The sequence below is a fragment of the Equus caballus genome, chromosome 6, assembly GCF_041296265.1.
Source record: "Equus caballus isolate H_3958 breed thoroughbred chromosome 6, TB-T2T, whole genome shotgun sequence".
In the NCBI taxonomy this organism is placed as follows: Eukaryota; Metazoa; Chordata; class Mammalia; order Perissodactyla; family Equidae; genus Equus; species Equus caballus.
Genome location: NC_091689.1, coordinates 16,415,825 through 16,487,913, shown reverse-complemented (window position 1 = coordinate 16,487,913; position 72,089 = coordinate 16,415,825). Strand labels below are relative to the sequence as shown.

At 38.2% G+C, this 72,089-nt stretch overlaps 1 long non-coding RNA gene across 1 annotated transcript; it reads right to left on the bottom strand.

The window, feature by feature from the left end:
- Positions 1-40,443: 40,443 nt before the first annotated feature.
- On the bottom strand, positions 40,444-47,489 carry LOC138924575 (uncharacterized). The gene is made up of 4 exons (XR_011439529.1): positions 47,308-47,489; positions 46,480-46,603; positions 45,819-45,995; positions 40,444-42,408 (listed from the first exon to the last, which is right to left on the bottom strand). It is a non-coding gene; the product is annotated as an uncharacterized lncRNA (long non-coding RNA).
- Between the last annotated feature and the right edge of the window lie 24,600 nt (positions 47,490-72,089).

Below are 72,089 nucleotides of genomic sequence, written 5' to 3'. Positions count from 1 at the left end.
CTTGCTTTCTCTCCTAAGTGGTCACACACCATCCATTTAGTAACGCTCTCTGGAATTGAGTAAGACGGTGCATGTAAACAGGAAACATTGTGCTTCCTCCCCGTAGTGGTTTTCATTTGATTCTCCATGGAGTTCTAAGTTCTCTAAGGAGGTATGAAGAGGCTCACTGTAATAGGAAAAGTCACAGCAGGTATTTTTGCGGAAATTTAGATTATGTAGTTTAGACAAATTCCTTTCCATCCAAATTAACACAAGGATCAAACTAGAAGGGATATCAGTCATGCTTGTCTGGTGACATCTTCCCTACTGTCTTCAACTGTTATTTAATTCTTTTAAGGCTATTGATGTTTTTTAAACTTAGCCAATATCATCTCTTCCTATTAGACTGTCAATTTCTTGAGGAAAGAGGACACATTTTATTCTTCTTTTAAAACTCTAGTACAGTGCTTTGCACACTGTTGCAAAACAGTGAAAATTATTTGAGGAGTAATGACTTTGGGCAGACATCTGAAAGATTAGAAGGTCATATAACCGACAAAAAGCAAGGAAATTACAAAAGAAAATTGTGTGAGATCAAGCAAATTATATAGCTCATAGTTTTGCCTAGGGTGGACCTTGGGCCCACTCTACCCCTATAGAAATTGAGGCACATTAAGCTGTCAAAATTGCCTGGTTTCCAGCCTTTTCAAAGGAAATGTAGGAGCAATCGAATGTAATTTGCAAATTGGAATTTGACCCTAAGGTGGAATTAATTGCTTGCTCAATTATATACCAGGTGCTTTGCATATATTACCTCCTATTTAATGCTCAAAGATCCATGAGGTGATTATTACTGCTGCTCCTCTTCTACAGGGGAGAAAAAGAGAGAATGGAGTGATAATTTGCCCAAAGTGAGTGATGGAGCAAGGAAATTCCAAGGCAGCCTGATGGAAAGACTGTACTCTCAACTTCTCAGTCTGTGCTAAAGAGTATTAACTATTAATAATCTTTAACACAATATCACAGTGAATCTATATTTTGGTCAGTGTAATTGCTTATCCTTTGACCCAGCCTACTTTGGGCTCCTGTGTGCTATCTGCACAGAGAATGGAAAATTATACTCTCCTGTGGTGTTGGAGTCATTTCACTGTGCAGAAGACCAAATCTGTTACAGTAAAAAAATCACATCTACAAAGATAAAAGTTATGTTTCAACTAAAAATATAATTATCCTGGTTAATGGAACACAACTTGAAATATGTATATATACATATATAGGTATATTCAAAATTGATTAGAATTTACAATCAATTAGACCTGAAAATTCATTATCTTAGTGATAGGATTAGTATAAGTGTATGTGAAAAGAGAAATACCTCAAGATAGCCTTGATGAAAATTACAACAAAATTTATACCCAAATGGGCAATTTTATATATCTCTCTCCCAACACTGCAGTACTTTTAGCGAAATGTATCAAAAATTCTACAAAAACTTTTCTTAAATTGATCCAAATAGAGAAACAGAAAAATAGTTAAAACTGTGGCTGAGTGGCTAAGCTCACGTGCTCTGCTTCAGCGACCTACAGTTTTGCTGGTTTGGATACTGGGTGCCAACATGGCACAGCTCGTCAGGCCACGCTGAGGCGGTGTCCCACATGCCACAACTAGAAGGACCCACAACTAAAATATACTGGGGGGATTTGGGGAGAAAAAAGCAGAAAGAAAAAAATAGTTAAAACTAATCCAATTCAACATTTATTATTTGATGGTTCAATATTGAAAATTATAAAATATGAGCTTTAATGATAAAAAACAATTAACTGGCTAGGAGTCCATCATAGAAAAACACTGTGGTGATTATTCTCTATTTCAAAACTCTTAAAGCTTCCTCAGCTTAAAGCAGATGATTATTCCAAAGATATTGCATTACTCTTTGCTCCTGGTGAAGCAAGCATCGACAGCATAATTACATACCCAAGTGAATATGCATTTTGTGTTCACTCAACACAGCATCTAAAAATTAATTCAACTCAATATGTTGTAGCAAAAATATCCTTTCTGAATATATATCTTAAATGTTAACAAACATTTTAGTAAAACCAAGTTTGAGAAGTCTAATCCTGAATCTTTATACCTGAACACAAAATATAGCTTTTTACTTTACCAAATCAGTCTTTTTACAAAGGTGGGAAGGGCTCGGGTGTAGTCTAATGAGTTTATCACAGAGTTAGAAAGCCATTTAGAGGGTACAGATCCTTTTAGTTGGAGATGTCTATGCTAAAGAAGTTAACTGGCTCATTACGCAAACATCATTTTACCTTGGGGAAGCCTTATAGTTTTTGTGTGCTCTTGGATCCATGATATTAGCAGAGTATATATTCTTGGAGCCTATTTACCAAGTGTAAAGTTCTCACCATTGTCATAAGAATCTGAAGAACAATATATTTGATTGTATTTTTTAATTTGAGTTCCAGATTATATCTAATTAAATAAGGCACTCGTTGTTTAGATCTCTTAGTTATTAATTTTTTTGTTTTACTTTTAACAAAGTAAATTTTTTTAAGGTTGACACTTAGTTTTTGTACTTTATAGAATACTTTAAATACAAACTATGCCCATATTGATAGGTACTTTATAAAGAATATCCAGAATTCCCTTATGATTATGTACTGATATTATCAGCATGGAGCTAAACAGAGTTAGAGATTGCCTCTCAATATAAAGAACACCAAATATGTGAGTTGATGTAGCATCATGCACTACCTGGTTTTCCTACGTGATGCATGGAAAAGTCTGTACTGAGGGGCCGGCCCTGTGGCCGAGTGGTTAAGTTCTTGTGCTCTGCTTCAGCAGCCCAGGGTTTCTTGGGTTCGGATCCTGGGCACGGACATGGCACAGATCATCAAGCCACGCTGAGGCAACATCCCACGTGCTGCAACTAGAAGGACCCACAACTGAAAATACACAACTATGTACTGATGTACTGGGGGGCTTTGGGGAGAAAAAGGAAACATAAAATCTTTTTTTTAAAAAAAGAAAGAAAAGTCTGTACTGAACGTGTCTTATATGTACAGAATTGGGCTAAAAGTGAAACATGAGATAAAGAAGATATTAATCTCAACTGTGGCAAAACAAGACAACTTTTTAAATAGCATTTTGAGTTTATAAAGAGCTTTCCAAGTATTACCTCATTTCATTTTTAGTACAATCTTAAAAGTAAATAGAAAAGATACTGTTATTTGCATTTTCAGACAAGGTGCTTGTGTGGAAAGAGGCTAGGTGGCTTGTCCAAGGTTATAGAGCTAATTGGTGGCAGTGCTGAGGCTTGAACTGCGTGCTCTTCATTCCAGGTGGAGAGATATTTCTTTCGTTTTCATTATCATAGCCTACATTGTATTAGATAGGGATTGGTAAAATTGAAATACACCACATACTGTTGCCATAAGAATGTTTAATGATCTGGACCAAGAAGTGGTTCATATTTCTACTTAATGTGACATTACGTTTTCATTTTGAACCCGAAGCATGAAGGATCTCTTTCTAACAAAAGGGAAGTAAAAAGTTCCCCCAAACACAAAAGAATACAAAGAAATTTCTAATCTTATAAATAGAATGTAGCCGCTCTTCCTCCCTTCCTTCCTTCTTTCCTTCCTTCTTTCCTTCCTTCCTTCCTTCTTTCCTTCCTTCCTTCCTTCCTTCTTTCCTTCCTTCCTTCCTTCCTTCCTTCTTTCCTTCCTTCTTTCTTTTCTTCCTTTTTAGAAATATCATACACTTCTCATGGGGGTATAAAATAACATAGTCACTTTGGAAAACAGCCTGGTAGTTACTGAAACTGTTAAATATATAGTTACCATATGATCCAACAATTCTACCTCTAGATATACACCAAAAAAAATAAAAATGTAAGCCCACGTAAAAACTTGTGGACAAAGATTAATAGCCATGTTATTCATAATAGCCCAAAAGTGGAAACATCCCAAATGTCAATCACCTTATAGATTAATAAATAAAATGTGGTATATCCAGACAAGGGTATATTTTTCAGCCATGAAAATGAATGAAGTACTGATATGTGCTACAACATGGACGAACCGTGAAACACTATGCTATGTAAAAGAAGCCAGACACAAAGGACCACATATTGTACAATTCCATTTATAGGAAATGTCCAGAAGAGGCAAATTTATGGGGACAGAAAATAAATTGATGATTTCCTAGGGCTGGGGAAGGGAGGAGGGAATGGCGAGATTAGGAGATGACAGCTGAAGTTTCTTTCTTGGGGTAAAGAAATGTTCTAAAAACTATTGAATGGTACACTTTAAATGGGTGAAATGTGTGGCATGTGAATTATATCTCAATCAAACTGTTAAAAAACAAAGGAAAATTTGGTAGTAAAGACAACATGTGAACTCCTTATAAAAATAAATCTATAGGAAAAAAAAGAAAGGAAGGAAACAAGAAAAGAAGGAAAGAGGGAAGGAAGGAGGCATGGAGGAAACCACACAGGATTCAGTATATTTAGCTTGGGTGGAACAAGCAGTGGAATGGGAAGAAAGAAGACCACATGCGGAGATTATGTCAATTCTTCTTTGGTGGTGGATGCAAGGGTGTTTACTACATAATTAAAACAAACAAACCAAAAATATTTTTTTTTTTTAAAGATTTTATTTTTTCCTTTTTCTCCCCAAAGCCCCCTGGGACATAGTTGTATCTTCTTCGTTGTGGGTCTTTCTAGTTGTGGCATGTGGGACGCTGCCTCAGCGTGGCTTGACGAGCAGTGCCATGTCCGTGCCCAGGATTCGAACCAACGAAACACTGGGCCGCCTGCAGCGGAGCACGCGAACTTAACCACTCAGCCACGGGGCCAGCCCCCAAAAATATTTTTTAAAGATGGCTCTTCTTAATGAACAATGATGATTTTGGGTCACCAAACAAGAATTATTATTAATCCAATTCTGTTGATCTGAGGTCCAAAAAATAAAATTGGTGATTTTAGAGAAAGAAAGGATAGTGAAGCCCTTGAAAAGACAAGAGGATGTAGGTGACAAAACTTGTAAAGATAGACTTTTTTTTCCCACTTAAAGTTTCCATTAATGTTGGATCAATCACTCATAATCAAAGCACCAACAATATACTGGGAACAGTAACCAAATAGCAAAGTAATTCTAAAGAGTAGTTCAAATAGTAGAAGTCTAAATTGAATGGCACAAACTAATTAAAACTCTCAATATTCTCGGCAGTCAAAGATCATTGGACTGGATGATTTATGAAATCCATGCTAACTCTAGGGTTTGATAAATCTGAGGCATCTAATTGCCATCTCTTCTAGATTGTTTTTCCTTATTAATAAGGTGTCTTGACCACTATGAGTGGGGAGCAGAAGTGTCACTCCAGTTGGTCCCCATGGGTCCACATACCCACCATATTAAAAGACCAATAAATAGGACAGACAACTTCAGGTCCCCAGATAGTTGATAAACATCACATTTTCAAATAGAAATAACTTAGCAGTGATATGAGAATTTAGGGGAAAAATGTTCTTTTCTTCTCTCTGGAATATTGATCTATCTATAATAGTTACCTGACTAAATGACGATGATGAAAGAACACTGAAAACTTCTCAAAGATTTTACACAAAATGAAGGTGCAATGTGGACTAGAAAGATTCAGAGCTCAGATCACTTTTTTCTATAATTACAGTTTTATATTAGCTTTTCCATAAACATTGATTAATTACAAGTAAGAAAATGGAAATTATTGGAATATTGGGCTGCAGTACAGCTAAGATTAAAATTAACAGCTGGAGTGTTGGTGAGGTAGCCTCGTTTCCTGGCATAAATTTTGTTATTCATTTAGGAATGGTATTTAAAAGATTGCTAATTGGCTACTAGTATTGGATGGGCTTGTTGCAGTGAACACATTACTTAACATGATGATGAATCTATGTTCTCAACTAAAGATACCATGTGGTCTAATGACTATATCTGGATATAAGAGTCTGCTTCTTAATTGGGATCAAACCAAATCTTTAAGACAAAAATATATCAAATAATCATAGAAAACTAGAGTTGGAAGTAAACGCACCAAAACTCTTCATTTTATAAGTGATAAAACTGAGGCCTAAGGTGGTTAAATAACTTCCCCTTGATTATTTAATTTGGGATGATCTATGATTCCAAATGTCCTCCCTGTTTGTCCTATATTTATTAAGCAGAAAATAACAGACCACCATAATTATTTGCCCCAAATCTGAATTCTTACAAAGTTACATTTTCAATCATTTGGCAATCAACTCCCCACCCTTAAATACAGAACAAAATAACCACCAAAAATGCTGAAGCTAAACTTGGTTTTCCCATAATATTGCCTGTGAGAACAAAAATTGCAGGACAGAATTAAACAGGTAAGAAAGAATTTATTCAAGCCTGTTACAGTAGGAGAGAGAGGCGAGAACTCAATCTGAGCTCAATTCCACTGAAACAAAGGATGTGAGAGTTTTTAAGAGCTAGGGTGAGAGGATTGTAGGCCATCTGTGTTTGCTAATTGACTTTGCCCAAAGAAAAAGTGAACTTTGGGAATAAACCTTAGCATAATAAGACCAGCAGAAATTTCAGATACCAAAATTACCCAACACAGGATATAAGATAAATGGGTTTAATATATTTAAAAAAATTAAAACATGGGACAGAAAAATATGAGTATGACATACAACACTGTAAAATGACAAGCAAATCTAAAGAACAAAACACAACTTTAGAAAAATAAAATACATATTTAATATTTTAGATTGTTAAATCCATGTATGAGATTATCAGTAGGCAGACACAGGTCAAGAGAGAATCGGTTTTCCACTGCCTAGAAAGCTCCTCGCCCAGAGATCCTCCTTGCTACTCCTCCCATTGCTTCCTGGCTGAGCCTCTCTCTCCTCCGCACTCTGACTGACATTCCAAACTTCCCCCATTCTGGAGACTTCATATTCCTTTTTTCTGCTTTTGTTTTTCTTAGGACATGTCACTTGATGTGCAGTATTCTTTCCGTGGTCTTTGTTCTGTCCGTCCCTCTAGAATGCAAACTCAGCTGGGGCAGAGGTTATTCATTTTCCTCATTGAAGTAGCTGAGGGCCTGGAAGAGTGTTTAGACGTAGAAGGGGCTCGATCAATATTGAATACTGAATGAATGGAATGATGAATCTGAAACAAATTAAGGCGAACAAATCTAAAGCGTCCAAGAGACACCACATATGAAGGAGAGCTAGCGGACAAAAAAAGGGGGAAAAATCATCAGAAAGTGAAACAAAAACCAAAGCAATTTAAAATAACACGACGGGGGCCAGCTCCTGGCTGAGTGGTTAAGTTCTCATGCTCTGCTTCAGCAGCCTGCAATTTGCCAGTTCGGATCCGAGACCTACACATGGCTCATCAAGCTGTGTGGTGGCGGCATCCCACATAGAAGACCCAGAATGACCTACAACTAGGATGTACAACTATGTACTGGGGCTTTGGGGAGAAAAAAAACACATAAAATAGCAGGATAATGTTGACACAATTTGAGGATTCAATATGTACAGCAACAGGCTAAAAGAAATTTCAGGAAGAGGGAACAGAAAAATTAGGGAGAGGGAAATCATCAGAGGAACAACGTGCGCAAGGATTTACATAAGTCACAGTAGTGTTCTAATAGTGTACACAGTGACTATTGATTTAAACAAACTCTTACATCACGACATTGAAAAGATCAGAGGAGGGACACCAGACTCCTCAGGTGTGTGTTTGATGATGAGACAAGGACCACAAAGGAAAATCGAGAACTAGAAACTTAGAACTATGTTACCTAGATATTGTGTAAATGTATGTTAGGTAGAATGTAGATGAATGCTTCTAACTGAATTAAAAATGATTGTCCTTGGATAGTGGGAATCAAAGTTTGGAAGTGGTAGGATAGGTATTGCTGTTTTTAGTCATAAATCTCCTAGTGCTATTTGTTTGAATGTATGTATACGAATTAATTTGATAAGGAATTAAAGTAACAATTATAGATTTGATATATATATTTGATAGCAACAAGAACTAACTAAACTTTCCTTTTACCAAGAAAAGTGGAATACAGAATCCATGGCCACACCCATAATCATTTCTAGGTGGTGATCTGAAATAATCAATGTGAACCTACACTTCATTCTGCAAAATTGCTTACAAAATATTTTGTGCCTTTGTGGCATACTAGAAAAATCTGTTTCAAAATACCGATATGTTTAGGGTAAGTCAACTCTTATTTCAAGTAAACTGATTAAAGACACACACACACACAATCTACATGAAAGAAAAGTGTATCTTTGCAAAAAATAAAAATAATTACACTATTTTGGGTAAAATATTACACTATTTTAAGACTCAAATATCTTTTTTCAAAGGAAAAAAAATGTTTATTTTGGAAGGAAAGACTTTCGAAATTAAGATTTTGAAATTAAAAGTTCACAGAAACAAAAATTTCGGCCTCCAACTTTTTGATGGAAGAAAAGTCTTCGTTCTCAGCTACTCTCAGTGGTGAGTCCTGCCATACGGGTCAGCTGGTCTCAAGCCCTGTAGTCATTTAGGAAGAAAGAGAAAGATAACTGCTTCCATTATGAGATGACAATCTAATATATATGACAGAATAAAACAAGTAAAACAATGAGGTAACAAAATATTTGATAACATATACATACCTGCATTACTGGGAGATGCTACAGGGCTTGGCTTAACGATGGGGATATGTTCTGAGAAATGAGTCATTAGGTGATTTCGTCGTTGTGTGAACACTGTGCAGTGTCCTTATACAAACCTAGATGGTATAGCCTACTACACACGTAGGCTCTATGGTACTAGTCTTATGGGACCACTGTCCCATATGTGGTCCGTCGTCGACCGAAACGTCGTTATGCAGCTCATGACTGTAGTAGGCTATGCAAATTGCAAACCAGCTGCGTGGTAACAAGCATGGAAATCAAGCTGCTGCTTCTGCACAGCTTCATGCCGGTGATGACTTTTATTAAATCAGATCTTTTAGAGACATCATATGGTTGATCTTGGTTTGCATTATGACTTTGCACGAATTTTCAGCAATTTCAAAAAAAGGTAAAACTTTTCTGTATATTAATAATCTTCCCCTAATGAATACTTTATGAGATGCACCGTTTTTTGGAAAGAAAGGCATAATGTAAACATTTAATAGATAATAATAGCTGATGTTTTTCAATGGCCTACCAGGTGCTATACATAATGGGAGGTATTTTATACTCAGGTTCTCATTAAATCATCACAAGAAGTTTGTGAGGCAGGCACTGCCCATGTTATACATCAACTGCAGGGGAAAAAAGATTCTATTTCTGGGAATGATGGGGCTTAAAAAAAACTATCCAGAGAAATTGGGTGCTTCCCTGTAGATATTTCCATTTTAGACTCTGGTAAATTGGAAGGTTGAACAGTTAAAGCTTTCTTCTGGCAAATGGAAATTTGGTTCCTCTATATTCTAAGGCTGTCAGTATGAATGAGCCTCCCACTATGCAAATGGCACATTTCCTAATAATTATGGACAGTGTGTATTTCACTAACATCAACAAATAAAAAATAATTATAAAGTGACTCACTCTGGTTAGTCTGTTTATTAATATCACAACATAAAATGCAGAGTCTCTAGTTTACAGTGTGAAGAAAGACATAGATAAAAATGAAATTTTAAAAGTGTTCCTTTGACATCAGTTTAAGAATTTGACTGGCTCATTAGATTTTCGAGGTAAAGAAAAAGAAAGAGACTAAGATCAAATTCACTACTGGTTGGAGTCAGATGTACTTGAAACAGAGGGTCTAAAGTGAAATATTTAACACAAATTAAATCTGTATTAAATTAAATGTTGAACTTTCCAAAAGCTGACTTTCACAATTAACTGTGAATCTGGCCTTAATTTTTTATCCAGTCTCTTAGTGCGTAAATCTAGTCATTTTCTTCTGTACTTGTCATATCAGAGTTAAAATAGAAGGAGCTGCTTGTTATTCTTCAATTGGGTTGCAACTCACCCACTCTTTCACAATTTCCACCATTTTGAAGAAAACAGTCTCCAACACTGCTGTACATCAAGAAATGGCAGCTGTCTCCAGCCCGGACCACGTGATGACCATGATTTTGCTTCTTAACAGCCTTCCCAGTCACTTTACACCATGGATCACAATGGTCTCTCGATGACAAAAAGCCAGATGATCAGAGACCAAGAAGGAAAGAAGAATTCTCCAAAACTGTCATTGTAGCAGAGTAGAAATCACACAGTGGCACCTCATTAAGTCAGTGGAACCTCAACATTCTCATTCAATTCTAGAGTAATTGGTGATGGGGAGCAGGGGACTGAGGAGAGGAAAATGTCACCCACTGTTTCTAAAACAGCTCGTTAGACTTAGCTCACATGTCTGGATGGCTTTCGAGGTGCTGACAGCCTGGGTCCTGCCCAGCCCCCGGGAGTGAGAGGTGCTGAGGCCTGAATGTTCTTGACTATGCAGTTACCAGTATGAGCATCTGCACTCCTTGGCTGACGGCTGAGCAAGCCCGATTTTGATAGCCTTTTTTACACCAAGTTTATAAAAGCAAAAGGAACCAAGCTGTTTATTTTCACATTTTCGCTTTTGTCTTTTATGTTATGTTTATTTCTCCAACTGATGCCATTTACTCATTCTCTAATAATCTTGTTGCCATCTCTTGGGGATGATAGCGGAAATTAAGTGAAGATTTTTTTTATAAACAAAAAGAAATCTGCCCAAAGTATTTTAAACTTTAACGTATATGTTACTGAATGAAATTTAACAAATTAGAGAATTTATTTGAACAAAACATAGTTTGCTTGAAGAGAGAGAAAGGTAAAATGTACAACTTACAAGACAGACAGTTTGAAAGCCACTACATCCTCAAAAGTATGGATGGAATTTTTCTTTTTCTCTGAGCAAGTGGACTGAAAGTGTATATTTCACTAATATCAACAAATAAAAAATAGGCACTACAAGCACAAAGTTTGGAACTTTATCATGTCAGGATAATTACAAATAATTCAACCATATACTTAATAAATATGATTAATTTTGATCGACCTTATAGCTGAATGTTTCTGGATATTCACTTTAAATTCATCTTCTACCTCTGACACTTGGAGATAAATATATAGATATACAATTTTATGGTGTTGATAGACAAATTATTCTGAGTTATTTTCAAAGACTTTACATACCTGTGACAACCAATTGTATCCGGAAAGAAAAATATGTGGACACTTGCCTCACAATAAGTTCTTATGGTGCTTTTCGTGTTCTATATGTTACTTCCCAGGGATACAAATCGTTTTACAGCATAAATTTTTATTATTCCTGTGATGTTTCTACTGCTACATATATTGATAACTAAGATTCAGAATACACTATCAGTACTGGGGAAGTACTTAACGGTTTAAAATGAGAGCAGTAATTCAAAAATTTGACCATTTTGATAAATGTTTGTTGAGAAGGAAATATGTTCTTTGTACTCTTTACTCTTTTGAAAAGAGCCATACTGATGAGAAAAATTACGTTTTTGAAAGAATTAGATAATGACAATATACCCCACCCAACCACTTTCCCATTTAGAAAAGCCAACATCATTCTTAGCTCCCATATCGTCCAGCCCGAGTGCGCCATCTTCCGCTGCCTTGATTGCCCAGTGGGTGCTATTGTTTTCAGATTGCCCTTGTGCTCAATCATTTCATAATAATAACTGGATCTGAAAGGGTCCTGTATTTATCACACATTTCAAGGTCAACAGAATGCGGTACATTTGGCAGAATGTGGCTTTCAACATCTGAGCTAAAAAATAGATCTTTTATGAGGAATTTATTCTATTGATCTAGGAGTCATTCAGAAAATACATTTCACTTTCATATAAAAGAGTTTTGCTAAATTTTCCAATTTAAACATTTCTATCACATACCTGCTTCAACTGGGCTTTTGGATGAGAAGGTCTGAAGGTCAATATAGAAGTGCTTTTCTGTACCATTGTTTGAACCCCATCCATGGGTATTTTCGGTGACAAGATGGAAGTGAATAAGAAAGGAGATTAACTGGATCAATGTGGAAGTAGCTATGTGGCGAATTCTCAGTTTCAAGTCCCACTTTGAATTCTTTATACTTGGACTTGAGAATGCCCTAAACTTTCCAGAGTGGGGTCCTAGGGACACACATTTTGGTCAGGCTCCATGTGTAAATGATGGTGTTTCTATTAACGGGTGTTTTTTCAAACAAGTTCTCCAGAGAGGCTCTATAGAGAAAATGCTAATTTACCATCAATATTTGCTCTGCAGTGTGGTCCAACCTCACTCAACTAAGGCGATCTCACGTTAAGACTTAGAGTAGGGAACAGGATTAATAAAGACTTTATAGTCACAGCTAGAGATATATGTGGCTTAGCTGCTACTAATTGACACTGAGTGATGTGTAAAAGTCATAGACTGACACCTTTCATTTACTCTATCTCTTGCAGAAGTTTATCCCTCAAATTTTATAAATGTCCCCATATCCCTGCCATAAAGACCCCCTTTCTAGCTCACTCATCATCTTCAAGGAACCAAGGCAGTTTTGTGCAGCAGACAGTTGGTGGGAGATATGGTATGCAGGAAAAGGGGCTGGTTTTCAAACTCCCACTTGGTTGTTATCAAAGACCCCTTGGCAGCTGGCTTAATTTAAGTTAGTAATCACATTCTTACCTCCAATATATAATAAATTATATTTCAGCTGGAAAGGTAGATAAATGTGATTTGGGTCGAAAAGATGACATTCACGTTTCCTGTTGCATGATTAAGTCTAGTCTAGCACATTATAAAACCCACCAGGACTTGTGTACACTCCTACACATGCACACAGCTTCAGTTTGTACACTCAATTGTTTATGCACTGAAACTTGACAAAAGGGGTGTGTGTATGTGCATGTGTGCACGCGCGTGTGTGTGTGTAGGCTTCATCTTGGCCCAGAGTAAACCAATAAGATTTTATCTGTGTGATATGTCTGTGACTTTCGCTGGGGTCTTGTACAATAGCCACAGCAAAGCATCCTACACAAGTGGAGACACTGCTCTTAGGACTTTAAAAAGGGTTCCCATCCAATCACATTGTGGAAGTCTTCCATTTTGAACAGAAATATTTAGATCAAAATGAACATCAGAGGCAGAGTTGGAGGAAAATAAGTCTGAAGACTAAAATAGTGCAGACTCTGAAAAGGTCTGCATGAAACAGGAAAAGAAAGTCTAAGAGAAATCTTTCCCCACTGGATTCTCTGAGGATATTTTAAACGTGACTAGAGTCAGTCAGTCCAATACTGTCAATCCTCTCAACCTGTCTCTGTCTTCTTTGTCTTGCTTCTTTCTAGAAAGATATAATGTCTCTGTATGAGGGGCAGTATGGCATAGTGGTGATCATTGTGGGCTTTGGGGTTTCACTGCCTGGGCTCTGATCTGAGCTCTGCTGAGCACCATTTGTGTGACCCTGGGCACAATGGGGTTAGTAATAATAATGCTGATCTCATGCGGCAATTGTGATGATTAAGTGATTTAATGTATGCAAAGTGCTGAGAATGATGCTTGGAATGCTTGAAGCATCCAAAATGACTAGGCATTATAAGATTTACACAGCTTAACTCACTGTTTTTCTATGTCAGATAATGGTTCTTCAACTGGCAATATCTAGCCCAGAAAAATAAAACCTTGCCTAAGAAAAACAATACATCTTTAATATAGAAATGGCATGAATAATGCCAGTTGTCAATTTTTGGAAATATCAGCAGACAGTCTGTTAATAAAGCAAAGCTATTTATTAGAGTGGACTGTAGTCTTAGTGGTGTCACAGAAGAGTGGAAATCAGGCAGGATATTTATAGGGCTTTGACATCTGGGCTCAAGAGGATTAGGACATGTCTTTCAAGAAGGGAAGCTGGCTGGGCTGGCCCCGTGGCGCAGTGGTTAAGTTGGCACATTCCCCTCCTCGGTGGCCCGGGGTTCGCTGGTTTGGATCCCAGGTGCGGACATGCCACTGCTTGGCAAAAGCCATGCTGTGGTAGGCGTCCCACATATAAAGTAGTGGAAGATGAGCATGGATGTTAGCTCAGGGCCAGTCTTCCTCAGCAAAAAGCGGAGGATTGGCAGTAGTTAGCTCAGGGTTAATCTTCCTCCAAAAAAAAAAAAAAAAGGGAAACTGGATTGGTCAAAGTTTGAGACATAACAGTTTAGGATTTGTGGATATAGTGAGGTGAGGGTCTTGGCGTGAATCTCAATAAGCAAATGTGGTTTGGTAATTGAGCTCTTTGCCCAGGTGAGCAGACTGTTGCCTCAGATAAACAGTTCTACAGGGGTTTTCTGAAGCAAACACTGAAGTCATCTGTTGGTTCACAGTGTTTCCTTGGTAATAGGATCCTGGAATAAACAACAAAGTCCTGTTGACATAGGTGGTCCCAGTTCTCAGTCCTCATGGCTATGTCATGTTATGTACATCATCGCAGTTTTCAAAAGAAAGTTTAAATCATCCATGATATTAAAACTCAGCTGCTACCATGCTCAATATTTCGATGTATTTTCAGTCAATCAGGATTTAATTATGATATTAAAAACAAAATAAATACATTTAATTTCTGATTTTTTATATAATATATCATAAATTTTTTTCCATTTGAATAAAATGATGACAGTAAGAATTTTAATGACTATTAGTTCATCTTGTAATTTCATTTATTCCTTATTATGTGTCATTTATTTAACTAATCCCCATACAGATATTTAAGTTGCATCACTATTTTTGGATTTTATAAACTATGCCATGTTGAGCATCCTTGTAGGTAAACTTGATGTCCGTTATTTCTATTTTGTTACAATAAGTTCCAATTGAGAACAAAAATTCCAATTCAAAGGGCATAGACATATTTATATATATATTTCCAATTGCACTCAAAGAATAATGATATTTGAGAGAATTCATTAAAACAAAATTTTAGAAACTAAATAACTAAAGGGCCATATGGCCGCGGCTCAGAACATTTTAATAAATTTCTTGAAAAATTGACTTAGAATGTATTAATAAATCAAGCAGGAAAGACCATTTCATTACTATATAAACTTTCTTCGTTTTTAACCCTAAATGTCATTATCTATCTTTGTCAAAAATCTTATTCGTGAGACTTGGCTGTAAGAAAATTTTGCTCGTTTAGAAGATTTAAACCTTCCATCAAAGAGTAAAGATAACAAATGTAGTAGGGTCACTAAAAAGTATCTCACAGATTACCAAGACACATTTCTTAAGTTGTGAGAATAATTGCTGTGCTGCTAAAAATAATTTGCAACCCAAACAATGACTTTTTGAAGCAGTTGTTCTCATTTTAATGTATGTTTTGACTCATTTTTGAAATTCTTTTTTGTGTGTGTGTTAAAGTTTGGCACCCGAGCTAACAACTGTTGCCAATCTTCTTTTTCTTTTTTTCTGCTGTTTGTCCCCAAATCCCCCAAGTACATAGTTGTATATTTTAGTTGTGGGTCCTTCTAGTTGTGGTATGTGGGATGCTGCTTCAATGTGGCCTAAGGAGCAGTGCCATGTCTGTGCCCAGGATCCGAACCGGTGAAACCCTGGGCCGCCGAAGCGGAGAGCTGGAACTTAAACCACTCGGCCACAGGGCCAGCCCCATGAAATTCTAATATCTTACTAAATTAATCAAGAGTTTATGAACACCTAGGTATGGCAAATTCAGGAATGTGAATAAATTGTCATTGCAAACATTAAGGTGCTTACCAGCAGTATGAACTTCTGTATACTAATTAAGTGGGATTCCCCAGGAACAAAATGCTTGCCCATCCTTTTGGGGTTTTTTTTTCTTTTTTTGGTGAGGAAGATTGTCAGTGAGCTAACATCTGTGCCAGTCTTCCTCTATTTTGTATGTTGGATGCTGCCACAGCATGGCTTGATGAGTAGTGTGTAGGTCCACGCCCAGGATCTTTCTTTCATTTTATATTGATGGAATTGAATTACTCTTTTTTAAAATACATGCTAATTGTATTTTAAATGGTTTTGTTTTTTAAAAATGACAGATGTCTGAGTCTTCTAGCATATACTTCTACAAAAATCAGGAAAACCAGAGATAGGAGGGAGATTCTGAGAGGCTGTCCCCAGGAGGTGAGCCAGAAAACGAGAGAGGTTGAGTACATAGGACAAAAATGGCAGACGGTTATTGTTTTGAATGAAACAGATGAGCTTGTTAAGACATAGTGGGTCTTATAAGTAACTTGATGGTATGTGGGTGATATGTAAACCTTGGAAATTAGCTGATTATGAGTTTGAGCTGGAAAAAAAAGGTTAAATAGAGTGGACCCCAAACACAGCAAACATGAAGATTCTGAAGCTACAAACTCTAATTACAAAGAAGTAGGCAGCACAGTCCTTTTTTTCCCCTTTTATTTTATTTTATTCTTTTATGCTTTTTGGGGAGGAAGATTGGCCTTGAGCTAACATCTGTTGCGAATCATTTTATTTATTTTTTTCTCCCCAAAGCGTCAGTTCATAGCTGTATATCTTAGTTGTAAGTCATTCTAGTTCTTGTATGTGGGATGCTACCTCAGCATGGTTTGATGAGCGGTGTGTAGGTCAACACCCAGGATCCGAACCAGTGAAACCCTGGGTCACCGAAGTGGAGTGTGCCCGAACTACTTAACCACTTGGCCACGGGTCTGGCCCCAGCACAGTCTTAATACTCGATAACTTTGTGACACCTGCAAGTATTTGGGGTGATAGGAAGGGGTGAAAACAGACAGAAAGGTAACATAGAAATGGAAGAGCGTGAGGAAATATAAGCAGAAAAATATTCTTGAATAAGATCTAGTTGGGAGCTCTATTTCCGATACCTTTTTAAAAAACCTTCTTTACTGAGGCATGATTGACAGACAAAAAGCAGTACATATTTAGTGTATACAACTTGATGAGTTTGCAGATAAGTATATATCCCTGAAAGCATCACCACAATCTATGCCACAAACATATTCATCACCTCCAAAAGTTTCCCCTACCCCCTTTATTTTAGTTTACTTTTTTATTGTTAAAATTGTTTTCTTTTGCAGTAAGAGCACTTAACGTAAAATCTGCCCTCTTAGCAAATTTTTAAGTTCTTCAACACAGTCTAGTTATTGCTGGTTATAGGCCCTGTGTGGTGCAATAGATCTCCAAAACTTACTCCTCCTGCACAACTGAAACTTGGTATCCTTTGACCAACACCCCCGCATTTTCCTCTCTCCCCAGCCCCTAGCAACCGCTAGTCTCCTCTCTGGTTCTACGGATTTGCCTATCTTAGATCATATAAGTGGTATTATGCAATATTTGTCTTTCTGTGTCTGGCTTATTTCACTTAGCATAATGCCTTCCAGCTCTATCCACGTTGTTGCAAATCTCAGGATTTCCTTCTCAAGTATGTTCTCCATGCTAATCCTTAATACACAAGATGATTCCAGGCAGTTCGTCGTACTTTTAAATGACAGCACATCTTACTCTGGGGAGGGAATTTTCCAGGAAGAATAATCTCTATTTAGTGACTATGTATTAACTATTCACCAAATGCATGTGCTTAGCGAGCATCCCCAATCCTCCAGAAAAACTGCAGAGGTTCTATGAAAAGGTCTTAGCAGATTTTTTAAAAAATCTTCTCCTGTGGTTAAGTGGAAAAAAATAATTAGTACTAATTTATCTCCTGACACCAGTCATAATTAAATCAGCTGCTACTTAACTGTAGGTATTAGCAAGGCACCCTTCTTGGCTATGCCAAATAGTTCAGTTAAATAGAGTATTCCCAAACATTTTTCACTGAAGCACTGGGTAATCATATACCTGGTACCACAATATAACCCTGGATGCAGGAATACAACCTCCCAGCCACAGAATTCGATGGAAAATGAGCACTTGGAAGGAGGTCCAGACATCAACAAAACTTTCTTGGCAGGCCTTTCGTGAGTAGCAAAGGAAAACTCATGTGTAAGCACCTCACAGAGACTACACAGAAGGAAGATTTTGAACGTTTCCAGGGAACAAGAATGCATAGCATTACATTACAATATCAACAGAAAATGTGTAAAATGCCATTGATACTCTTGTTGTTTACCATGATCTTGTTTATTGATGTTACTCTTTACTTTTTTATTTGAGAGAATGTAAAATACTCATCAGATTTCATAGATTCATTACTGTCCTCCATTCCATCCCCTTTACCCTACCTTTTGCATAGAATTCCTCAACTCTCAATTCTTCTGTACCAGTGGGGGAAGGAACCCCAGACTAACAGCTACATGGAGACCACTGTACCATTGGGGTCGACCTTGTATTAGAGAACATTCCTTCTTTGGTCTTTTCCTCATTGACTCAGCGAAAGAGACTCTCTGAGTAACATTTGCTGTGGAGTCCAACCACTTTTGCCTCTGCCACTTTTGCAAAACGATTTTCACAGGTGGTAGTAATTAAGGCAACAATCAGTTATCCCCTTGTGCCCTGTAATTAAATTTATCTACCCTGGCTGCTGAATATCAACATGGAGTTTTGGCTTATAAAACCTGGATCAATACAGAATTCCAGGGACAGTCCTTTCACCTCTGCCCTATGTCTGTATTTTAACCATCATCAAACCTTTCTGATAGCCCTGGACAAAACTGTATGAAGTTTGCAGTAGTCTGGCTTAACACATTTGGTGTTTTTCTTGGCTCCCTTGAAGCCAGTTTTTAAAATAACTTACACAAATTCTACTTCATCCATTAAAATTATGCATTTTTGATAAGCATACTATAAACTATAACTCCTGTTGCTGTGTGAAAGGACGAGGCCAGTGCAAAAGAAATAAGCATGGTGCATCTCTCAGTTCCTAGTGTTCTAAGTCAGGTTAATTCAAAAGATCATTGTTCTGCACTCTTCATCGGGCCAGTACTTAAACCTCAATGAAGTGAGTGAACTATGGAATCCAAGGAGTTTGGGCATAATGGGGAAAACTTTTGGATATGTTACAAGTTTTCTTCAACTTTTATAATCTATACAAAGGTAATAATTTCCTAATGGCTGAGGTTAATTTATTTATCCTTCTACTCCAAGAGGAGCTGTTAGTTACTAAACCTCACTTTTAGTTCTGAGATTGTCAGCAGCTGAATAAAAATACAAGTCATTATGAGAAATTCTCATCATGAGAAAGAAATGTACCAGATTGTTTCTGATTTTTTTAGTTTATTTTATGTTTTGAGGAAGATTAGCCCTGAGCTAACATCTGCTGCCAATCCTCCTCTTTTTGCTGAGGAAGACTGGCCCTGAGCTAACATCCATGCTCATCTTCCTCTACTTTATATGTGGGACGCCTACCACAGCATGGTGTGCCAAGCGGTGCCATGTCCGCACCCGGGATCTGAACCTGCGCACCCTGGGCCACCAAAGCAGAACGTGCGAACTTCGCTGTGCCACTGGGCCAGCCCCAAAATATACTAGCTTTTGTCAAGGGCAAAACTTTCACTAATTCTGAGACCCAAAGGATATTTATCACATATTGTACATTGCTACTTTCCAAGCAACCAAAATTAATAACTACTGTTTTCAAACATAAGGTAAAATAAAAGAATAAAAGAAAGAGTTTGCACTGAGCTCTGTGGTTGTGGTTCCCAAACAAGAGTGCCTAGCAGTCACCTGGACGACTGGTCAAACCATAGATGTGGTCCCTCACCTTGGGATTTGTTGTTCTGAAGGTCTGAGGTGCATTTCTTTTTTTTTTGTTGTTTTGTTTTGTTTTTTTTTTTGAGGAAGATTAGCCCTCAGCTAACTACTGCCAGTCCTCCTCTTTTTGCTGAGGAAGCCTGGCTCTGAGCTAACATCCGTGCCCATCTTCCTCTAGTTTATACGTGGGACGCCTACCACAGCATGGCTGCCAAGCAGTGCCATGTCCGCACCCGGGATCCGAACCAGCGAACCCCGGGCCGCAGAGAAGCGGAACGTGCGAACTTAACCACTGCGCCACCGGGCCGGCCCCGTGAGGTGCATTTCTAACAGGTTCCCCAGAGGTGCTGATGGGGCTGGTTTGGAACCACGGTTTGAGAACCACTGCTCTCCAGGTTTTGCTCGGGTCACTCAAGAAGGATTCCAACACATTTGATCTTGTTAGAAACTTAATATCTAGGTTCACTTTAGATGCCTCCTACACAGTGTGGAAATGGCAACCAGACTTGATGGAAGAGCACACTAGAGCCAATCCTCCCCTTGCACCCTCACCCCAAGCAAAACTGCAATCAACCATTCGTGAGCTACCCTTTCACCCTGCTTAGTAATAGATAAATTAAGGAACACATTAAGTAAGTAAATTCAACAAAACTTTTATTGCTTATCTAGCAGAGTAGATTCTATGCTCACAGGCCTACAGGTTTTTATTTAAGTCAGTGGTGTAGACAAGGTCTCCAAGAGTTAAAGTTTTCAAGGAAAAACCCTAAAGATGGAAACCAGGCAAACCCCAGTATGTGTAGACAACCACAGCAAAGTCTCTCCCCTTCCTCCTCCTCCTCCTCCTTTCTCTTGATCCTTTTCCCTTGTTGTTGTCATTTTAACTACAAAGTAAAATTCTTCAGAGGAAGCAATATCTAGATATAGTCTAAAAGTAATGCAAGAAATATAGTAAAGAAATTTGCAATTGTTCATTTTAGATCATAGCTATTTGTCTAGATCTGTACTGACTGACATGTGCTATCAAGCACCGGAAATGTGGCTAGTGTGACCTGAGATGTGCTGTGAGTATAAAATACAACCTGGATTTCAAATACTTAGCATAAAAACAGAAAGAATGTAAATATTTCATTAATAGTTTTGCTTTCACGTTTATTGCATGTTCAAGTGACACTATTTTGGGCATATTTGCTTAAATAAAACGAGTTATTAAAATTAATTTCACCTGTTTCCTTTTGCTTTTTTGAGTGTTGTTACTGGAATTCTTAAAATTACCTATGTGGCTCATGTTTTCTCTCTGTTGGACAGTTCTAATTTAGATCTTTAGTTCATTTTAACCCACCTCAATCCAAAGCGTTTCACTCACTTTGCCAAACGCCAAGGGCATCGTTCATGAAATTCGTCGCGGTGTTAGCTGGGTTAAGGGCAGCGCTGGCTCCAGCCGCGTCAGTACCCAGTGCTAAACAGGCCGCTCTTCATCCTCAATGCACTTCCATCTGCCAGAGGAAGGAGAGCCAATGCCTCTTTGATTCATTATTTAGTAGCTTATCTATTCAAGTAAATAAGCCTTCTGTAGATTTACCCTGCTCTTGACTTTTTTCTTGGTATTTTTGAATCATAATCTTTACATTGGGATATTATCTAGATATATGATTTCAGATTCTTATTATACCAAGAGGTAAGTGATGAAAAGTTTCTGGGATTTGGGATAGAAAGACACGTCGTTTACAAATAAGAGAGAAACACTGTCATTAGACTTTTTGCTTAAGACTTTGGATACTAGAAACAATTGGACAATTCCTTTTACAAAGAAAATAATTTCTAATGAAAAGCTTATCTGTAGCTACAATAGGCATCAATGGTTAAGATTTAAAAATCAAAATGCATCCTCTGGGCTGCAAGGGCGTGGAAAAATTTTTTTCCATTTCACAGGGAAGTTGCTTGTTAAAAATAGGGGATATACCAGGAAAAAGGAAGAAATGAGATCTGGGCAACAGAGCATCCGATCACAGATATCACTGATGGGAATTCTGAGATGGTGTGATGGTGAAGGTTAGTGCCCAGACGACAGAGAGTAACAATCTAAGTTGGAAACAAGGAGAAAAGGCTTTGGGCAGTTCTCCAGGAATAAAGGAGAATAAATTTAAAAGTATGATAAAGACAATTTGTAAATACTAAAACAAAGAGTGTCTATGAGTATAAACTGAGTATAAAGGGGAATCTATTTTAGGGTTTGGAATATTTATGTCTATAATAGTATAAAGCTTGTCATCATCATAGGCATCAAAAATAATTTTACAATGCTCATAGATTCTTTTTATTGACTAACCTGAGTAATCAGCCCTCTTCACAGATTAAAATTCAGTAACAATAAGCCATACTTCAAAAATTGTTTTGGTATCATTGTATGCTAAACTTTTTTAGAGGAATAAACTCTACCTTTTAAAAAAATTATGCAACTTCAGGATAAAGAATAAGACATACAAAAAAAATACTGAGTGAGCTTAAAAATTCCACTACTCTCAAAAAAAAATCATTAACACTAAATGAACGTGATTCATTCTCTGTGCATAGACACATAAATGAAAGATGATAGAATAGATTTAGAGGTGTAGATAAAATACTTTTAAAAATGGTATCATACAAATTTAAAAAATATATTTTTCTTTAATTATTTTTAATGAGTAAAAACAACCACTGCAGTAGAAACTGAGTTGCTGAAGTGGAGATAAAGATCTCTTACTTTTAGGAGTCGTTATTTCCTTAACCATTGATCAAGATTAAGATGTTTCACGGTTTAAAGGACTGAATGTGTTGAATGGGGACAATAGATTGTGTGGTGGTTTAGGTGAGAGATGGTGATGGTTTCTTCAAAGGTGGCGTTGGTGGGAATGGAAAGAAAAGGACAGATTAGAGATATTTTGGAGAAAGATAAACACCTGTAATATACAGAAACTAGAAAATCGGTAGCAGTCTAAATGATGGGTCTGGAGAAAGCCACCAGGGAATAGTCAACACCTTAGGTCAACAAACAGCCTGCTAATGAAGCAAAGCTAGAATTTATCACAAAAAGAGAGAACACCACCTTGAAGAAGTCTTAGCAGTGGATCAGAGGGCGAAGATAGAGGTGGGATATTTACAGGGGTCTGGATGCTGAGCTCCAGGGTTTTAAGGCAGATCTTTCCAGCCAGGGGAACTGATGAGGAGTAAATTAAGTTTAGGATGGAATGGTTTAGGACACAGAAAAGTCGAGGGTCTTGAAGATATTCTTAAGTCTACTGTGGTTTGTATGCAAGTTGCTCGTACAGGTGAACAGTACATTACCTCCCAAAAATTGATTTGTGGGAATTTGCCAAAGCAAGCAGAGTTATTTCTTCCTAGGCAGACAACTAAGTTTTGTTGACACAGGCAATTTTACCTAAGTAATATTGCCAAAGAGGGTCTCATTTCTCAAGAGAGAATGTAGAAGAATGAAAGAAATATAGAAGGAAGTGAGCTTATGAAAACACCTACGCTTAAAAGTAAGATGTGAGAGGAAACTTCAGCAAGAAAACTAACAAAGGGGCAGGAAAGAAACCAGGAGGGTTTAATACCTTTGAAGCCAATGGAAGGAGTTGAACAGTGAGAAGAGGAAAACGGAGATGAGAACTGACAAATTCCCACTGGAGTTAAAACATGGAGATCATTGGCAATCACAGGGAGAAACTTTCAAAGGAATTCAGATTAAATTAAGCTGAGGAATGAATCATTCAAGAAGTGGAGATACTATGTTTGAACTCTTGTGAGAATTTAACAGTTTCAAACTAATTTTTCAAGAGATTTTACCTCTCTCCAATTTTAAACATTTTACATGTAATTAAAAATAGACAGTATATAAAAGTATATCAAAAATAATCATTGATATTTTTACCCACAATAAGAAAGAAATGGTAGGAAAAAGTAAAGGAAAACTGCTGTACAACAAGAAACTAAATTGTTTTGGTCAGACAGAGTTCATAAAAACTAGGGGCCAGCCCAGAGGCATAGTGGTTAAATTCACACGCTCAGCTTCAGTGGCCTAGGATTCGCAGGTTTGGATCCCGGGCATGGACCTAGCACTGCTCCTCAAGCCATGCTGTGGTGGCATCCCACCTAAAATGGAGGCCGATTGGCACACATGTTAGCTCAGCAACAATCTTCCTCAAGCACAAAGAGGAAGATTGGCAACAGTTGTTAGCTCAGGGCCAATCTTCCTCACAAAAAGAACCCCAAAAACAAAAAAGTTGATTTATCGGTAAAACATCATCAAGGAATAAACTTGTCATGAGGGGGTCATACGAAAGGTATTGACCTAAGTCAGGCCTCAGTTTGCCTGTGAGGCTAACACAGTTTGAGGCAAACCTGGACATACACAACCATGAGTACTAAGCAGAAATATGTATATTAATTTTCACTTTCCCAAATTTTTTATTTTTGTTTGATCCTTTCTGTTTTTCCTATTGTTGCTTGCTCCTAGTGCTGTCAGCACTTTGGTGCACAGAACAGGGATCTCTCAGTTATGAGTTTTCTGTTAAAAGGAATAGCTCCTCAGTGAGCATGAGCAATGTCCCATTGAATACTCAGCCACACAACTTGTTTCTTAGGAAAAGTGGATTCTTTTTTTCCTGGGTTCTCAATTCCCTGATTTTCTAACCTTTGTCTAAGTAAGTCTGGTCTATGATACTGTCCACAGGTTATTTAACTCCTTTGTCAACTCCAGCCCTGTGTTGAGGAGAGTGCCTTTCATCAGATGATGCATTAACACATCATTCTGTGCTTTGTGGAGCTCAATGGCTTGTTTGAGAGAAATGCATGTAAAGACATAAATTATACTCAACTAGACAAATGCCACACAAACCCATCTGGTTTGTTCTATCTCCTCATCTCTTTACTCTTTATCCTGCAAGCCATACATTTTCTCCCTAAGAAAGGCACACACAGTATCTGTTTTATTCACCAATCCATGCCTAGCAGACTCTCAGACACAACATAGGTGTGCAGTTAATACTGATTGAATGACTAAACAGGGATGTGATTAAAGCAGTTTGAGAGAACCAAAGACAAGGACAGAGAGGGTGAAATTAAAAATGAGAAGGGCTTTGTCCGGGTGGGGAGTGGGGCATTCCAGCAAGTGCCATGGATGTAATGGTGTGGAAGGACAATAGGGTCTGGAGTGTTTGGGAAAGGAACAAAGCCCAGGAAAGGCAGCTGGAATGTGGGTTGTGTTTCTTACTGGCGGCTCTGGGAAGTCCACTTCCATGCCCATTAAGGTTGTTGATCCAGTTCTATTCTTTGTAGTTGCAAGACTGAGGTCGTTATTTCCTTGCTGGTTGTCAGCCAGGGTACAATCTTTGCTCCTGCAGGCTGCCACATTCCTTCCAACATGTACTGTGAGCTCCTGGAGACCTCTCTCTGGTCCTTGCACATGGGTTCCTATATCTCAGAGCCAGAAACAGTGAATCTTGCCTAATTTTCTTATGCTTCCAATCTCTCTGAGTTTTCCTTCTGCTGTCTCTCCAACTCTAGCTAAAGAAATTTCTCTGCTTTTGTGGGCGCATGTGATTAGAGTGGACCTTCCAGATAATCCAGGATGATCTCCCTATTTTAAGGTCTCTAACCTTAATTACACCTGAAAAGTGCCATTTGTCATATAACATCATATTCACAAGTTCTGGAGATTAGAGTATGAACATTTTTGTGGGGCCAGTAATCTGCCTACCACAGATATGACCAAAAGTATGAGATGTTAATAGAGTTCATGATCGTTCACACGGCAATAAGACATTGAGAAGTGATGGAAGAAATTAACAAGTGTCCTAGACAGAGACCCTCAACGTTACTTATTATGTTCTATTTTCATCTTATAATCACGGGCCTACTAGAGCCAGTCCAAACAGACCTCGTCTCTTATCAACAGAGTGATTAAGAATTGTTTCCTGGAAAATTTGTCAAGTCATGTAGCCAGAGCATGTGCAGAAGAAGAAATCTTCACCTGAAATGTCTGTGGAACCAAAGATACTCCTCTCCACAGAACCAAAGTTGGACTCTCATCAGAAGAGAGGGGTCTGACATCCAGGAAGATCCAGTGTTAAAAACCCCTTCCCCACTTTACCATAAATGTTTAAAACCTCACCATAAATGTTTAGAACCTTATCATAAATGCTTAAAACTCACCAATCAAAACCTATGCTGCCAGCATTTCTGCATGCCAGCCTGTTCTCCCTAACTTCTTGAATTTTACCCCAAATCTTCAATCAGGGATACAGATCTGAAGGCATATGCCCCCTGTCTCCTTGCAGATGAATCTAGCAATAAAGCTGTTTTCTTTTCCCAGAAGCTGATGCTGTAATTAATTGGCTTGTTCATGTGCATTGGGTAGGAGAACCCCATTTTTGTGCAGTAAGTCTTGTAATGAAAATAAGAAAGATGTTCTCTATCTTATTTTTTATTTCTGAAATTCTGTTTATTTATGCTATTTTATATTTCTAAAATCCATCATTATTATCTTAATAATGGACTCAAAACCAATTTACCTATAAAATGTAGTTTCACAATTTAAGTAGTGATTCTGGTATTTTCTTATTGGAGAGTCTCAATTTTTTGAAAATAATTTTGAGTTACTCAATGTTTAATTTCTTGTGTTATTATGTGGAAATTATATTTGAGTAATAAATGATAATCTGCCTCCCTATTAGCATCTCCTACTTACAGATTTGACCTTTAAAATTGCCTGCAAAGATATGTCTATAAGTGATGAATCATTTATGAAAACAAGACAGAAATCTGAAAATAATCAGCAGTGTTCTTCATCCAACATACAGGATGAGTTAGCACGTAATAGGAGTTTTAACCATTGTCTTTGAAAAGTAACTAAAAGATGTGGTCAAAATCTAGTAGCATTGTTTACTCAAAATAATATATCTACACAAGTAAATCCAAGTGAATAATCATGCAATTATTACCACACCTACAGCATTGAATCTCTTTTGATGTGGTTATAGTCAGCGAAAATAAAATGAGATGTGAACATCACCTTATTTCTTCTTCGTGTTGGCCTCCCTACATGGAAGAAGTGGTAGAATTCCTTCTTGTTACGTATTTTGTGACAATGATTGGCACGTCAATCACCTTTCTGTTTCCCCTCAGATTACTTCTCTACCCATGCCCGTCTCTTAGCCTGTGTTTTTGGGAAATATATTTCCTAGGCCTTTTTGCCCTCTGGTTTCTAGGTCCATTCTGTCCATGAGAAGCATTGGAGGAAGATAGAAAGGGGGAAGGCGAGGAGAAGCCAGAGTTTTGTTCCCTTCCTCTCCACTTTCTTTGGCACTTCCTTTGCAGCTCTGGAGCCTATCAAATACACTTCCACCTGGTGGTCTTGGCCCTTTGGCTCTGCTAGCATCATCTTCTTTCTTTCTCCCTCTTTTCATACTTAAGGCAATGAAAAAAACTGTAGCAAATGTCCTAAAATATTCACTATGTTCAGTTCATCCAATATAGGCAAAGGGCTAGACCAAAGCTAAAATTTGTCATTGACGTCTGTTGCTCCTCCAGAATTATTTGAACTGTGCTGCCTTCAGTAATAAAGAAGAATCAGATACGTCCTGCCGCTTAGAATATTTTTGATGTCTAGTTTTAGATATTTAACATGTGATTTATGGGTTCTCAATAAGTGTGGCATGAAAAGATAGGAAAAGCTGGCGAGCTTGCCTTTTTGGTCTCTTACCATTTCAAATGTTTATGCCTTGACCTGATGTATACCAACGGAGCATAAATCTTTCATCTGCTTCCCTATAAATAACAAGACTGTCATTTAAAGTCATTTCTATTCACTCAGGCTGTTCAACACAGGGAAATATCCAGACAGCTGTTGATGAACTTTTTCTCAAGGTATCCTACAGAAAAGAAATGGCACTTGAAAAATCAATGTGTTACCTTCTATTTGATCCCACGGTAGAGCAAGATCCGTGATAGATCTTGCTAAAAAGGCAAGCTGAAAGTCAGCAAAACATCAAACATCTTTCTTTTCCATGTGCATTAATTTTTTCTCAATAAATTCCGTTATTTTAAATTGTCTGGTTTGGAAATTATGGTTTGCATACTTAGTAAATTTTTATGAAATTCACATTTATTTGTGAAGAGTACATGGTATAGAATATGGCAAGGTCTGTTTAAAAATATCACTTAAAGATAAATATTTTTCATATTTAAAGATAAATTTGCTTTTTTATTTAGAATTAAATATTTTTATATCACTTTGGATGTACTGAGGCTCAAAGTATTTTTGAGTTCACTGTTGGTTGAGACTAAGGTAAGTTATAGTGTTCCCATTTGAGAACGTGTGTATCTCTTAAGATAAACTTCAAAAATTGCATTGAGTTTGGACACACAGATTTACAAAAATGTATGTATTAGTTTCCTTTTGCTGCTGTTACAAATTTTCATAAACTTAGTGGCTTAAAACAACACAAATTTATTATATTACAATTCTGGAGGACAGAATTCTGAAATGAGGTTCACTGGGCTAAAATCAAGGTGTGGGCAGGGCTGTGTGTTTTTCTGTAGGCTCTCAGAGAGAACATGTTTTTTTCGTCTTTTCTACATGCTAGAGTCTGCTGGCATTCCTTGGCTTATGTCCTCCTTTCATCTTCAAATCCACCAATGGCCATGCAAGTCTTTCTTACATTGTATCACTCTGACACCGACTATTCTGCCTCTCTCTTCCATCTTCCAGGGACCCTTGTGATCACATTAGGTCCATGGGATAATCCAGTACAATCTCTCGAATCTTCAAATCAGGTGATCAGCAACCTTAATTCCACCTATAGCCTTAATTCCGCTTTGCCACATAACGTGACATACTCACAGGCTCTGGGGATCAAAGCATTAAAGCCTGAAATCCATATCAAAGTCATACAGTTTAACCTCATAAGTTAAACTTACCCAAGATGATCCTTACCTAAGAAAGCAATAGCAGATCAGAGATCAACACATGTTGCTTAACATTTGTTATGATAGTTTTTAAAGTTCTTGGTCAATTTCTCAAAATATCAAAATCTAGATTTTTTAATTGTATATATAATATCAGGAAAAAGAAGGCTACTTTAGACAAAAGCATTTTTTAAATGATCTTAGATATACTCTTTTATCTTACTAAGAAACTGCCTAAGAACAATTGAAATTGTGATTATATGTATATAGTACAAACACCGTCAAATATATCTCTCATAGCAATCAATGCAAACATGTTAAACTCATTTATTAAAAGACTTTCAAATGGGAGAAAAAGTCCAAATCCAATTAAAAGCTGAATGCGAGAGACATACCTAACACAAATCAATGCATGATGATGAAAAATAAAAGGATGAACAAAGGTACACAATGCCAAGCCAATATCTGACAAGGCAGAATTCAAGGAAAAAGTCATTAAACAAGGCAGAAAAGACTTACGTAAAGCATGTAGTTTGAAATGAAAACCAAAAACCAAGAATATCCACAAGTCCAATAGTAGAGCACCAACAGCCAAAACCACCGGGAAACTAAAGGAGGAAATGGAAATTGTTTCTAATCTGGAAATAAATTCTCTCCTTTGTCAATATTCGCTCTCTGCTCTGTTGGCTGCATTTGCCTTCTAAGAGCTCGGTTCTGCCCGTTGGTGGTTAAGGGGCCATTTTAAGCTCCTTTTGGGCTCAGTTTCTGAAAATGGATCACGCATAGTGACCTAACATAACGCTTCCTCAGTACTGCTGTTAAACACCTCATCCTCAGAGTCCACTGTATCAGCTCGTGGCCTATATTTCCCATAGACTCACAGACCACAGAACAAGCAGAGAGTGACAGAATATTATGGAAGTCCTTAATCACATGTTCAGCTTGCTTTGATTTGTGTTAAGTGCTGTGTCACTCTGTTCACACTTTTCATACTGATGATACTGAAGTGCAAAAGAACATTAGCCACTATAAATGGAGCTTAAGAACATAAAGCAATATTTTTAAAAAACTCCTACGTCAGTTCATCTACTTTATTGAATCTTGCTTTAGTTTTTGTCTTTTGATGTCTTCACTTTACATCAATAAGACGTGTATGTAAAGATTGTAAATTGCTCCAAATACTCAAGTGCAAGAATAACTATGTTCCTTTACTTTTCAAGAAAAAAAAAAATCACTATTTGCCAAGGTTGGTGAGAATGCTACAGTCATTTGTTCTCTGGGGATTCCCTTCCCTCCCTCCACTAGTCACATGAGAGGACTTATGGCCTATGTGTGTATTGGTAAAGAAAAATGGCACTGGGCAGGATGAGCAGACAGAAATTGATTTTATTCATATACGATTGACAGCAGTAGGGGCAAGAGCACAGACCAGGTCTGGATACACACAGCAAGTTTCAGCTCCACTGAAACAAAAGGCAGAAGAGTTTTTAAGAGGTGGGGTGGAGGTGGGAGGTCTTAGGCCATCTGTGTTTGCTAATTGGCTTTATCCAAAGGAAAAATAAACTTTCTCCTATTGACAAGAGGTATATTTACAACTTGGAGCAAGGCTCCAACTGAATTAAGCTTCAACTCTCCCACCGAGACAGGGAGATAAAGGCACTATCTTCCCATATGAGTACATTTGGAAGGGATGGCTCCCAGGTCCCTGAGAAAGACAGTCCTGTGTTTCAAAACTGGTGAGAGGCTTTTAAAAATTTTAAAATTAAAAAAAATGAACACGTCAAAGGGACAGATAAAAAATTTAACAGTTATAAGTTTTCTACAGTAAATGCTCTAAAAGAAGAGAGGAGTGAACATCTGTGGTTAGACCTACTGGATTCTGTAAGGGCTGAGGTGAGAGGGAGGTCAGGGGCCTAGAGGCAGGAAGAAGAGCGTCTAAAGTTTAGTCAAGCTGAGGGGAACATCAAGGCCGCTCGGTCAGGAGCTGGAGGAAACCATTCTGTGAATATAGGATATGTACAAATGCTGATCAGCTGAACTGTCGATGGGCACTAAGAGATCCTAGTAGAACTCAGTCTGCAAATCTGTTCACCTGACTCATAACTGGTTGATGCCTTAATGTTTTCAACACATGTATGAAAGCTTGGAAGACAAGTGCTTGCATTCATTGTCTCCCCAGGGTCTCCCAGAGTCTCTACTAAGTTTCCGAGGAACAGCAGCAAATCTTGGTTGGCCCTGGCTGCTGAAGGGGAGTAGAATATGTCACTCCAAAATATGCCTCTTTTGCATAAGGACTATTTTAGGCCGATTATTTTTAAGAAAAAGGAGACAGGAGAGAAGCTCTGAAAACCTAGTAGAAGTTACCCTTTTGTAAGAGACATTTACATTCATGAGGAAAATCTCCATTTGTAAGAGCTTCTCCCTAGCTGTGCCAGGAAGAGAAGGATGAACTAAATTTCTGGAAACTCTTGTCAATGGAGAAGGCAGAGCCTTAAATCTGCATAGCAACGATACCCTCGTTTACTGTGCTTTGCCTGAAAATCTCCCATAACTGGTTCATCCTCACCAACGTCTTTCTTTTGTCATTAGCTGAAGATGGTATGTAAGATAGTGGTGAAACTGACTCAACACAAGGTTGATATAAGGGAACCCATATTGTGGAAAAGAGACCATGTCGTAACTTTGAATGACCTCTCATGAACTAACCCAGCTGGATTGGCACCCTCTAGGAGATCAATCTGTTCTGTAGATTTTTATGGCCCCTGCTAGTGCATATACCTCCCAGCTGCAATAAGATGATAACTTCATTCTTTTGAGTTCCTTAGGAATATGATGACCCCCCCAAAGAAAGAGTCTATGCTGATAGCCATCATCAATGAAAACTGAAAGACCTGGTGTGGCAACGTATAGTCTGCAACACCAGAAGGTCGACATTCCTAACCCTCTCCCCTATAACCCACTGGCCTGCCTATATGACTGCTTCAAGATTCTGTGCCCCTCTTAAGATGGTGCTTTTGGATATTAGTCAGCCATCTTCCCTCTTGTTAGCAAGCTGTAATAAAATGCCCTTTGTCTGCCACCATCTTGCCTCCTGATGATTGGCTTTTGTCTCCCGGGGAGCAGATTGTGCTCTTTGTACAGTAACAATAGCTTGGGCCAATTCAGAGAGTTACTGAGTTTTCCTGGGTATCTCCCATGTATACATGAGATATGCATGTTATTAAACTTCTCCTGTTTTTCTTCTCTTAATCTGTCTTTTATTATAGGACAGTCTCAGCCAAGAACCTAGAAAGACAGAAAGAAAACTGTTTTTCCTCCTCCACACTTCTCTCCTCGAGTCAGCACCTCCCGTGTCCTCCTCAGCATAGTCAGCCAGCCACTTTCCTGATTTAGTCCAGTTATGGTCACTTCATTTCCAGAATCCTGGGAAGCCATCTGCTGGGTGACTGCTGTTGTCTATTCCTCTCAAGATGAGTCTTGAGGAGAAATGCCCATGCATTCTCTTCAGGGCTCCTGTGGATGAAATTTAACCTCTTTCCTGGGAACTGCCATCTTTGATACCCTTTACTAGATTATTTCTCTCTCTTGTTTGGTAAGGTATGGACTTGACTCACTGGATGGACATTGTCCTTCTTGGTCTTAGACTTTGATAGACTTTATAGCTTGCATTCAGTAGTAAACATCTAATTTGCAGTGTCATTGTGGTTGTTTCTAATTATCAAGTGGGGAAAGAGTGCCCAGGCTGGTTGTCATGGGGCTATACAATGAATCACTGTCACTTAGGAGGGGAGAAGCTTGATTTCTTGAATTAACTACATCAATGTCGAACTACATACCATCCAAAGGGAAGAAGTTGCTATTTCACTGAATACAGGTTTTTACAGAGGAAGCACCTTTCTGGTTGTATCATAACATCCTCATTCTTTTATAAAAACATCACTTTCTTTTTAGGCAGAAAAGCAATTTTAAAGTAGATAAAATGTTCAAACAGAACATTTAAAAAATAAAATTTGGAAAGGCTTTTTGTGTAGAATGCAATTGGAGAAATGAGTGCACCATTTAAATGTTAAATTCTTTCTTCTGGCTGCAATCTAGTCAACACGTTTGTACCTTTCACGGGCTTCAAACTGCACAGTATTTTTAGAGCAGGTGAGGGCTAAAAGGAGAAAGGACAAGTTTTACCCAGCGGTAGCTGACGATTTTGTTTACCCTGATCTCCTAAATTATGTGCCGTGCATACTAAACATTTTAGTTATTGTTTAAGTTAATGAAGAAGAAAACAGGGGTCACTATTCAAATTTAAATCTGTTCTAATGAAGGTGAATAGTTTCAATTAGTTTGATGGCAGAATGAGAGAGCGTATTTTTAAAATTATTTTAATTATAAAACTGCAGGTTCATAGTACGTGTTAACTTAATATCTCTATTTAATTGTAGGCTTAATTGCTGAATCAGTAGGTCCCTCAGCTTAAAATGCAGGGACCATAACTTGTCAATGTTTGTTAATTAAGAAGAGAGCTCAATTAAACTTTTAATTTATTTTATCTGGCGGTCATTATGGAGCCAAGGTGAGGGAGGGCAATATACCAAAATGACTGTAATCAAAGTGGATTAGAAGGTGTTACTAGAGTTAGCAGCTCTGGATAGAACTTGATAATGGCCTTGGAATTTTTTCCACCTGAAAGCGTTCAAGCACCGATGCCACAGGAAGGGACAGCATGGTGACACAGGATAGCACAGTGGCCCTCTGGCAGCTCTCCAGAAAGCCTAATGGGATTTTCAACATTTAATTGCACTAAGGTAGCTTCAGACAAAAATAATGGAGAAAAACATGGTGGGAAAGTGGATATCTAGAAATACTGCAAGGGAGCTTGCAAATTGCAGCAAAGAGACCCATGCACATCTCTGGACGGTTTGCATTTGCTTAAGAAGATAGGAGTGCTCTATAAAGCCTCAATGATTATTTAGCAACATGTTCTGTGGGATGTCTTCTGATTAAAAAGCAATGTATGTTTATTATTGGAAATTTGGAAAATGCCCAAAATACATATATATTTTTTAATTTAAAAATTAAAACATCACTAAGGCCTGAAACACTTAAGATTTGGGAATTTAGGTCAATCTTTTTTTTTAAGTTCATTTCTATCTCTATGTCATCTCTTGTATGAACTTCTCTATAAAGTGATGATACAAGTAGCACTGCATTTCTTTATTTTTTTACAGAAATTGCAGCCAATCTGAGATTTCATGCCCTAAATGGGGAAGAAATCCTAGTGGAAACCCTTAAGACATGGTGGTGGAGAGCCTTTGTCCTCTCCATTCTCTCTGCTCCACGTGGCCACTTCCAAACCATACCCTCTCCATCCTTCTTACAAGCTCTTAACCTCGTGTTATTAGCCCTATCAGGCACCTTCTCTCCTGATAATAATCTGTATTGACCTGTGATCATTTTTCCTCCTTCTTTGCAGATTTTAGCTGCTGTCCTTCCGTCATTCTCTCCAACTCTTGGCCTGTCATAATTCTTGGTGATGTCCATATTCACACAATATGCCCTCCTCTTCATTCCTTCACCCCTTCTTCTCTAAGAAGCTTGTACCCTTTGCTTTTCAGTCTCTTATTCCCATAATCATACCCTACAAACCTTGTCACTACCTATAACTGCATCTGCTCTGTGGTCGCACCCTCCATCTTTCCCACCTCGTTCCTTCTGGTCCTTCAACGTCAACAAGTCTTATCTCCTCATTGGACCCCTTGAGCCATTAAATCTTTCACTTTTCTCACTGTCCTTTGCTCCTATAATGTCTGTCTTACTCCTTTATTCAGCTTAAATTCCATCCAACTGTACATACATTCATTTACATCTTCATTTCTTCAACAACATTTATTGATTTATTAAGTGGCCATGTGGAGCAAAGATAAACTGTAAGAGGAAAAATAATGGAAAGAACTATTCTAGGGACTGAAGATACGTCAATGACATACAAATATCCCTGTTCTGATTGAGCTTACTTTGAAAAAATAAATCAACGGGATGGATAAGACGACAAGATAAAATTTTAAACTCACTTGGTCGAATCTAATGGAAAAAATAAAGCAGGGAAATGGAAGGTCAAGAGGAGTGGATTTTAGTTGGAGAAGCCAGGAAAATCCTCCTTTGACAGCGTGTAATATTTGAGTGAAGCCTTGAAGGAGGAGAAGGAGGGAGCCCCCATGGGTTATCAGGCAGAGGGGAAACTAAGTACAAAGGATCTGAGTTGGGAGCAGGCCCAGAGTGTTTAGGTCATATCATGGAGGCCAGCATGTCTGCAGTGGACTGAGCAAGAAGGAGAGCACTGGAAACAAGGATATATTGGCTATAGGGTGGGGTGGAAATGACTTAAAGTCCGTTTTTGTAATCAAGACCTTGAATTTCTATTCAACTCCCTGTCGCTCTTTCTTACTATCCTACTCACTTTACTCAGCCATAACCCTGGTTAAATGCAACTCATCTACACTGCTTGCAATTGTGCAGCTGAGCTCAACAGGAGTGGTGTATTTCAGCATAGTGACTGGCTCACTTTAACTTCATGAGAACTTACCTCAAATGAGCTCTTAATGTTGTCAACTCCTCCCTCTCCCTCCACACACACCACCACACCCACATGCACACATGCCACACACAAACACACATACCCCATGCCACACATAAACATCCAACGATCCCACACACACAACTCCCTACCACCACACATACAACGTGCCACATGACACAAACACATGTGTGTGTATACCACACACCACAGATAAACATACCACACCCCACACACAGACAACTCACCACAAACACACACCCACTAAATTTCCTTAGTCCATTTACTTTTCCCTGTTCAGAGGCTGCTCAATACCTTTACTCTCCTGAAACCAAACCCCTCCTCTTGGAGATTAAAAGCAGAATGTTGCGTCCAAGTGCACGTGGGCAGGTAGATGTGGCAGTAGGTGCCTGTGGAATTTTTCTTCTGATTTCCTCACTTTTTTCAATCAACTCAAAAGCAAGGTTGTCACCTGAGAACAAACATGGGAAAGCAGAGGTGAGAAGTGGGAGGGGAGGGCAACACACACCAGAGGCTGCATCGCTCTAACTTTTAAATTCTGTGAGAAAAAAGGATTATTCTCTCTTCTACAGGAAAAAAGTGTGATTGCTTCCCAGAAAGCACTCAGCTATGAGTAGCAGAATGTTCTTTAGCCCCCAAGGGTAGCAGAGGAGGTAATAATCATCTTCCACTAATTCCAGATGAGTCAACTCCCCAATAAGAGATGGTGCGAGGAGGGAGTATGCGTGGAGGTTTTGCACAGGGACAAAAAATGGACCTGTGATTCAGGCCTGCCTGGACTGTAATTTTGGTCCTCTTACTTCCAACTCTATGACTTCCGGCAAATTATATAACCCCTCTGAGACTCAAGAGTCTCATGGAAGAAATGGGAATAATCTCGGGTTGTTTTCTGCAAGGATTAAGTGAGATAACATAAGTAAATGTGCTACCATAGTGCAGGGCACAGCGGAAACATTCGACAAATGGGGCTCAGCAGGAACACATTCCTCAAAGTACAGACTCAGCGTGGCAATTAAAAATATGTCAACTGAGTTTTCTATAACTGAGCTGCTCTTTCAAGGCTCCATTCGCCTGATGACAGACAATGTAATTTTCATGAACTCAGTGTAAATTCATCCATTTCGAGCTCAATGGATTTCTCCTCACTCTCCTTCTCCCTGGAGTGATGACAATTCTGTAGACTTGGTTAGCTTCACGGCATTAGGGAAGACTCCAGCCTGTTCACACTGGCAATATCTGATATGTGCCAGTTTCTGGTCTGGATGACATGCACAGTCATTTCCACGCACTAGCATCCCGGCACTTCCTGCCAGTCTATCCATTCTCCAGTCAACTGGTCCATTCTCTCCTCTCAGGAAGTCTGCCTCCAAAAATCTAAGTGTTTTCTTCCTTTCCTGTAAGTCTATCAGCATGTCCTTTCAACTGTGCTTCCAAAACAATATTCCAAATACATCTACTTTTCCACACTTCCCCTACCACCAGCTAGTCCAGTCGTCAGCACTTCCCTGGATTTCTACCCCTAATCGGTGGTGCTGCTTTTCTCCTTCCGTTATCACTTTCCAATTCCCAACAGTGCAGCCAGAGTCACCTTTAAAATGCATAAATTATGCATGTTATTCTCCTACTTCAAACCTCCCATTTTCTTCTCATTTCTTCTAATATAAAATATCATCTTCTTTCCCTGGTGGACCAAGCCCTACATGTCCTTGATCTTGCTTCTCTCTCTGACTTCATTAAGTATCAATCAACCTATCATGCACATTACCTGTCTTGTTCTTTTTTTTAAACCGCTTTATTGAGATATGATCAACAGGTAAAAAGCTGTGTATATATAATGCATGTAACTCAATGGGTTTACAGATAAGTATGCACTTGTGACACCTTCATTATCAAGGCCACAGATATATCCATCAATTCCCAAAGTTTCCTTCCACCCTCTTTATTATTATATTTGTGTGTGCATATGAGTGTGTGTTAAGAATTCTTCACGTGAGATCTATCCTCTTAGCAAGTTTTATGTACACTATATAGTATTTTCAGCTACAGGCACTATCCTGTATAGTAGATCTCTAGAACTTATTTATCTTATATAACTGAAACTTTGTACTCTTTGACCATTACCTCCCATTTCCCCCTCCTCCCAGGCCCTGGTAACCACCATTCTACTCTCTGCTTCTATGAGTTTGACTATTTTAGATTCTACACATAAGTGAGATCATACAGCATTTTTCTTTCAGTATCTGACTTATTTCGCTTAGCATAATGATCTCCAGGTTCATCTATGTTGTCTCAAAAGGCAGGATTTCCTTCTTTTGAAAGGTTGAATAATATTCCATTGCATGTATATACCACACTTTCTTTATCTGCTCATCCATCAATGGGCATTTAGGTTGCTCCCATATCTTGGCTATTGTGAATAATGATGCAATGAACATGGGAATGTAGATATCTCTTTGAGATCCTGATTTCAATTCCTTTGAATAAATACCAACAAGTGAGATTGCCGGATCATGTGGTAGTTCTATTTTTAATTTTTTGAGAAACTTTCATACTGTTTTCCATAATGGTTGTACCAATTTACATTCCCCCCAACAATGTACAAGGATTCACTTTTCTCTACATTCTCATCAACACTTATTGTTTTCTGTGTTTTTTCTTAATAATAACCATCCTAAGAGGTATGAGATGATATCTCATTGTGGTTTTGATTTGCATTTCCCTGTTGATTTATGATGTTGAGCATCTTTTCATATACCTATTGGCCACTTGTGTGTCTTCTTTGGAGAAATGTCTATTTATTGTTCTTAATACACTAAGATTTTCTATAGCTTAAGACCCCTGTATGAGCAGTTTCCTCTGAGAGGAAGATTTTTACTCCAATCTTTGCAAAGCTGTATTTCTAATTGAACTTCTATGCAGGGCTATTAATTCAGCTCTCAGTCTAAATGTCACTTCTTCAGAAAGACTTTCCTTGACTATCCAATCTAAAGTAGCCACTCATATCACTTTCTGTCATGTTCCAACATTTAATTCTCTGTATACATATTTTCTTGTTTATTTATATTCATCTCTTTAGTGTCAGTCTCAACTATAATGTATGCTATAAAGTGTCTGCACATTTTCAATTTTCTTTATTATTAAATTTTCATCACATAAAAGATGCCCTTCAGAGAGCTAGGTGTTTTATGAACATGTGGTAGGTGTATGAATGAATGGAATTTCCCTCCAGATAAGCAATGTGAAATTAACCAACCACAGAAAATATAAATGGGGAACATTTGATTGGCTATAATTGATAAAATAATTTATAGATTATTGTCAACTTAACAAAAATTGCATTTTCTTGTTTTAATATGCATTTCTTTTATTAATAGCTTAATTTTGCCTGTTTTAATAGTTATTTGTATTTACTCTTTTGTAAATTACCTATTTTTTCCTTGTTTTGTTTGTTTCCTTTGTTTTGTTTGACCGTTGTTTTACCATGAAGCTGATCGTCTTTGAATTTTAAGGTATTTATATGCTAAACCTATCATTTATTCCCTATATTCATAAAGATTTTTTACTAAGTTATTTTACTTGTCTTAATTTTTATAACGAGGTTTGATACAGAATTTTGAGATTTTTATGAATTTTAAAAATTCTAACTTTCTCTTCAATATTAGTTTATACCTTTAATAAATATGTATTGACCAGCTTCTGTATGCCCAGCAGTTCAGTGAATGAAGGAAACAAAAAATAAATTACCAATAATATAAGAGCTCTGAAGAAAGTGACCCAGATAAAAAGTGAAAGAGGCTGACTTGGGCATGTGGTATGGGGAAATTGGAGGATAAAGAAAAGTATTGCTGAAGAGTTGACATTTGTATTGAGAATGAAAGGATAAGAATGAGTCAGGCTTGTGAGTTAGCATTGCATTCTAGGAAGAGAGAAGAGGAAATGCAGGAGGAAAAAGCCTGGCATATCCGAGGAACAAGAAAGCGTGTATGTGACTGGTTAGATGATGCTTATTATGTGGGGGAGGGAAGAGGTGGTAGCATTGGAGGTTTGGGTACACAGGGACAGGCTCACGTAGAACTTTGTAGGTTATGTTAAAAAATTCATATGGTGTTCTAGTTCCATTTGAAGCCATTGGGTTGTTTTAAACAGAAGACTAACATCTCTGGTTTAAAGAAAAAATCCCTTTTAAAGAGTGTGGAAAACCAGCTGTATGATGAGTAAGGTAGAAGATGGAAAACAAATAGGAGATTATTGCAGATATCCAGGCAAGAGGAGATAATAGGTTAGTCTAGGAGAGTAGCAATAGAGATGATGAGAAAAGGTCAGATTTGAGATATATTTTGGAGATAGAGCCAACAAGATTTTATGCAAGGTTGGAGGAAAGAGAAAAATTACTAAATGGATGGCAATTAAAAAGAGGACTGGGAGGAAAGCAGGTTTGGCGGGATGTGGAGGTGATGTCGTAGTGGTTTGGCAACATTGTTTAGAGATGTCTATCTGGCAGCCAATTGGATTCAATGAGTAGTCACCTGGATATTTGAGTGTCAGTCTGGGAGGGGGGCTGCATTTGAGAGATAAGTGTTTGGGGATCACCAGGGTATAAACACAGTGGAAGTGCCTGTGCTCTCCACAGGAGAGTGTAGATTAAAGAAGAGAAGTCCCAGAGCTGAATCCTGGGTCAAGTCATGAAAGAAGAAGTTTCAAAGAGGATGCAGCAGTGACTGTCGCTTACTGAATGCTTCCTTTGCTTTTGGTTTAGAAAGGCACTGGTCCATCCTGAAATAAGATACTTACCAGTACTCCCTTTCAGTTCTTTTGTGTGGTTGTTCATTTAACTCTTTACTGTATTTTATTTCAAATAATGTTGTGAGATAGATTTCTAACTTCATTTATTTTTCCAAATATGTAACCAGTTGTTCAAGGTCTCTTTATGAAATAATTCACAATTTTCTCACTCATTTAAATAGCAACTTGATTACTAATTAAACTGTTATACGTACTTGAGTTCACCTTTGGCTTGTCTCTTTTGTTCTATTGTTCTGTCTATTCAAACATCAATAATAAACCTTTATTTATGGTAGGATATAAATACTTTTTATTATCTGATCACGTAAATCCTCAATTATGGATCTTTCACTAAGTGTTGTTGGTTATTTTTGTCCATTTATTTTTCAAGTTAAATTTTCAGATCATCCTGTAGTTTGTCAAAAAGTTCTTTATTATATTTTTAAATGATACACACATTCATTCTGAAAAAGTCACAGGTTTGCACTATTTTTCTTCCCAAAATACATCTGGTTTATCTCTTCATTTATTCAAGTCTTTCTTAAATGTCCCTCCAAAATGTTTTTCAGTCCGATTTCACATAGAATTTCTACGTTTAATTTTTATTTATTATTTGATTCCTGTTCCCAACTTTTTGAGATTCATACCCTGGAATAAAAAAATAGCTTCACACAAAACAATTCTTGGGAATAGTCAGAGAAAAAGCTAAAGAGGTCTTGTCAATATAACGTTCTACCAAGTCTAAGAATGTGAGACAGCTTCAAGATAAAGTAAGTTTGTATAATTATAAACCATTACCGTGAAAAGAAATTCACTCTGTAGATAACAGTACAGGTTTTTGCACAGGTGCCCCAAGATGCTCTTCAGAAAATGCCACCAACAGCTGTGTGACCAGGGCAATGAATTTACCCTGATTCAAAGTTGGCTTCTCCTAAGCAAAATGAGCATAATTATGTGCCTGTGTTATTGCTTTAGATTAAGCAAGGTAATGTGTGTTAAATAAGTTGTCTGGGAGCGGGCACATAGTCAGCCCTCAACAAATGTTAGTTCTTCATATGAGAAAGCTTTTATGGTGCATAATTAGAGCAAAAAAGAACTAGAATGCTGGAAAACATGATCTTTCTTTAGTAGTAATCTTGAAGCCTTGTCTTCAACTTTACGTCTTTAAATGGCCACATTTTAAAGCATGCCTCTTGTAAAATGGTATTTTATTACTGTGTCTGTTTTCTGTGGCTGCTTGAACAAATTACCGCAGACTTGGTGGCTTGAAACAACAGAACTAAAATCAGCGTCACTGGGCCAAATGAAGGTCTCAGCAGGACGGTGCTCCCTCTGGAGGCTGCAAGGGAGAATTTGTTCCTTGCCTCTTCCAGCCTCTGGCGGCTGCTGGCATTCCTTAGTTTGTGGCCACATCACTAATCATCCAGGCCAGCATCTTGAAATCTCTCTCTGCTCCATCTTCACATTTCCTTCTGCGTGTGTGATCAAATCTCCCTCTGGCTTCTTCTTATAAGGATACTTGTGATTACGTTTAGGACCCATCCAGATAATCCAGAATAATCTCCCAGTGTCAACATCTTTAATCACATCAGCAAAGGCTTTATTGTATGAGGTAGCATTTCAGAGGTCAGGGCTTTATACTTTGGGAGACCGTTATTCAACCTATTACAATCGTGTGCTGCTAAAGTTGCTTTAAAACCATGCAGAAATACTGTGATAAATTTAAATTAAAATTGGAGAAGTTCTTGACAAAAATAGAAAGAATTTATTTCATAGGTTATATGGTTTCCCCATTTCAAACAAACCCTTCCAAAGTTTAAAGAAATTGCTGAACAACTTTGTTGTTCTGGTTATTTCTTGAGGAGGTGGGAGTGGGGGTGGGGATGTTGAAGCTGCCAGGGCAGATGAGTGCTGTGCTCAAAGACAACCAAAACCTGACACCACAGGAGTCGATGTTTTTAGATCTTTTTCAGCTCCAGAGCCTCTGGAACAATCTATTCAGAACCTTTGAAACCCAACATAATAGAGTCAGCAGAAGGGAGACACAGTGTGAAGGATGGCTGACGTCCAAGGTTCAGTACCAGATTTATGATTATTCTACCACTGGAGGCAGGGAACTTAACAGGAGGTATGGGAAAAAGGCTTGTGACATTTCCTTTGTGACAATGGAAATAGCAGAACAGCCTAAGCTTAAATGCTATTAAGTCACTTCCGGAGACTTTGGCGCATGACGGGAAGACTGTGCAGAGGGGAGACGAGTTCCCAAACAGCTTTTGCATTTCATGCCCACTGCGGGCCATTAGCATGGATTATCCAAGAAAGGTGAAGGCTCCAAGGACTGTAAGAGGTGAAGTGACCGGACCCTTAAAACAGAGAGCTAGAGAGCAAAGTAAACACAGGTTTTCGTATTTTTCCCAAGAGAGTGGTAAATAACAATAATAATAATAATAAGACCATGGCTCTCTTGCACACAATACTTGTGATTATGGGGTTGGGTGAATGGGGGCACTGTGGCTCTGAAAGTAGCAACAAGAGACTGGCCCAACCTCTTCTCACAGCTGAAGAGGACCTCTGTGGGAGAACGCTGAGCATCCATGGACGGAGGAACACAGGACGCCCAGTATTGCTGACAACTAGGTACGCAGCACAGTGACCACCACCATGGACACAGGGCAGAGCCTCCTACCATTTTTCCATCCTGCGATCCTTCAGGATTCTCACACAACATTAGGGAAAGGAAGGGACCTCCGCCTGCCAAACGTGATTGGGACTGAGCAATTGCCTAACCCTGCTGAGGGAGTTTAGTAGTGGTTTTAATTTTATTAGGAAAACAAAACAACGTGATGTGACTTTTTTTGACCTTCAGTGTTGTTTCTCAAGCTCATACACACTGTATAGACATATGGCAAAAGTTACAAAACTGGGGCCAAGAATCATTGCATTTAAGAAACTTAGTCTCTATATAAGGACAGATCTTGTAACTTCTTATCAAATAAGTCTCAGGAAAATCAAAACTCCCTAAAATATGACTTTGAAACAAAACAAAGAACCAAACAGAGTATACAAAATTCTTCTATTTGTGTAAAATAGGGGGAAATATTTATGTACATGAATTTGCTTAAATATGCATAAAATACCTATTGAAGGACTCACTTGGCATTTATGACACTGGTTTCCTTCCAGGAAGGCAAACTTAGTGGCTGGGGGACAAGGATGGGAGGGAGAATTTTCTCTGCACGTATGCGCTATGAGCAGCCGTGAGACGGTTTCTGTTGCTACAGACTCAGTAGGCCCAAATAGCAACGCTTATTAATTTACAATATTGCAAGAAAAGGACTCACTTTACTTGCAGAATTAAAGAAAAGACATCATGGTCAAAGGATGCCCCCCAGCAAGGAGTCTGGAGAGGCAGGTTTAATTTCCAATTGTCTACCCTCTGTAGGATCATATCAGACTTGCTTTTCCCTCTTGAATCAGCAACCACTGATATATGCAGAGAACTACTCAGAGACAACTCCGAGAGTCCAAAAGTCAAAACATGCACAGAGAACAACTTAGGACAACTTCAAGACTCTTGGCTGGGGCTTCTTATACCTTGCTGGTCAGGTAGGCATATTTCTTACTATGTCACCAGCTCCAATAGCAAGAGCCCACTGGAGGTCTCAGTGAGACCAGGTACAAGTCGTGAATCCCTCTGTTATCAATGAATAATGCTAAAAAGCTGGTACAAACTGCTCCCAAACTCCTCAGACCCATGGTCACAACATAACACTGTGAATGAGTGCGTTTCACTTCTTGACCAGGGACTGGGATCGTGCAGGTACCACGCCAAATCGCTCAGGCCAGTTCCAGGCCTGATAGAATTATTCCTCACACTGCAGTGCGCTTCAGTGACTTTTGAATTTTGAAGTATGAGACTACAAAAAAGCCAGGGTTTGATCAGGGAAGCAGAACCACCATTAGTATTATGGAATAAAAGAATAAAATCTTGCACAATTGCGCAAGAATTTGGAGAATGTAAGGGTCTGAACAGAGGAATTGGTGGATCAGAGAAAAGCATGTGTGCGTGAACAAGATGAAGTCTGCAAGAGAGTCTGGGACGCCAGCATGCCTCGTTGCTGATGTAGGACTGTGAAGGAGACTGGTGGAGAAGTCTGTGGAAGGTCATTGCCTTGTGGTCTTGGCATTTGCTATTCCTCTGCCTGGAACAGCCTTCTCTCTAGATATCGACAGGCCTTGTCCCATCATGTCTTTCCTGTTTTACTCAGACGCATACTTCTCAGGCCACCTATTTAAAACTGTAACCCAATATTCTCACAGATTGTTTTGTACGTTATTTTTCTTCTGTTGCTTATATTTTAAAACATTCTATATTTTATTCCTTTATTTTATCTTCTATCATGATGGCAAGAATTTTAGTCTGTTTCGGTTCCTCTTTTATCTGCTATGCCTGAGACAGCAGGTGCTCAGGAAATGAGTGTCAGCTTTATCAACAATGAGGTCATACAAATTTTTATTCTTGGATAGCTTTATTCTCTTTAAGAAAAAAAAGTATCTATTTCCATATCCTTTTAATAAAAGTATTGTGTGAATACTTATGATAAATTCTCTAGTCTGCACCCAAAGATGCATGATTTTCCCCAGGTAGAATGAGCAATCATTTTACTCAGCTAGCCACTTGGGTACATTTCTTCTCATCCTGAGATATGAAGTTGCCAAGACAATCTGATTCTGAGTTATAATTACCTTTTCAAGATAAAATGGTGATACATACTCCAAGTCTTTTTTTCTGTTCTGACCCTCAGTGTTAAGGTTCCAAGCAAATAGAAGTAAAATTGCTCAGGGAAAGAGAAGATTAAATAATTATGGCTCCTTCTGAATAACTTAATTGCGACATTGTCTCTGGGAAGTAGGATAATTTATAGAAATGTCTCTTCTACAGATGAGGACATAGGTACATGGGGGTCAGTCAGTATAATTCATCAATAGGCTAGAAAAGTGCCCACATATTACTGGTCCATGATTTAATTTTCTTATAAGACATTCTTGACATTGGATATATTTAACCTGGAGTTTGCATCAATGGCTTTTGTGGGATAAATTTGCATAGTAGCAAACTTGGGTATGCAAAAGGGAACTTGTACAACTCAACGTAAAGTTCCTTGCTTTGAGCTAGGACAACATCTCCCCAACACCCTCTTCTGATCTGTGAGTGCGCCTGCAGTGCCTGCTGCCACGTCCACACCCATGCAAGTGCCAGGTGGACACAGTGGCTTGCTCTCCTAGACAATTTCTTCCCTTTTGTAACCTTGCACGTCCTCCTCATGGCATGGAAAGCGAGCAGTGGAGGCAAGATCGTCTGTGCCTCATTCTCAGACTCACGGACCTGTCAGCCATCCCTGTGCCCCTCCGTGGCTGTGTGGCCTGAGGAGATCTGCTGAACTCCTGTCTTCAAGACCCAGTTAGGAAAGAGGTGATGGGGCTTAAGTTCCCTGCTTTCTTTTCATCTCATAATGGAAACCATCAGTGTAAATGATATTATGCTTTCCTTCGATCATTTCCCATTCCCCAGGTTTGCACCCGGTTGATGAGAACACAGAGAACAGCCTCTATTTCTCCACGAAAGCTTTTTATATCCCAAACTCTCTCTTCCCTGAATCAGAGAACCTTCTGCAGGGAGACATGGGGATGTGGAGAAGGAACGGATTCTGCCCCTGCACTCTCTTGCTAGTGTGTTCTATCGTATACCCAGTGGTACCTTTTGAACCTAGAAATTATGAAACTTACCTTTTTTGTTGTTATTGTTGGTTGCTCTGTGAACCAATTACTGCCTCCCCACAAGTGAGGGTGGTCCAGCATCTCACAATTTAATTGGAGGAGATTGTGAAACAGTTTATTCCATCACAGTTTTTAGAGTCTTTCTTTTTTTTCTGAAGTCACTTTGTCCATAGTTATGCCAGCCAACTGTAAGAATATTTAGAATCTTCTTAGGCATTTCTGTAGTGTTGTACTCTACGCTAAATACTACGCAACTTTGTGGTTGTTGTCAGTGCAGAAGAGGATGTGGTGGTGAGCAGGGGGAGTAACCCCACGGAGATGGGACTATGACTCATGCAGATAAAACGAAATTTTAAAATGAAATATTTCTTCCTGAAATCTTATTTTGATAGCCTGACAAAATTTTTCAGGCTGCTTCACATAGATGAAATAATGAAATCTTTTGTATTGATATCTAAAATTGTGGGGAAAGCTAGTTCTTAAAGAAAAGATAAATTTGTAACTAATTGACTCTGTGACCGATTTTGTGGCTGATAGCTGGTGTGGTTAGAGAGTCTTGGGGTCCAGTCCTTGTTCTCTTTGTCACCGGCATTGTGAACTTGTCCAGAAATACTCTCATGTGAGCAATGGGCATAATATTTCCATTTTGGATTATTGTTGAACTATTTACTTGGGATACTGCGTGCAAATCATTGCAAACAAAATGATTTAGCAGAAGAATATTCTCTTAGCTCAGGATATATGTTGTTTGGAAAATATTCAAATGTCCATTTGCTTCTAAAAATCATTTGTCTCTAAAAACATGAGAAATGAGAGAGGGAAGTTAAAAACAAGTAAATAAAACAACAGCAACACTGAGTGAGGCAAGGAAGGAGAGGACAGCAGATTATTTTCCAAGTATAAAGGGAAAGAGTGAACTAGATTTGTTCATGCAAAATTGGCAATTAGTCTTCCTATTCTATAAAGCCCTTTCTAATAGGCAGAATTTTCTAAAAAACATTGTTTGATGTTTGAAATGACTATTCCCTTTTTAAAAAAGGAAAGGAAATATAGTTCATGCTCTGCTACACTTCCATTTTACAAAGCAAAATTTACATTATTCCATTCCTCTCGGCTATTATGGGGATAATTTTGCAGATCAGCTTTCGTTCTAAAAAATGATACCTAAGCATAAAAACTAGAGCTTCTCAGCTTTATTAAGAAGGAACAAGAACCAAGTTGAAAAACCAAGAGTGAAACATTTGAGTTAACTTCCTGAGTTATCTCATTAGCTCAGCAAACATTTAAGTGGGAAATATAATGGCAAGTACCCAATTTAACCAGCAGGCGCGGTAAAATTCTAAGAGGTTTTCATAAAGTTCTTGTATACAAGAGATTCACAATCTCCCTTGAAGGAAACTGGAAGCCAAGGACACACCAATGCTCCCTCCTCCCCTCGTCCTTAAGGTAATGCAAAATTTTCTGGAACAGACTCTTTATCTGACTTATATTCACTCACCTGGAGCCAGTATTTTTTCAGTGAACCTCTTCTTTTGTAGCATGCTATTACTTCCAGCTCATGCTTTTGGTTCTACATTAAAGTTATCCTCTCTGCGGTCTCTGTCCACTGCACATACCTCAGAAATTATCAAAAGATAAAGCTTCTCTTTGTAGTATCTTCCGTGTGCCTGTCCACTATCTGGTATCTAGTACTCTACATCAGGGGTTTTACTGAGAGTCCACGTGACTCCTTCTCTTGGCTCCTCAGGGTGAGTCTTCTTTCTAACAGCATATCATGTACTTGTTTACACTCTATCTTTGTCAAATTTGTTGCTATTTCAGGCAGGTGGATATATCTTACCCTGGTTTCTGTAGAGGTGTGAATTTTTCCCAATGTAAGCCTCCAGTAATTTCAGTGGATATTTTAATGAGAGTTGGAAGTTTAAAATATGGGCTCAGATCAGCAGGTTAGACTCAAACCCAGAAATTAACATTAAAAACAATAGCTTTCTGGGGTCGGCCCAGTGGCGTAGTGGTTATGTTCATATGATCTGCTTCTGCGGCCCAGGTTTGCAGGTTGGGATCCCAGGTGCACACCACTTGTCAAGCCATGCTGTGGCAGCATTCCACATACAAAATAGAGGAAGATTGCCACAGATGTTAGTTCAGGGCAAATCTTCCTCACTGAAAAAAAAAAAAAAAAAAAACAAGCTTCCTCATATGATGAAGCTTACCTGAGAAAGCTTACCTGCATCTCTTGGACTCAATCTTTTGTTCTCTTTTGACACCAATTTTGTTTTGTTTTGGTTTGGTTTTTTTGAGGAAGATTAGCCCTGAACTAATATCTGCTGCCAATCCTCCTCTTTTTTTGCTGAGGAAGACTGGCCCTGAGCTAACATCTGTGCCCATCTTCCTCTACTTTCTATGTGGGACGCCTACCACAGCATGGCTTGCCAAGCAGTACTAGGTCTGCACCCAGGATCTGAATCAGCAAACCCCAGGCTACCGAAGTGGAACATGTGAACTTAACCCCTGTGCCACCGGGCTGGCCCCTCTTTTTTATACCAATTTTATATGTTTGAAAAACATAGAAACATTGTTTACTTAGAGACAGATAATGTAGTATCAGCAATAAGTTAACATTTACAATCACGGGATAAAATATGGTCAATATCTTAAAATGTCTATGTTCAAAATAAATCACTTTGTTCCTGTTGCCTTTCTTGTCAATCAAAGCACAATATTTCCAGTTACTTAGCTGCGAACAGCAGACATATTCGCCTCTCTTTTTTTTCATTCCTAATATATCATCATTCATCACAGTTATGGCCCCCAGTGAATCCTGCTTTCCTGTATCCATGCACATCAACTCATTGACTCTGGGCTTGGCCATGTGTCTAAAGAGACATCAGCAAATGTGAAACAAGCAGAGACTTGACAAGTGCTTGTTCATTGGAACTTGACTACATGGAGGTCCTTGTGGAGAAGCCAAGTCTAGTGTGAGAGAGGCACATCGGACCTGAGTGTGAGGCACCTTAGACCATTGAGCTCCACTTGAGCCATCAGACCACTGCAGCCATGTGATTGACTCTAGGTAAGACCAACAGAAAGCCACCCCGCTCAGCCCAGCCCAAAATGCCAAGCCACAGAATCAGAAGTAAATAAAATGGTTGTCCTTTTAAATGACTAAATTTTAGAATAATTTGTTAGATAGATTTAGATAACTGATATAGTCTTTAAGGTACATATTAGCTTCATGGAAGCTTTTTCTTTTATGGATGGGTACAAGTCTTTAACACATTACAAATTAACACCCTATTGTGAGATATAAATTGTCCAGTTCATACATGCCGTGGTGATGAGAGTGTGCTGCCTAGATCTCTTTTAGGAGAGAACTTGCTGTGAGAAAGGGAAGAGCTGACGATGTCCAGCTGCTGCAAGTTCAGGGTCCACTATCACTTTCTTACAGCTCTCTCTAGGCTACTCCCAGCCGATGACTGAGCATAATCGGTACTCTAGAGCCAAGCCATTTCTGCCCATTGTGGCTCCTCATATGGACGTTCATTGCTCTGGAGCTCCTCACTAGCCTGGCTGACAAGTTCTCTGAGCGGCGCCAGAGTTGCATTCACTTGTCCTGCCTTCAACAACATGCCATTAAAAGACAATCGCACCTGCATTCTAATTGCCAATCTCACATTATTGTCATTGGAATTGTTGCATTCTTTCTCTATATGAAACATCTTGCTTTTCTCTGGCTAGGTTCAAGATTTTATCTTTACTTTTCTGCAGTTTGCTTATTATGTCTCTAGTTGTATTTTCCTTAGAATTTGTCCTGCTTGAGTCTCACTGAACTTATCAAATCTCTAAATTTATGTCTTTCACAAAACGTAGGGAGTTTGGGGCCATTATTTTGTCAAATATATACATTTTTCCATCCCATTCTCTCTCACTGATAGCTGTATGTGATGTACCGGGTACAAGCAACTTCTGTAGATAGACCTTTAATAATGTGGTGAGCAGTGTGGGGAGGGGCGGCATTGTGTAATTGTATGATTAGGTCTCTGTCTTTTAGTGAGCCTGTGCCTCTGAACTGTGAACTTGACAAGTGCTCCTCAGTATTTTTCTCCACCCTGTGTGGGACAGGATGGTTAAAGTGGGTGCGAGTTGGATATTTCGCTTCCCCAGGTCAATTAGGCTCTGATAATACTCTAGCAGGTCAGGCTCTGGTTAACCAGTTACCCCTGAGGGCAGACCGTAAGAACAGCGGGCCCTGATGTAGTTTCAAGATGGTTCCTTTCCTCTTCTGGTTGATAGAAGCCCAAGGGTCTTTTTCTCTGATATTTATTTAGGAATCTGGTTCAGCTCCTAGAGGTAAGTCTCACAAAACTCGCCCCCTTGACTGGATCCGCATGGAGTTTTTAACTCTCAGAGTCATCCGCACTGATCCTTCAGCAATCCACCCATTACCGTTCAGGTTTTCCTACTCCATCACTGGTTCCCTGAGTGATTTCCTCTCTTGAGTCTCTGCTCTGGCAGTCTTGACTCCCCGTATTCACCTGTCTGCCCCTCCAGGACTGAGGATGTTGGATTTGCCCTGTGTGCTCCCCTCTCTTATGGATCCAAGAAGAAGTTATTGATTTTTCAGTCTGTCCAGCTTTTTACTTCTAGTTAGGACAAAACGATGACTTCCAAGCTTCTTGCATGCGGAACCAGAAACTGGAAGTCATCGTACAGTGAGTTTTAGAAACTTTCTCCTCTACACTAGAAGCACAACTCCTACTGCATTGAATTTGAGTGCACTCATTGCTTATTATTCTTGCTATTTCTGCTCTAACCTTGGTCTTTGTGAGTTTTAGATAGACTGTGTGATGGTTAATAAATAGTTTAAAACTAAGTGAACTGTTTCAAGCATCTTCGGGCCTGGAGTAGAAGAAGAAAAAAGAAATGTAGAAATAAGTCGAATGGCATGCAAAGATATTTCACAGAAATTTCATACTCCTGAGATGGGATGCTATTTCTTTGAAGAATCACCCCCACTGATGTGTAGATTCCTGGTTGTCAGGGGCAAGAGTGGAGAGCAAGGAATGTCATGTTCACTGGCACATAAAAATACACATATTTTATGAAGGTCTAGCAGAAAATAATACAAGACAAGGATGTGAGCAATTTCTTAAAGGATTGAGTTCCAGCTGGGGAGAAGGAGTAGCATTACAAGGTTTCAGATGAGCAATGCTAAAAAGAATGAGACATGTACTTGAGTAATTTATGTTCTGAAGTTTACCTACGAAGTTTCAATGTTCAAAGCCCAAACTCTAGCGTCTGGTTAGGCACTGATAAATCACTATAAACCCCAGAGAATCACATGGCTTTCCCTTGGTTCAGGATACAGCCCACCCTTGCCTGCTCACCACCATGCTCTTCAATACCAGTTGATGTCTAACAAAGGCTATTCATTTTCTCTCATCATCCTGCTCTTTTCTCTTTCTATTTTATTCTTGAGAGGAGATCCTGGCTCAAGAGTATGTAGAAGCTTCTCTTCTCTATCTATTGGGCTCCCTCCTCAGCACTACCATCAACATCTTTGCCATTAACCATATATTAAATATCCATGATGTGCGAAGTCCTAGGGATTCAAGACACATCATCTGTACATTAGCATTCATGGTATCATACCAGTGATAATTAATCATGCAAGTAGTAATTTATTCAGAATTTAGGGAAAGTAGGTCTTAGCTAGGAAAAAGGAAAATAAATCATTTTGGAAGAAACAAATTGGGAAAAAATGATGATAAATATGCAGAGACCAATTTCATGAAAGTAACTGGTTCATCTAGGAGTGAGGGAATGTATCTTTGAAAGACAATTAAAAGCAATATGTTATGGAGTTTAGAATGTCAAGTAAAGAAGTGTGGATTTTATCCTGCAACAGGGAAATCATTAAATGTTTTGAGGAGGGAAGTGATATATACAGTTGAATATAGTTAAGAATAATTGGGAGGCCACAAATTCATTTATTCACCATGTATTGAACATAAACATGGCCCCCAGCTGCCTGAGGTAGAAAAAGAATGGATGCACTACCTTCCATAGGAACTTTGCATGGAAGAGGGTGAGAAATTGCTCACAGAAATAACTATAACACAACGTGTTTAGTAATATAGAAAAATATACCAATGCATTTTCCTCAGGTCAGAGAAGTGAGAGTGATTTATTCTACTTAAGAGGAAGCATTTCAGCAAGGGAATTATAAATAAGATTTCTTTAACCTAATCAAGGAGATAAAGCCAGTTTCAAGTGCAAAGAACAGTGGGCTAAATGACACAGAATCTTGAAAGGTCAGAAAATGCTGAGTGGGACAATATGATTGGAACTGCATAAAAACGCTGAAACCCCTGCATTAAAGCCGGACTTTTACAATACGTTGAAGGGGTTAATGGACTGGAAACTTTGGAGGTAAAATAATTTATTGCAAAGATCACAAACAAATGTTTGGCTCAACACTACACAAGCATAGAGTTAGCTTACATGGATGGATAACTACTGTTGAATTTAATATAATCTGAAATAAACTATTATTAATTGTACGCTCTGCATGTGTCTGGCTCCCCACTGAGCACTTCACATTGATCTATGTTCTGAGCTAGCCAGTAGACTGAAAGCTACTTCACTCTTTCAACAAATATTTATTGAGCCTATGTGCTAGGCTCTCTTAGGGGAACATAGTGAAGAAAACAGGAAAATCCCTTCTATGGTGATGCTTATGTACCTATTGGCACCGTCCTCCTCATTGCTCTATCCTATGGGCCACACACAGTGTTTGGTACGGTCACACGTGCACCTCTAGCCGAGACCACCTGGAGCATGTCTGGGCTCAACAAGTTGGGTTTATCATTAGTTGCCGTGAGGGAGACTGTACATCATGGAGAACCTTGGGACCTCTCAGTAAAAGAGTGAGCCCTGGGGCCGGCTGTGGGGTAGTGGTTAAGTGCTTTGGCAGCCCAGAGTTCACAGGCCAGGATCTTGGCACAGACCTATGCACTGCTCATCAAGCGGTATTGACGTGGCATCTCACATACAAAATAGAGGAAGATTGGCACAGATGTTAGCTCAGGGACAATATTCCTTAAGCAAAAAGAGGGAGATTGGCAACAGATGTTAGCTCAGGGCCAGTCTTCCTCACCAAAAAAATAAAGTAAAGAGTGAGTCCTTCCGAAAAGGACTTATTCTAGGATTAGAGTCTGTTTTAGGTGATTTGGAGAAAAGTTCAAGGAAGCAAGGATTTTCTCTATATTAGATGCTGTTAGAAAATGGACAATTCTATGATTGGGAATAATACATTTTGTCTACAAGGGGACACCAGAGCAAAGGTAAGAGAGGGATATTTGTTAGCTGGCTATTTGTTGTGGTTTTCACAGTGACTTGGTTTTTGCTGTGCTTAGACAAAATTATGAAGAGGTCTTGCTTTTTGTTTCGCTTCGTCATGGTTGTAGAGTGACCTTGTCTGATGTTAGTGTTCTGTGAAATTATTTATTTCCAAAAGGAGAACAACGTGGTAGAGCTGTGAGTGCTAGACCAGCTCCTAAAAACACCAACAGAGATGTCTGGGCCGTTCTCTGTCTCAGAATTGACCATTCAATTAATTGAGATCTACTGTAACCATTCCCAAACTCCCGTCCGCTCACCATATAGGAAATGGCACTCTTTTCTAGCCTACACAAATAGTAACAGTAATAGCGGTGTTGGTGATAGATTTCATCTTACAAACTAAAAGATTTTTCTTCTTTGTAGTTTCAATTATAGTTTCGACTCTTCTCCATCTAAAGTTGAGACTATTGCTCCCACTATTTTATTTTCAGTTCTTGCTTTGACATTTTCTCATCTGTATTCTGTACTTGTAAGAAGATGTTTGTTTTATCCTCAATGGCAAAAAGGTTTTCATGTCCTATTTTTCTTTCTGCATTTACCCACCCTGGCCTGTGCTGAGATCCCACAAACCTCTACTGCTCCATGGCTACCCTCCCACCTGGGCTGGGATAGGACCTCCTGCCTGGTGAAATCCCCACACTAAATTGGTTATGTCACTACAGCAATGATGATGGTGACCTCATCACTGACCCTTCTCCCTCAGTCACCCCTCTTGGCTCTACTAGCAAGAACTCAGGGCTCATATTCCAACTCCTAGTCAGGCTTCCCATTAAGTGGCTTCATGTCTCTCTGGCTGTGTCTCACATAACTTCCCAAAGAAACTTCTAGACCTTCATAACACACACTGAGAAAGGCCATGGATCCTGCCATTTTCATTCTGAGAAGAAAAAATCATATTCTGGTCATGCTTGGATGACTGCCTTAAGGAAATAGATGACCCTTTGTCACCATTTATATTTCTATCCCTTCAAAAACTATCTAGTTCTCTCACACTTATGGGTGCTGTATTGACGTGGCATACTGCTGCTTTCCTAGCAGATGATCCCTTCCCATAATCGGTATATTCTTGAAAACTTTCTTCTTCCAGTACATGTCAGTTTAGGTTTGAATTTGCTGCCCTGTCTGATTGATAGCAGCTGAAGTGACATATGTTACATTCCAATTATTCTTTAAATGTAAAATGTCGTATAAGGTTGTGTCTAGATATTTTGCAGGACGTTAGAGCAAACACACAGATACACACAGAGAGAGAAGCCCGACAAGTTTCATGGTGGTACCTCAACATTATGTGTGATTTCTAATTGTGAAGCTAGCCTGCTGTCTCTTCCTGAAGCTGGACAGACTATGTGGTTGATAGAAGTGATTGCCAAAGTCCACAATTTGAGGCAAATAGAAATTATGTGACAACACTTCTAAAGATCCTCGTTTATAGTTTTCACAGATTCTCACATTGCTTGTAATATGACTAGCTTCTGACTAGCTGTTTCAGTACACACAGTTCTTTTTATGGTTTTCTTTCCTGCCTGGTATGTATTATGTAGTAATGCATATTTTTGTTATCTCAAATCAAATTGATTTGCAGTTGGGAAAATAGCTGCTCTGGAGATCAGTTGATGCTATATTTGCAAAAAGAAAAGTACAAAAGAAAATCAGATATGCTAAAAATATAAAAAAGCCCTAGTTCACACCTGGTTTAATTTATTCTGTCCACTTTTTTGTTTGTTTATGCTTCCTATAACTGTCCATTAGAAACACTCTCCTTGAATAAGCATGTTTGCTATTTTTTCAGAGAAAAACACTGGGGACCCTGAGGATTTATTATTCATAAAATAAACTGAAAATTTTTAAAAATGCTGTCTAGATAAGAAACTGCTAAATTGGCTATAAAAGCCATTCAAAAACCAACCTAACACCAGAGACACCGAAAGCACAAAAAAGAAGCTCATGTTTCTGACTGCTTTCCCATCTCAGTTCCACATTGAAAATTGCTTCATAAAAGACATTGGTAGCAGGTCAGGAATATAGGAAACAATTTTTTTTTATCTTTTGATACCGAAGATAGGCTTATTTTTGATTATACAGGATGCAAATTTCCTGATTTGGGTTTCAGTTTTCTTGACTCTGTCTTATAAAAGATGCCAAACACTAGGGGAAAAAAGGGAAATTACTCATCTTGGCGTGTGATGTTTATAATGTTCCTACTGAGCTACACATCTGTCATGGGAGCAGGGAGCGCATTATTACAACTTGGTAAAGAGAATGCAGTATATTTTTCAGTCTAAGTATAACATAAACCACTGGACAGAGACAGAAAGGAAACCAAATTAACATGATGAGCAAAGGGGAAAAGGGCTTTCACTGCCACAAGCAAATGTCAAGAGCAAATAGCAATTATACAGAAAAGAATTAACATTCAAATTTTAAAGTACAGTTGACGTCTCATGGACATAATGCCCTATCTGTGGGCACTAATGAGAAACAGAGTTTGTTTTTTGCCTTGGTGTTGGACAATCCTAAAAGAGAGCAGACCAAGAATATTATTTTTAAAGAATGAACAATTATTTCGCTATGTAATATTCTGTAAAATGTTCAGATATACGAGAAATGGAATTCAAAGATTGAATATTTTAAAACAAAACTGAAAGCTCTTTAAAAAAATTCAGATGTAAGTTAATCAGAAAAAAAAATATTTTTTAAAGGTTAAAACTATTGAAAAGTGGTGTTTTCATACAAATAGGCTATGAAATAAAATTTTAAGCAAAGAGGAAATAAAATAGAGGTTAAAAAAGAGAAAAATCTATGCAAATCAACTATTGGCATTAGTCTTTAATAGAGTTTAACTATTCCTTGGGTATTCCTAGCTAAATGCTAATTATAGTTTGAAAAAAAAATACTGATTTAGGTACCACTGAAGTATCATTTATGTAACTATATGTAGTAGATCAGTAGTTAGATGACAGATAGGTGTAATAGGTAGATAATAGTAAATAAGTGTTCAATAACTTTATTTTCTCCCCTTGCAAATGCTGTAAGATATGGAATATTTTTTATCTACATGCTTTGACCTACAGCAATCCCTGGGAAGCTGACTCTTGCCTTAGAAATGAGGAAATGAAAGAATGAAGGTATTAGGAGACTTTTCACAAGGCAGTCCACAGAGAACCAGCAAGAAAATCTGGGTCTTCAGATTCCATCCCCAGGGTTAATGAGAGCTGCCTGGTTTTATTGTTTACTGAGTGATCATTTTTATGTCCTGAGAAGTAGGATACCAGTGTTGAGGAGGCAGAAATCTTCTCCTCACCCCTCTTGAGTTCTTGTGGCTGCACTAATAATAAAATTAACACAGGACAGATTAACAAGAGAAAACCCAATTTAATATGTGTGTACGGGAGATCATAAAAATGATGCTCAGAAAAGTGACCAAGGCAGGCAGCTTTTCTGCTTCTCACCCAGAGAAACAATACATTTGTGAGTATTTGACAGGACAAAGAAACTTAGGTTTGGGTGCTTAATTAACAAGGAATCCAAGCAGAGTTTGGGCTTGGGGTAGTAAATTAGTAAAAAAGTAACAAGGTTTGTTTATACAATCTTCTTGGCCCTGAATTCTTCATCTCTGATGATAAGGATGTCTCCTTAGCTCCTGGTACAGGACAGATACCTTTCACATGAGAGATTTATTTCCTGCTTTCAGGGGGAACAGAGAAGGTCAAAATGCCCTTTTTGCATTGACTGCTTCTCAAATAACTTTAATTTAAAATAATTCATATGCCATTGTAGGATATGCTGGGGCAGCCTGCCCTGGGCCCCAACACAACATAAAGGCTTCAGTGTCTGGCCACAAGACTCGGTTTGGAATCAAAACCAGCTTCACCATTCATTAGACAGAATATCTTTGAAAAGTTCATCTCTCTCATTCGTTTCCTCATTTGCAAAATAAAGCTATTAACAGTATCTACTTCTTTTGGTAATTGTATTAACTAACTTAATTATGTGTCTGGCACAAAATAGTGTTCTATTAGTTAAAGTAAGGCTATTAATAAAAGTTTTGAAATTAACAATGGTTCAAACCAGGTTAAAACTGCCTTAAGCCATCAAATTATATATCATCGTCCATAGTCGTTTCCCATTGTAGCTCTCATCATATTTTTAATTAGATCACTAATTTTAAAATTAGTTATTTACTCTCAGTTGCCTTGTACACTATAAATCCTCTGTGAGGTTAATGGTGGTGATTTGAGTGTTCATAGCAATACAGCGACAGCGACTAGCACAGTAATTGAACAAAATAGGTGCTTAATAAATGTTTGCTTGACCTTGTATTTTACAGTTGAGGAATTACAGAATAGGTAAGCTAAGTGACTTACGAAAGGTCATAGGGTTAGTGATAAATAAAGCCACATTTAGAAGCCAGGGTCAAGTTACAGCAGTCATTACCCATCATCAGGGCTGGCTTCCTGGGTGTGTGACTTGTGCAATTGCATAGGGCCCCAACTTAGAAGGGCCCTGAGTGTGGTTTAGCGCTTATCATGCTGTCTTGAAATTCTTAATAATTTTTGAATAAGGAGCCCCGCATTTTCATTTTGCTCTGGTCCCTGAAAATTGTGTAGCCTCTTCACCACCGTGCTGTCTCATATCCAACCTTCAAAACAGACTCGAATTTCCCGGACTGAGAAAAGCCTTCCACAAATTAATGCAGAGGTGAAGACTTGGGACTCCTAATCCACAAGAGCAGCAGAGGGAATGGCTTCCTTCCCTTTGGCTCTTCCCAGGGCCTTGAACATTCCTCTTTCGAGAGCTGGCAGGGCCAAATGACAACTGTATTGCGCCTGAGAGAATTACGTTAGCTGTCCCAGCTGCCACCATGAATTGACAGCACAATTGCTCTCATCAGACCCCTGAGGCCTTACTTGAAACTGCAACATTTAGATAATAAACAACATCATCTTGCACATAAAATTCAAAGCAGCCTGTAGCACTTGCTGCATCCTCCTGTCTTGAAGCTTCTTTCTCCTTCACAATGTAAATGCTCCCTGGTTTCCCAGTGCCTCATTCTGCAAAAATTCATCTGGGTTTGTCTGTTTTAGAAAGTGTCCCATGCCCCCAGGCTCCTATGAAGTTACTGACAAGGTGAACTCATAGACAAATTAAAATTGAAGTGTTAATTGTTATTGACAAATCTGGGTTTGAAACAGCAGCACAAATAATGAGCTGCGCCAACTTTCTATTCCCCATGCACGGTAATGCGTGGGCCACAGACACTCAGCTAACACTCCCCACCCCAAATATCTCCCAGAAGCTGATCAGTTCTGATATTTTCACAATCTGGAGGCCATTAGTGGGCTTATGATATAACCCCTCATAAAATACAAATTATCATGGCAAAAGAATAAACTAAATCATAGATCATACCTATTGCTTGCACTCCGTTGTAAGTTTATCAGATGCTTTCTGGAATCTAGATTTTACAGTGATTGCAATGCTAAAAAGAAGGGAGGGGTGAGAGGATGGGGGAAGAATTGGGCTCTTAACCCTTCCCAGCAATTCAATTACCATTCTTTAGTCAGATCACTCTTCCTCTCTGAAAATCTATTGCGTAGCTCCTATAAGTTCCTTGCTCCACTCACCCTCCCCTGTGGCTTTCTCTTCTTTCCTTATTTTCAGCAGAAGACTGTGGCTCTTCTTTCCCAGGGAAAAGATAAGCTAGTGGGTGGATCTTCCTGTAACCAAACACACAAACCTATCTGCAGCTGTACCCCCAGATTCTAATGGAGACAATGTCACTTGTGAATTGTCAGCTGTTTCATCTCTGGAGCTTTCATATCAGCACTTAAACATTTTAAGCTTTTCCAATCTTAAAAATAAAAAACAAAACCCAAGATGATAACCATACCTCCACCCTAGCCTATATGGCCCTAACGCTATCTGTCATGGTCAAGCGCTCAAAAGTGCTGTCTACCTTCTTTGTCCACTTCCCTCCTCCCACTGACCATTTGGACCACTCACACTACACACCATCTGACTGTCCCCATGCTCCATGAGTGCCCTCACTAAGGTGGCATCCATGTGATTCAACACAATGGATGCTTTTCAACTTTCATTGAATGTAATGTCTGAACAGAACTTGACATTGACAAGTGTTCCTTGAAATACTCTCTTTCTTTGGCTTTTCCTTACATTTCTCTGGCCAATATCTCAATCTTCTTTTCTAGTTCTTTCTCTTCTACACTAAGTTAAACCGTTGGGAATTTTTCAGAGCTCAGCTCTAAATATTTCTTTTCTTCCCACTTTATCTTTTCTAGGCTCCCTTGGCACACTCACTCCTATGATTCCATTTACTATCTTTGTGCTCATAGCATGATATTTCTACCCAATATAATATTTCTGCCAAGTGTAATATTTCTGCCAAATGTTTCTTTTCAAGACAAGCCTATCTCCTATATTCTAGGCTGATATGTAAGCCTGGCTATTGATGTGCCCACTGAGAAGTCTCCGGACACCTGAAACTCAGTGCATCTAAAACTGAACTCAGGGTCTTTCCCCAAGTATCTTTGCCTCTTTTCCCTTTGGAATTCCTTATCTCAGTAAATGATGCCACCATCAACTCTGTTGCTCATGCTGGAAATGTGGAAGTGATTCTTGACTCTTCACATTCCTTCAGCTCTTACTTCTACTCAACTGCTAAATCGTGGTGATTCTGACTTCAAAATATCTCTCAAAGAGATCTGTTTCTTTTCTGAATTCACCGTCACCACCTTAGTCTGCACCATCACTTTCGTTTCACCCAACGTAATAACCTGTAACTGGCATTTCTCACCCATACAATTTACCCCTCCAATCTAACCTTTCTTAGAAGCCAGATAAATGCTTTTCAACTTCTAATCTTTGACACTTTTCGATTTAGAATTCAACTCAATTTGGTATCATCCTATTACTTCTGATAATGATCTGAGACCTTAATCCAAGCTGTAATTGCTCACAGGATACAGACCTTGTGCCGCCTCATCTTGAGTTGTTGAAATTCTCTGTACTTCCTTCACAGTGGAACCTTGAACGTGACCTGCTTCTCCTTATCTTAGGGCCTTTGTCATGTGGTTCCATTTGCTTGGAAATCTCTTCTTCCTAATATTTACCTGGCTACATCCCACTCATCTCAGAGTATGCCTCTTAAATATCACATTTTCAGACAATCCCACTCAATCCTTCATATCAGGCCCCTGCTTTATATTTTTATGGTATCTTGTATTTCTATTTTGAATACTTGCCACGATTTTAATTATTTGCATATCATCTACCCAACCCTCACCACAGGTCTTAGCCAAAAACCTTCAAGAGGCAGGAATCATATCTGTGTCTTCCATTTCTGTGAACCCTACATTTAGCCTTGCATCCTACACAAAATGGAAATTTACCACATATTTGTTAACCCAATGAATGGGCAAAAGTAAAATGCTTTGAAATTTTGTAGATTAAGACCAGGGTTGCCTACAGGCTGGGCCTTGACCTCCTGGAAATAGCAGAGGGAGGATTATATATACCTAGGAAAAATGAAATATCTGGTTTTATTAAATTTGGTCAGCTTTGAAATGGCCCTAGATTGTCTCTTTATGGGTACACTGCTATGCTGAGGGACCTTTCCAAAGACATGACTGTCATAAGTCTACATGGCTCAGGCAGCCTCTGTGGTCTGTTTCTAGGATGAATTGGTTGGTATTACTTCTCTACATGTCACAGAAGTAAATCCCCAAGCTTCACAAGCTGGGAATGCACCACATCACACCATACAGAGGCATTGGGAGACTGAGTCTTATCATCCACAATGCTTTCACCCATGATGTGTATTTCAGTGAGCTACACAGATTTTCAATGAACTTGCTGTTATATTTCTCATCACTATTTTTTACTCTTTTTGAGATTAGAAGCAACAATAGGACTGTCATTTCTAAAGTATACTAGCAATAAAATAGTTTTTTTGCTTAAAAAGTAGAAATACTTCGCTGCATGAGAGTAAATGCTGAAAATACTTGTTCCTTCTTTACATCTTAGCACGTTATTTTTCTCCAGATCTTTCTTAGAGGGCTAATTATATATGCTGTGGGCCATTTGCAGATTTAACTGCATCAACTTGTTTTCTGTGATGCAATGACGGTGAAAAAATAGTGGAGAAATACGGTATTTGATGATATTGCTTTACCTCCAAAAAAATAGATGGGGATATGCAACGTATTTCCTGGCCCTGAATATAAAATATCTGTGTCTCCAAATCAGTAAACTATAAATTAATGAAAATATAGGGCTAGATTATGTGTGTCCATTAGTTTAGATAACAAAGCTTGTTCCAGGAAACTGCTAATAAATATGCTTGACAGACACGAACCTTCATGTTATTGTCATTAAACAAGACAGAGCACAGCAGCGTAGCATTATTAACATGATTTTTCCATTTCTCCCATATTCTTGTTTGTCTCTGCTTCTACTTAATGGAATGTTACTAGTTTAAGGTCATTTTTTTCCAGCAATACTTATAAAAGCTGAGCCAAAAATATCCTTCTTTCTACCTGTTTGTATCAATACCACTCGTATTCCTAAAGATACTTTAAAAAAAAGTATTGACATTGACCCAAGAGGATTCATAGCACCTCTGGCTTTTTTTCATTTCTAGAAAGAATTCAGAGGCACACTTGTCTCAACTAAGGTAAGAACAAGCATTTGTCTGCTTTTTCCTAGGAAGACTGAGAATTCTTAAGATAATTTCCTACAGCTCTGAGAGCACTTAGGGTTTAATTATGTAGTTGATTGCATTTTCTTTTACTTCATAGACAGCAGAAAAATGGAGTATAGGTAAGAGCAGGTCATTTGTAAGAAGGAACACAGGAAAGAAATTATATGTGCTGAATTGATGGTTATTCCAATACTGAAGAATTGCTAATAGGAATTAGATGCCATTTTCAGCTATTCTGTTGACAAATCTTAACACAAATGGTAAGGAAAGAACTTAGATAAAATACATGGATTCTGCAAAGACTCAGAGAATGCATCCTTCTTTCCGTTATTAACAAGAATACCTCTGGCTCACCTGTCCATGTGGCTGTGGGGGGCAGCAGCTTCCCAGGTGTGAGAGAGGTCTTTAGCTCTGGGGGTTGAAGAATCCCTCGGAAGACAATCATGATGGTCTTTCCTTCCATGGGCTTGGTGAGACGCTGGTAAGAGAGCCCCTGAGAAAAGATTATGGGGGATATCGGAAAGGGATTACCCTGCAGAAATCTGTGGACCTCTGAGGATTTGGAGGGGACAACACCACACCCATGTGTGTGAGTGTGCACGCGCACGCATACTGGATGGGCCTGACCACCTTAGCCTTCAAAAGAGAAAGTAGAGCTGAAAAGATGAACTGATCCCTCCCTACTCCTGAGGCTGGGAGAGTATGAGGAAATCAGGTCCCAGGTAGGATTTCTCCTGATGCCTACCTATCGGCATACCCTTAGCCAAGAGAAGTAGATGGAGATTCAACTTCCATCCCTTTTGAGAGTTCCTCTGCTTAGGGTGCTTCAACAACCAAAGCGGATTCCTAAAGAGATCAAAGTAATCACACATCTGAGGAATCCAAACAGCCAGCAAAGGAAGATCAAATAGATCAGACATCAGGCAAAACAGAACTTCTGGGGCAGACAGATGAGGACTCAGATGACACCAACATATAATAATGACGTGGCAAAGAACAGCTATGAAGATTCCAGTTCCGTACAAAACAGGGCTTTCTAAAATGAAAACCAAATGTTTGAAGTAGAAAATTCAGTAGATGAGTGGAAGAATGGGATGATTGCTGCTAAGCCTGAGATGAGATGCCTGGAAGAGTGAGTACAGGGATATCTTCTCAAACTACACACCAATAATATGAAAAGAGAGAAAATCTGAAGGGAAGAATACGAGATCTGGAGACTAGGTTTCAGAAACTTAGTATCCAAATCACAAGATTTCAGAAGGAGAAAAGGAAACTGATGGGAGATATACCAATAACTATACTAATGACTGAAGAATGTTTCCCTGAGGTCAAAGATTGGCTTCTACAGACTGCAAAATTACACTAAGTTTCTGGAAATCATAATGAGAAAGAAATATGCTAGTAAGATTCTTGAACTCAAAGATAAAGAGAAAAAGAAGATCATTTTGATTCATTCTATCTATCATCTGTATGGTAACTTGGTAAGGAAAGGGATGGTAAAACAGTTTTATGAATTGTAACATTAAAATATTCATTTACACAACTTTCTAAGTATTTTGATGCATTAGCCTCACAGTTTCACAAGCAAATGTATTATTTATTTGCTAAGAACAGAGATTAGAGAAAATTATATCCTACTGATATAACTTGAAAATTTCTTATCTGAAAGGATGTTAAGTTGTATATGATTGCCCTGGTGGCAAAATTCTTCCTGAATTTGTAATACATAGCTTTCATTCTAATGCATTAAACATTTTAATAAAAGGAAATGAAATTTATCCAAAAGGTTTAACTTTTTCACATCGTGCTTCCAATTCTCATGTAGAAATTAAATCGGTATCCTAAAGGAACACTGCATAGGGTTTATACGGATTATTTCAGCCGCTTACGACTTTAAAGAGAAAAGGGAACTTGAAATTATAGAGGAGATGGTTTTCAAAGCATAGCAATGATGAGAATGACAAGACCACTGGTGCTGTAAATGCTTCCGTGGTTCTTTCTTTCATGGGGCTATTTTCATACCGGCAGGACATCAAATACTTTTTATTAGAATTCAAAAGGATTGGAGAACTAAACGTTTAGTATGAAATGATAATGTTTCAAAACATATTATACATTTCAGTCAGCAAAAATATAATGTAAGTGTAAAATGAATGCTATGGAAACATAGCCCGTTAGGCTCAAACTGAGCAGTGAGCTCCAGTCCTGCTTGTTTTCCATGAAGTGTGATGTCAGTCACCACAACAGGAACGCAGCTTAACAGAGTTTAATTCCCTCTTCTTCCCTTATCTGTGTGGATTTGGGAAATCAGTCTTATTTCCCTGACATCCCTCTTACTTCTATAAAATGAGAACAATAATAGTTTCTATGTGAGAATTATTAGCGACAGTGCCAATACAGCATTTAATCGAAAACTTGGCACATTGTAAGTGATGGAAAGATTATTAATGGTGACCATGACTGAAGTCATCATCTTTTTACAAATAGGGAGAAGGGACAAGACTAAGAAACTTAGAAATAGATACAACTGGGTTCAGATTCATCTCTGCCTCTTATTATCTTTGTGGTCTTTTGAAAATTAGCTAATTTTTTTGTCTCCATTTCCTTATCAATAAATGATGGACTAATGACTCCCTCTCATAGTACTGGGTGAGGAGTAAATGAGTTGAAAAGTGGAGACCACCTAATGACAACCAGGCAAGTAGAAGAAACTAATAAATACTTCCTTTCTTTATCCTTATTATCTCCAGAACTATTTAATAATATATGTACTGACCCATTATGAAATTAATAAGAAAAAACATTAGAATAGGCAGAATTCTTTATAAGATGTTCTTATGTATGTTATATGTATATAATTCACACATTTGCATATACTTGTGCCTTGTTTTAAGAATAAATGTCTATAGGAAAACATACATTAATAGAAGTCCAAAATTGACAAAATTTTCATAGGAAATACTTTACAAAAAGAATAATATTTTAAATATATCCCTGCTAGACATTCAACAATGCTTATCATACATTTCAAGATCAATGGTGGCATGTGGTTTCCTTTCTAATATTGACAGTCATTCTGTTTTCTTTCATCTAACTCATTTCATAAATATGAGATCGATCCCTAAGCCTCTCACAAGGCAGTCCTCATCCTGTTCACTCCACAGACATGTGGCAACAGGAGGAACATCATATTTAACCCTGAATGCTCAAATAAGCATTAAACTTTTATAAAATATCTAAAATATGGTATCTAATGAAGTGGATGGTGTTACTCATACAAAAGTTTATTTTGGAACTTTCATTACTCTTGTCATAAATACCTTTTTGTACCATGGATGTAAAGTATTTTTTACTTTGTAATTTGCCATAGAAAATGCCTTCACTGAGGCTAACTAAGCACTTCCAATTTTTATATATTTACAACTTAAAGGTGGAAGAAAATCTTAAAGGCATCAAGATACAGTGTTGGGAATGAGAGGAAATTGGTATTTTGGTTTATACTTTTGCAGTCTCCCAGTGCTCAATGCCAACTTTTGGCATAGCATCCTTTACCCCATATCTCTGGTAAAAATGTAATCAGATCGTGCTTGGCAAACATTTTAAACCCACTTTCTACTTCTCTAGCCTAGCCAGAGAACTCTCCAGAGCAGCTCAGATGGTTTTTAGGGGCATAGAGAAAAATGTGAGATGGGATATTATTGCATTAAATAAATATCAGGAGTAGTGATCTATACTTGCTATTGACTGGATCACTGGAGAGGTGAGTCGATGAAAAAGAACCATTGGCTCCTTATCCCACCGAATTAGGGAGGCCCCACCCTCTTTGGCAGCAAAAGGGCCACAGATGACAATAGAGGCAATGGATTGTCACAAGCACTAACAACCTACACAACTTACAGAAGCCACCACGAACATTACCCAAGCCAAGGTATTCATTGTGCAATGATGATGAGAGAGAGGATAGGAAAGGTTCATTTGGGTTTCCAGATACTTGGCCATCTGTGCTGGTCACAACTATGTCAGTGGGAGACACCAGGTATAGTGCAGTGCCCAAGATGCCGACAGATCCTCTTTGATTCCCAACCATGCCCTTCCACAAAAGCTCCCAGTCATTGTCTTCCGTAAAAACTTTACAAAGGCACAGAAGTCCCTTCATCTCTCATGGTACCACAGTATAAAATCCCCTTGGCTCGCTCTCTGCATCTTGAGGGCAATTCCCATCATACTGATTGACACGTGTGCTTCTTTGCCATAGTATCATTGTTAGTCTAATCAGCTCCTTTATATATTCTATTCCTACCCAAAAGACACAACTTCCAAAATACGGCCTTACTCATAACTACAGAAAACACCTGTAACAAAGTATACTTCCTACACAAATTACTTAACCTAATACTGTTTAAATTTAAATAATTTTTTATTTTAATGCTACAAATTTATTAACATCAATTTTATCCTTCAAAGACTGTTTTAATAAGGGATAGGCAGATGAACAAATAATCAAGAGTAATTGAATTATCACATATAGTGACAGCCGTGAGCAAGAAGTAAATTAGAAAAATAAATGGAAAAGGTCATTTCCTTATCTACCCAGAAATTAATGCAGAAATTTCACTGTAAATTCATCCCACCGATAAGCTTGCTTACAAGCACATATGCACAATTACAAATGTAGCATTCATTGCAGCTTTGTGGGGAATAGTAAAATACTCTAAATGTGCTACATGTCCACCCTTAGATAACTAGTGAAATTAGAATATACCCATAAATGGAATGCTATGTAAATATTTAAAAAATCAACATACGTATACATGTAGATAAACACCAACATATATTTTAAATTTTTTAAAGGGAAAACAGTATGTGAAACACTGCATAGAAGGTAAGACTAGCTGAATAAAAGCATTTACTTCCTCTAAAAGGACAACCCTACAAACTGATAGTAGTACTTGCCTCTGTGTGGGAATCAAGACCAGAGTGCTTCGGGTGTCACTGTATGTCCTTTCGTTAATTTTGAATTTTTACTTCACATAAAAGGCCCATTTCCTGAGGAAATTCATATTGCCTATCATGAATAAAGCCAACTGACGTTGCCAAAATAGCAGAGTGACTTTCCTATAAAGTCATTTCAAACACTGAATTATTATATTTTCTTACAAATATATCACAGAAATATTCACTGATAAGGCTCCTGCTGCTCTTAGAATGTTCTTTCTCTTTCTCTCCTTTTTTAAAAAATTTGTTTAAACCTCAGCTTAAGTTAGCAATTTAATCGTGGCGTGTGGCATAGTTACACTGACATCTTTAGAAGGAAAAACATTAAGGAAGATGGTAAGAAAATGCCCATCGATGATGAAAAAACAAACTGAAAGAAAATTTGAAGTAATTATCACCGTGGCTCAATTTGGGGTCATTTGCTCGTACTGCCAACAAAATTCTTTAGCATGCTGAGACATAAACTCGGCAAAATTGAACTAAATTAAAAGTCTCAGGAAGCCCCCAGAGAGTGCTTTCATTAAAATCGCATCAGCTTTGGAAGGCTTCCTCAGGGAGTTCGCCACTTAGCAGCTCTACTAGGAGGCTTTGAAACAAAGAGATTTTTTTATGAGACAGGATGAGACACTGGTTGGGAGCATGGTCTGCGAGTGGGACTGCCTGGGTTCGAATCCCAGCACTGCTTCTTCTTTCTAGAGCACTCAGAGCAGTTTCTCAAATGTTCTGCACCTGTTTCCTCCTCTGCTAAATTCAGGTGGTGATAGTAGATTCCTTGCAGAGTTGTCGTGAGGATCAAGTGACCAATATATCTAATGTGCTTAGAACCATGCCTAGAACATAGTGTTTTAGAACCTTATTCAGATAATAATAGTATTATTGTTACTAACTGCCAATAAAAACACTTATTGAATTCTCAGGTGTATATCATTCTAACATGTAGGAACAGCAAGTAAATGAACCACTAATTTTTCATCTGAAAGCTGTTTCCCTCTGGCACTATCACTTACTGAGTATGTGTCCTTGGACGTGTCACTTAGTCCCTCCTTGACTGATGACATCTAACTCTTCAACTGAAAAAAGAGGCTAACTCACCTGATTATCTGGAAAATCAATGCAATTTTACAAAAAAGTAAATATCGATGTTGAAATGTTATGTGCACGTAAAAATAGTGATGAAGTGTAATAGAAGTAGGAGTAAGAATAGTAATTTCTGTTAATTATAGAGGAAAAAGGAAAGAATAGAAACTTAAAGAAAAAAGAATATTTCATAGGTCAGAATGTTAGCAGTGAGTGTTATTTTTTCCAAAATATTTTAAAAATTTCCATATGCTTTATTTCGTGCATTTTACACATTTGCATAAAGGGTATCACGCTACACAAAACCTTTTGCAAACTTTTTTTACACTCAGTATGACATTTTTTTGAGGTTTATTTAACTCAATGCATGCAAGACTAGATCACTTACTTTAAATTGCAAATAGAATTCCATTGTATTAATGCAACAACTTCACTTACTCCTGATCTTGCTAAGGGACAGATTTTATTTTGCTATTATGAATTGTGCTGCAATGAATATGGTCGCACAAATATCTTCTGCACAAGTGTAAGACTTTTATCACGAGTAAATTCCTAGGAATGGAATTATTGGATTGCAGGGCATATGTACGTATGCTTTTATTAAATTTTACCAAACTGCTCTCTGAAGCAGTCATCTACGTTACTGAGAATAGCAAGCAGAGATATCTAAAGCTGTATGATTTTTTCCTGTATATTTATCCTTAAATGAAAGGTCACTGTCAAGGACACAGAGTGGCACTAAATGCTCAACCCCCTCCACTATTTCTTGAATGTTGAATATTGTAATGTTACATAATATTATTGCTCTGTTTATTAGAATTATGCTGATTGTCGAATAAATATAATACTTTTTGATTATTTTGTATAGATGTACCCCTTTCTCTAAAGTGAGTCATTAATCCCTTAGGGACATAACTTCCTACTCAAACAGTTTTATGAGAAAACTAGATTTAACTTGCATCATTTCCCTTTATGGTGCCTTTGTCAAAGGATCTTAATCATACATAAGTGTGATAAATTTCTGTAGCTAGGAAATATCTACTGAATGAAAAGAATTCAAAAAAGTTAAAGAGAATGACAGCTTATTAAGAATCTGTGAAGAGAACAAAGTTAATGGGAAGAATGGATGGATAGATGGATACATAGAATAATGATATACTTGTAAGGAAACAAGTATAGTAAAATATTAATGGTAGAATTTAGGTGGTGGCTTTAAGGTATTCACCACAAATTCTTTCAATTTTTCTATATATTTGAATATTCCTTTTTTAAATGTTGGGGGAAAATAAAAGGATAATGGGCAAAAAGAAAAAATCCATAAAGATCACTTGTGCCATTAAAGCAGATGAAATTTGAACTAAGGTGACTTCGATAACTGAGCTGAATACAATAATCAAAAGAAATAATGCTATTTTTTCTTCTTTCCCAGGTATAGACATTTCTGTTTATGTTATCTTCTATTCCAAGACAATCCATTGGTTCTTGACTAAAATTGAAGCATCCAAAATCAACCACTATCCTTTAGTTCCAAAAACTGCCTTCTTTTTCACAGAACTGGATCCTGCATTCTTGGGAGATATACCAACTAATTACGAACCTATAGTAATGAAGGTGCTGGAAATTCTACCAGGAAGCATCAAACTCATTCTTTGACCTGTTTTTGGAGCCTTTGCAGAAGAACTTCCCTCTAGGTGAATCTACCTTATAGAAACAGCTCATCTTTTCCTTTTTGTTGCTGTTGACTAGAAATATAACTGCCTGAATGGATATCAAGACAGATAATTTTTATAGCAAAAACTGCTTTGTCGCAAATACTGATTTTTATTTCATGTTTCTGTCATTATGCCTATACATAAACAAAAAGAGAAAGACACATCTATTAGACAGAAACCATGGGAGAGTGCAACAGTCAGAATCCCAACAAGAGACAAATGGCACACCCAACAGGGTAACTGAGGGGAGCTTAATCGAGAAACTGTTTACAAAATGAATGTAGGGTTACAAGAACCAAGAAGGGAAGGCAAAGCATGGGATGATGAATCAGAGAGGAGCTATTACCACACTTATCGCTGAATAGGCAAGAGGAAGGAGCAGGTACCAGTTGCAGTGTAGGAGAGGGCCCCTTGACAGGAGCTGTGTCCTTTTGTGGAGAAACTCAGCCAACCTACAACAGAGAGTGAGCCTGGGAAAAGGGGACTCCAACCCTACTCCTCTCCCCTCCTCTAAACACCTGCCAGTGTCTTTGATCGATCAAACGCAGTAAGAATTTAGAGAGAGCCTCTTGATACACGACTATAAAGGTCAACAGGATGGACACAATTTGAGTGTGTATCCAGGAGATCAAAACTATCCAAAGCATAAATCCTTTATAAATTACAAGCATTTTTATCCTTATAAAAAGTCTCACACATATCCTTCTTTGTCAATGACTTTGCATGGTAGATAAGCAATGAAGATGTGTTATGTCTCTAGAAATTTTTTTAAAAATATAAGTATGTACCAAATGGTCCTTGGTTATCTAGAAAAATGCTAAGACCGTCTGCTTAAATAAACACTCTTAACACCAGCCACTTAAAAAAAAATCCCACTTACTGGGTAAAGTGAACACAAAGGGGCAGAAGGAATTAATACCATCAGGAAAATGGGAAGCAAGATCCAACTGGCCCTTCTCCTTCAAGGCATTTTAACTGAAACTAGACCTTTTTATTTTCATTAGATTATTTAAAACGTCATATTTTGGAAAGCTGGGGCTAATTATTGGCTTTACTGATTTATTTGGGCTTGGGAGACAAATTTAAAGTACTAAACATAGTTGTAGCCAGATCTTGCTAAGACTACAAAGTCATATCTAATTCATTTATAATCTAAGACACAAGATACTCAATATCTAAACTTAAACACATTCAGCATGACTTCCATCTTACTTTTATAGAAGTTGACATAAAATTAACAATATTCTGCTCAAAACTTTGTAAAATAAACATATACAATTATTTTAATGTGCAATTGAACTAAAGAAAGGGAAAATGAATGGTTTGATTTTAAGGTTCTTGTACGTCCTTTAAACTAGATCCTTAAAATGCCATCTGTGTTTGAACACCTGTTTAGTACCTAAGTATCCTCACAATTATTACTAAGTTAAAAATGTAAATTGGTCCAGGGGCCGGCCTGGTGGTGGAGCAAAGTTCACACGTTCTGATTGGCGGCCCGGGATTTTGCTGATTCGGATCCTGGGTGCAGACTTATGCACTGCTTGACAAGCCGTGCTGTGGTAGGCATCCCACATAAAATAGAGGAAGATGGGCACAGATGTTAGCTCAGGACCGGTCTTCCTCAGCAAAAAGAGGAGGATTGGTGTCAGATGTTAGCTTAGGGGTACTCTTCCTCAGAAAAAAAAAGGTAAATTGGCCCAACCATGCAAGAGAAGAATTTGGTAATATTTATGAAATGCTATAAAATATGTATAAACTTTAACCCACTAATTTCATTTCTGGGAATTTATCCCAAGAAACTAAGTAGATGTTTAGACTATGTTTTATGCACAGAATTGTTCATCCATAGAGAAAATGGATGGAAAGAAGTCATCAAAGAAATAATGCAAGAGATTTTTCCAGGGCAGAAAGTAAACTCAAGTTGTCAAATTGCAAGAAATGCGAAGCAGGATGAAGAACAAGTATCCACTCCTAGACATGTGACGAGTTTGCACAGCTTCATGGAGAAAAACAAAATCCAAAAAAGTTTCCAAAGAGGAAAAAGTGCTGTCACCTTCAAAAGAATGAGGGTCAGACTAGGTTCACACTTATGAGAAAACACTGAGGGCTCAAAAACAATGGAAAGGTAGTTTGAAAGTTCTGAGGAAATGTAACTCTTAACCTATTATTATACACAAAATTAATTTTTTTGCATGTGAGGAAGATCGTCCCTGAGCTATCACACATGCCAGTCTTCCTCTATTTTTTATGTGGGACACTGCCACAGCATGGCTTGATGCACAGTGTGTGGGTCCATGGCTGGGATCTGAACCTACGAACCCCAGGCCGCCAAAGCAGAGTACACGAACTTCACCACCACGTCACTGGGCTAGC